At 41.5% G+C, this 72089-nt stretch overlaps 1 protein-coding gene across 2 annotated transcripts; it reads right to left on the bottom strand.

Moving 5' to 3' along the window:
* Positions 1 to 6354: 6354 nt before the first annotated feature.
* Positions 6355 to 46205, bottom strand: LOC125465113 (protein lin-28 homolog A-like). 2 transcript variants are annotated; one of them, XM_048558262.2, is made up of 4 exons: positions 46094 to 46205; positions 45726 to 45898; positions 16312 to 16496; positions 6355 to 10151 (listed from the first exon to the last, which is right to left on the bottom strand). In XM_048558262.2, the coding sequence occupies exons 1-4, from the start codon at positions 46122 to 46124 to the stop codon at positions 9779 to 9781; spliced, it is 762 nt and encodes a 253-aa protein (XP_048414219.1). In that variant the 5' UTR covers positions 46125 to 46205; the 3' UTR covers positions 6355 to 9778. The 2 variants fall into 2 exon arrangements, with proteins under 2 accessions (XP_048414219.1, XP_048414220.1); XM_048558263.2 differs by having other exon boundaries at positions 45726 to 45895; positions 46094 to 46163.
* Between the last annotated feature and the right edge of the window lie 25884 nt (positions 46206 to 72089).

The raw sequence follows: 72089 nt of genomic DNA on the forward strand, positions 1-72089 counted from the left end.
TGATACTACTTCAGAAGGCTTGACGAAAGTATTCAGCTGAGATTATATCCCATCAAAAATTTAAATAAATCTCCAAATGGCATCATGTTTTCGTTTTCAAAGAACAACGGATAATTAAAATCTGGAGTAAGAAGAGAGTGTGGTGGAAATATGGAACAAGACATCCAGAAATTTAAAGGAGCTGGGGATAATGTCCATGAATTGTAGCAGAAACTAGATTACCCACAGGGCAAGAGAGAAAGGAATAGAGAGGTTTGAGTGCTAGAATGAAGTATTTTACATTTCAATCTTTAAATCTGGTCCAGAGGATCATACAGCAGTATTTGAGGAAAAGTAGAGTGCGTTCCCTGGCTGTCCTGGCCAATATTTGTCCTTTACCCAACAAACCAACCAGAAAACAAAGACTATCTGGTCATTCTCATTTTCATTGTAAGAATATGCAGTGGTACAGATACAGCGGCCACTTCCCTTACATTACAACAGGGACTGTATTTGGAGGAGGGGAGGGAGTATGAGAAAGCACTATTTTAGCCCTAAAGTCCTCAGAACATCCAATGATTGTGAAAGGAGCTATAAAAATGTAAATCCGCTCTTTCTCATGGTACCATTCAAGGCATAGAGAGGTTCCGCAGTTAGCAAAGTCCAGGACTCAGGCAGAATTAAAGAAACACCAACAAAGAAAATTTACACAAACACAATTTTTTAATCCAATTTTCATTTCAAATCATGTTATGATTCACTTATTGAAAATGTGTTACAGTCCTGGATTGTTCCCTGGCTCTCAATTGGCTCTCATACAGCCTTAGCTTATCATGGTTACAACAGCAGTCATAACCCAATGGGGCTGCATTGCTTTGGTTACTAGCAGTAAACGATACTACATTCTCCCGTCACTTCTTCCTGTACAATCTCAATTACATCCTTTGGTTTATCCATCGATCTGTAAACAATGTCTTAAAAATGTGTTCAAAAAAAAGTAAACACGATATATATAAATATCACATTTTTAGGAGAATAAGTAACAAATTCTAGTGTCTAGGTAAACTATAAAGATACATACAAGACAAGCACAAAAGTAGTGTTCACATCTGTCTTATTCACAGGAGCAACTAGTAAGAGAAAGGGGAAACCCAAGGAAATTGTACATTCCTTTTTGAGAGTTTCACTCTTTAGTCACAGTAACATATTAAACCTATTCTGAGGTAGCTCTGTATAGTTATTCAAAATTAAAAAGTGTACCTGATTTGTACACAATTTTGTCATTTCACTACATAAATGGCACGAAACATTCACTTTCCGGAACACAGCCTGTGACTTGGGGGAGACAAATGAGCACTAAGAGTTCAAATGTTTCATGCCTTTCTAATCACACCTAAGCTAAAACACATTCCTACTTATTGCATAATATAAGAGTTTACATCCACACAATGGACACTGTAGACAGAAACGAGGGAAGTGCAACAGCGGTCAGACTGGTGGATCCCAGTGGCATAAGGGGTAATTGTATTTGTCCCAGAAACCTGCAGTGTGATCCAAGCCCATCAGAAGGCTGGGCAGGCTACTGACCAGCTCTGCATCAGATTCTCATTTTGTTCTGCTCCCTAGCATTGTGTGGCTAGTATTACATCAGCAGGATTGTTGGGAATCTGACAAGCATTTTGAAAACAAAAATTCGGATGATAGCTTTCAGATAAAGCTACGTTGTCCCTTGATATCAGTTCTGTTTCGTACAGATGATAGCCAACTAAGCTTTCATGTGTATTCACCACCAATAAAATGCAACATCATTCGAGAGATCAAAAGATAAAAATAACGGTTTGTGGAAAATGGGAAGCATTCAATTTTCTGAATAGTCACTACTTTGATGGTAGTGTGCCTTGCCTCAGAATGCCAAGAGGCTGGAGGACTGTTCTATGCGTTGCTGGCAGCAAACCACACAACTCATCAGTAGAAGCCTACAAAATGCTGACCTGTACCATCTACTTCTCCAGTAGATTGGGCAATAATGTCAGATAGCCAACAGAAAAATCAGTGAACAATTAAAGAAATATAATAAAAGAATGTTGATTCTTTTACCTGAATAGCACTACATTCTATTGATGATGGCTTGGGAAGCACTGCCTTGTAGATAGCTAGCTTCATAATCCTGTGGATCTCAGCTAGCTGTATGCCTTATAAATCTTAGCCAGCTAAATTCTCCACCTTAGATAACTCTGATGGATTGAGTCATTCCTGTTTAATGCTTTAATCACCAGCTAGCCTCTATTTGAGACATCACAGGATAGATGCCTACTCTCATTGTGAGGTGTGAGAGTCTGTCCACATCATTTTTACTTTGGATCCTTACAGGCTTTGGATAGATTCTATTCTAGTGTCTAGAGTCCATTCTAGTGCCTGTCTCAGCTCCTTTCAAACCCTGTTAAATCAGGCCATACGTTTAAAGGGAGGGTAAATACCCAAAACATTGATCTCCTCTTCGAGGAACTGACAAGGTAAATGCTGAAAATCTTGTGCCCCTGGATGGAGACTTGTGAACTGAAGGCCAAAGTTGTAGGGTATGTGTTTCATAATTTAGCACAGAGATGAGGAGAAAATACCCAATTCAAAAATCTTTGGAATTCTGCACCTCAGCTGACGATTGACTCTCAGTCACGAAGCTCATTCCAACCTGACATTAATAGATCTTTGGACATTTTAGGAGTCAAGAGATGTTGTGATGAGGCAGGACAGCAGAGCTGAGCCAGATGATCAACCATTATGTCATTGAATGGCTGAAGGGACCTTGTTACCTACTCCTGCTGCTCTCTTCTATCTTCTTACCAAAGTCATCAGGCAAAGTAAAAGTTGAAACCGTCTCCATAAGGTTGCAGATCTGTGCATCAGAAGTGAATAGGTAGCCTGCTCAGACACAGCCAAAAGAATGAAATATTTCATGGCACTGTGTTACAGCAATACTTTTTCACACTGGATAATTAACTTAGAATCAAAAAATTAAGGCATTTTAATGATGAGGCAATTAACTTATGATATGAGCTAACTTTACCTTGTTTTATTTTCTGGATATTATAAGCCTAGGATTTGCCCAATCTTTCCCTTGAAATGTAAATGCATTCAGATTAGAGGAGACTGAAAGTAACTTTTTGTTTTGATAGCAAGGAATCGGATGATTTGTTTGGGCTGATTTTCTACTTGGATCAATATTTACTCTCCATTAATCCACAGCAGGATATCTCTGGCCATTGCACTCCCTCTAGATACAGGACCATTCGATACAATGAGATCAACTTTCTTTTTAAAAAATGGTCATTAATCACTTTTAAGAAGTTACAGACCAGCAGATACATACAGAGTTATGGCTGGTCCAAATGACTATCAGAGAAAATTACCACTGTATAAAAAAATACTGGGGAGGTAGATCCAGTTTTCACCAGAATTTTACCATTGCAGTTTGATTATACATCAAAACACTATACTACCAAAATGAAACAGCTTCATACAGTCCCTGAGTAGAGCTTTTCATCCTGAGTTACTTGATTGCAGTTATACATTACAATATATAAAAATACAAAAACAATATATTAAAACATAGTCTGTAACCACTGTATGAGCGCACACTAATATCAGTGTACAGACTTAAACATTATCTTTTTTTAAAAAACGAGATTGCCAGTTTTCACAGCCACTTTCTACTGTCTTTGACCCAAATGCGCTGTTCATGTGTGTATCCTGAATTCCAGTTTCTTAAAATGTGACTGTGTGTCAGTTGCACGTTTGCCTGTGTGATGGATTTCTTGTTACAATTACAGTGAAATAATAATAGTTTCACAAAGGATAGAGTTAATTCCCTATCCTAACTTTTATGCCTGGCTGTGAAAGAGATCAACTGTTTCTGGCTCACATATTAATTTTCCAAATACTTCCACTAAAAAGGTGAAATTTCCAAAATAAAACTCTTTAGCATTGACAGAAAAAAAAAATCACCAATTGGCACAATATTCCATGGGCACTGTGCTCCAGTGGCACCATGTTCCAAAGATCCCCATCAAGTCAGATCATTGAGAGTATGAAACATGTGTAAAACAAGGGCCACCATATTATATGAAAGGAACAAAGTGACATGTGACTGGTAAGGGTTTCAGGATTATGAATGAGTCCCTTCCACTCACACTACCCCCTCAACTTTTCATACAGTCTCTGTGAAACTGAAAATTGATCTGGTCAGATACCAGCTAACAATAGTTTATAGTTACACTAGATACCAGTTCACAGTAGCTCCGAGGAAGGGTCAAATGACTCGAAACGTTACCTCTTATTTCACAGACGCTGCCAGACCAGCTGAGCTTTACCAGCAACTTTGTTTTTGTTACAATATGGGCCCTAGTCAAATAGAGGTGTGCTTTGAATGATGTGTAAGCTGTAATTTAGTAACATTGAAACATCCGATAGTTTTTATCATCAGGACACGTGGGCTAAAGACTAGGCCAGCTGATTTGGACCTTCAATTGACCAGTGCCTTCTCAATTCAACAATATGAAGATAAAATGTGTAACTTAAATTGAAAATCAACTATACAGGGTCATTGTTGAAAATGGAAATCACTCCATTGGTAAAGAAATTGGGGCAGTGTGCACACTACTGAGGAAAAAGAACAACTTTGTCCAACACGTGTCCAATTTCCTTAGCAACGGAGTGATTTCCATTTCTCAATGATTCTGTCCAGTTGATTTTCAATTCCAGTTGCACTTTCATCTTCACGTGTGGAACTTAGTAGGCATCTGTCAATCAAAGGTACAAACAATATGACCTGCCTAAGGGGGCATTTGCTAAGGGAGAGAAGGCATCGTTGAGTCAAGGGGGCATCCAACAACTGATTGAGTGGAGTCAAAGATCTGTCAGTCAGAGTGGGAGGTTGCCCACAGAAAATATTTGGATACCATTTTGTGCAAAAGTACTTTGAATGTCGAGCTATCTTCAAATGGTCTCAACAAAGCCTGTCCTTTTACAATCAAACACACAAAAACTCAAGAATTGCAGAACATTGGAACTTTTGTTTACAAATTTGCTGGCAAATATAACTCCGTGGTCAACACTAGGCACATGTATATATAGGGGTTTTTCGGGTCAACCTCTGAATGAGTGAATGGACTTGTGGCTCCTGACCCTGCTGCCCTGTCAGAGTCGTAATTACAACTTGGCACTGGTTGACAGTAGGTTTTCAGGAATGACTGCCTGCAAACCAGAGTGAAAGTCACTATCATCACCATCCATTTGTAAACTCTACCCAGTGATCTAATGCAACAATATATTTCTCAGTTGATAACTCAATCTCTCTCCCAACCACATTCTGGTAAAAATCTTGCTAATATTTCATTTTTTGAGAAGTCTAATTGGACTCGAGCAAAATATTCAGCAAATCTGCCACAATGTCAGAACTTCAGTGCAGTCTCAATCCCTGCAGCTACTGGCTCCATAGCCTCAGTTCCAGGTGGGATAAGACTAATTTGATGCACAGAAATTCACACTGTTGGGACAAGACTTTCCAACATAGGGTATTAAATGAAATTCACAAACATTCCTAGTCATTGTTGGCCTTATGACTCATGGGTCAATGATAGTTATTATGCTACAAGTACTTCAGTGCTAGTACGGAACAGTCATATTATCTTGCTCTTCCACCACCTCCTTCCTCCTTAGCCCAGTTGTACAGCTGCCAGCTGTTGTTCCCTTACAGCCATTCAGTTGTTATTCCTTCAGTAGTGCCTGACTGTAGCAACCTCACTGCCGTCCAGCTGGAATCTAAGCCAATCCACTTCAAAGACATTTTCTAATGTGATTGTTGTCTGCTCTACATTTTAGAATCCCTGAGACCACAATTTCCTTGGGAGGAAGTGTAATATTAGCAAAGGAGAGACAACCTTAAAATTAATTAATTTACATCAAGTAGTATGAAATTTCCCTCCTGATCCAAGCGTGAAAACACAAAGTTCATGCATGCCAATGAAATTTGGTTGAAAAATCTGCAAATGAAATCTCAGGTGATACTGGGTGCATTCACAACATTTAGAAATGTGAATGACAGGCGTTAGGAATAGTGAACACAAGGAATGGAGAAACACAACCACTACAGAGTGCTCAAAAGACCGAATACGTGGTGCACCACCCGAGTCAGACACCAGGTAAATCTTTGGCTGGCACTCTAATTGTGCTGAGCTATATTTGCACAGCCCAATCAATTCTGTCTATTGAGCAGAATCTTCAAGACCAATGACTACAAGTGGTGGAGCAGGAATGGGAGGATTGCTTCCTACACTGGGTAGGGGGGGGGGGGGGGGGGGGGCGGGGAAAAAGAGAGAGGTTCCCATCAGACTCAAGACTGGTACATTAAACAGAATGTTCCAGCCCCAAATTGAATTTGTGGTGCCCACACAGCAGCGAAGATGGGATCAGTGCATCCAAGCAGGAAAGGGAGTTCCACTAAGGAGGTTCAGGGTGCAGGCTAGGAACAGGGACTTCATGGAAGTTTTGGCAGTTAGATCTTAAGAGCTCAATGCCATCTCCATGGGGCTTATGTTTCACTCTTGAGAAAGGCAGGTGTTATACCTATAATGGCCCTACATACAACCCCAGCACACATGGTCTTCTCCAGTGCTGAGCTTCTGGCATTTTGCAGGGTTAGCACTGAAAGACATGACTTCAGAATGACCACTGGGACCCTGGCCAAAGTATCTTTCAGGCCTGTTTGCATTGTGCAATGTTTAAGTAATGGCAGGCTGTTTCCTGGTTTTGGTACTCCCTGTGCAGTTCTCCATGAGGCAGGAAACTTGCATGGGTGCTTCTCATGGACATAGAGTATGTTGCTGAACTCCCAGCAGGCTCTCATGAAAAGTCTGTGCCTGGAAAGCTATTGACATGTTATTAACCCATTTAACATGATCAGCTGCATTTAACTGAGCACATGCAAGTGAAGTGATCATTTTAGCTTCAGTGTATAAAACACAAGGAGGATAAAAGGTACAGAGTATAGAGCAAGAAGATTATTGTAAAACCACATAAAACACAAGTTAGACATCAAACAGTCTAGTGCATACAGGAAGGATGTAATCACAGTAGCAAGGCAACAGAGAAGATGTACAAGAATGTCACTAGGAATGGACAACTTCAATTATAAAGGAAAGACTAGACTGGGCTTATTCTGAAACTGAGAAGGCTGGGGTTCGGTGTAATTATAAGTTGCATAAAATTATGAGGGACACAAAGAACCCATGTCCATTAGCAGAGAGGTCAATGATCAGCGGCATGGATGTAAAGTAATTCTTACATAGACTAGGGAGGGAGTTAAGGCAAAGTTATTTCACGCACGAGGTGGCAGGGATTTGGAACTCACTGCTTGGTAGAAGTGAAAAGCTCTTTGCATTTAAAAATACCTGGATATAAAACAGGTATTCCAGGAGCTGGAAAACAGGATTAGGCCAGACAGCTCGTTTGCAGCCAAAACAGATATCATCATGAGCCAAAAGGCATCCTCCTTTGCCTTGTATTTTCAATTCTTTATTTAACAGGACTAGCCACCCAGCAGGAAGTGAGTTCAAATCCCACCACAGCAGTTGGAAAGTTTGGATTCTAACAGAGTAAAAAGCTGCACCTGTAAGTGTCTCCATGAATTTATCGAATTGTCATTAAAAACTCAATGAAAGTTTACTAACGGGAAGGAACACTTTAAGGAAAGAAGCCTGTCATTCTTGCCCAGTCCGAGCCAATACATCATGTCACTTCAGTCCCCACATCAATATGATTATATCTTAATGCCCTCTGAAGTTGGTTGTCAGAGAAACAACTCCCAAATGAGCTAATAACTAAATTGCAAACTTCAAGCACTTTTTCCAATTGACTGCTAGTAGGTGGGCGAATCATAGAGTCTCCACTGTGTGGAAGCAGGTCATTCATCCCATCAAATCCACACTGCATCTCAATAGATCCAACCCCCCTACCCTATCCTTGTAATCCTGCACATCCCCTGGACTCTAAGGGCAATTTAGCATGGCCAATCCACCAAACCTGCACATCTTTGGACTGTGGGAGGAAACCGGAGCAAACCCACGCAGACACAGGAAGAGTGTGCAAACTCCATACACACAGCCGCCCGAGTCTGGGATCGAACCCAGGTCGCTGGCACCGTGAGGCAGCAGTGCTAACCACTGAGCCACCATGTCATGAAAAGCTGTGGGTAGGATTTATTCAGCAGTTTACTGGGCCATAGCATTAAACATAGTGACATTAGCATACAGCAGCGGAATGTCGAGTTTTAATCAGACTAAATTTCATTATCAATTCCCTGCACCATCAACACAGAAGGTGCTGAAAATTGATGAATGTTTGAGCAAGTGTAAACAACTGTCAGATGGAGCCTTTGGTTTCACATAAAGCTCTGTGCCAAACAGAGTAAATGGATTTCCAACAAACATTGTGCTGTGCAACTCTGGTTAGGATTGATATCTTGGATGTGTATCAAACTCTATTTTAAACGCTGGTCAAGGAATGAACAAGCTAGAACATTTTCAGATAACAAAGTTCCATGCATACCTATTTGTACCTTCACCACTCACTATCACCCCCAACATAAAGCAGTGATTGAAAGTTGAAGTAGTATTCATTCCAACTAAGAATCAGGTTATTTTTTGATTGTAGCAAAATGTTCACCTCCTGGGCGGGTTTTTGATGTGACCAACAAGTAAACATCGGGTTTGGGGGTCCATAATCCAGCTGCAACAGGCCTTTCATTATGAGCCTTCTTCCTTTAGATCAGCAATCCTTCATCTGAAGTTAGGTTCAGGAAACTCGGTGCTTCTGAGGAACACAACAAGAGTTGGATCAAAAGTAGGACAACAGGATAGGTATCCAAGGAGGAGAACAGTTTGCTCATCTAGGGAGTTCAAAATAAAAAGAAATGTGTCATTAGTTTTAACTGCTGTGGTGTTAAGAAGTCAGATAAGATGCACAATGATGGGTTCGCTGTATGAATTAATTCAGTGTGACTGGTCAACCGCAGATCTTTCAGACATATGGGACTAAACTTTTGGCTACCTGCTGAGATAACATCATCAACCTCCAGTAAAAAGGGAAATGATTGTCCCAGATGCGAGTACTGTCAATCTTTGTGGGACGTACCCATGTGATCAAAATGTTTTAAGGACACATGGTTCTTCGACATCTAACCTGGTGTTTGGTGAATTAAAAAAGGTTGAACTATGAAGGGGGAGGATGCCAGAACACACAAGGTATAGGCCAGAAGTGAAGAAACCTCAACACCTTCTGTCATATTGTCATTGTTCAGAATTCAATGTGTCAGCCTTCAAAAGTAATCAATGCAGTGGTTCTCAAGCCAGGGTTGATACCACCAAGAAGAAAACAATTTGCAAGGGGTAAGGGAATTGAGGTTTATATTAAAAGAAAGATAGATCTCTTGCTCTTGGTTCTTTGGAAAAATGAACATAGGCAAAGAATGTCTTGACATTATGGGTATTAAATTGTGCTTTGAAAACTGTGGTGGCAGTATTAGGGTTGTTGAAAGGTTATGGGGGCTATTGTCTAAGAGAATGTTCCAGTGTGCCTCAGACTGCTGAAGGTTTATCCAAATCCTATCCATCATCAGAATGAGTAGAAGTTGGATTCACAATTAAGTTTTTTGATTGTTTTGGAGATTTGCTGGATCTTGACCTCGGCAGTGTAGGTGAACCTGAGGTAGTTTTGTATCCTGAGTTGGTTCCTGGCACTGACGGCGTCAGGTCTTTTTTCTTTTCTGAAAATTCGAGCTTTGCCTACTTGGCTCCTCGGCGAACTCTCGCAGGGCGCTTTCATAAGTTTCTGGAAGCAGCTTTTCCAAATGCTCCCCCGTCTCTTCCAAGAGTAGGGCCGTGCTGTGCTCTCCTCCCACTTCTTGTGGTGTAGTTGGTGAGGGGGATGACGTCAAGGGCCCAGTTGTTGGCTTGCTTTCCTGTCTTCCCTGAGAACTAGCAGATTGTTGTTGCTGGGCAGCTTTGATTGTGCAGTTGGCCACCATGTGGCCGATGCTTTGGCAATAATGGCACTTCTTAGGCTGGGGGGCTAGTTTACATTCCTTCGCGTGATGATCCAAACCACCACAGTTATAACATCTAAAAGGAAAGCATTAAAAAAAACACAAGGATTAAAAGGATCAGACAAAATTTCCATTCAGTTAGAGGGGTTCTCCAACGCAATTTGCCCAAAATTACCCAAACAATCACAGAGCCCAAAGTGAGTTTCCAAGATCTTTTGTGCTAGTTTAAAAACATAGAGCTCAAAGCACTCAGTGGCCAGATTTGACCAATGGCCTGACTCAATGTGGAGGATTAGTGAATCACATGCCTGAAGACGTTCAGCAGATTTGACATTGCACGAGCTCATCTGAACGGATTTCAAAGCTTTTCAGTATGTTTTTGTTAAAAAGAAAAAGACTTACAATAAACTGTACTTCAAAGTCATGGTAAATGCTCAGTAGCTATTTAAAACCACTTTTAGTTATCAAAATCAGATGGTGGATGGGCTTTGTGATAAACTCATCAGCCATATTAATTAAACTAACATCACATAACGATATAAAGAAGTATACTTTTAAAATAATTTTGTTTACATTCTCAGCTGCACAATTGCAGTGGTGCATTGAAGCTTTTATCACTAGGTCTATGAAAATAAATTAGCAGATTCACAAACAAATGTTTTTTGGGGATCTTGTAGATTAACATCAATAGAGGGCAGTCAGTAACTCAGTGTAACAAATTATCTGAAACAAGCACCTCTAACAGCAAGACACTTCCTCAGTATTGACCTTCCAGTAGTACTGAGCTCTCTCTATACTGCTGTTTCTTAACATAATGCAGTACTCCCTCAAATCTGACCCTCCAGTCGTACAACTATGCCTCAGTATCACCTTTCAGACAGCGCAGCGGTACCTTAGAACTGCTGTTCCAACTCTACAGCATTCAGTCAATATATTTCCCCTCCAACACTCCCTCAATATCATCTATCAAATGGTCCAGTACCACCCCCTCTCCCCTCTATATACTGCTCCTCCAGCAGGACTACACTCCTTCAGTACAGCCTTCCCTCAGTACTTGCCCTCCAACAGCGCAGCACTCACTCAAAGCACTCCAATAATAATGAATCAACAACACTGCTGATCCTTCATTGCAAAAACTGATTTTACAAAATTGTAATGTGGACACCTTCAAAATGGCCAGGAAGACAAGCTGATTTTAAAAAATTATATAGGTTCATTAAACAGCACAAGGATCCCCATTATTATTTAACGGACATTAACAGTATGTGACAACATCTCACAATTAACAGTCAGGCCACCAAGGAGCCTATTAACATTCTCCCACATCCCAACTCCAGATTTTATTTCCTTTTACTGCCAGTAGTCATGACTATTACTGGGACTTGACAGTAGCTGCTTTGTTTTCTGCACTTAAACAACTACTGTACAGATCCTCTACACACACACACACACACACACACACACACACACACAACAGGAGTATTGGAAGCAGCTCATCACACATATCCATGCTCACAATTACACTGATTCACCCATCAAGTAGGCACATCCTGCTCCCATGGTACTTCCAGTGCAGTTGCATTCTTTCCAAATCTCTTCAAATATGCCCACACAGACATATGCAGATGTGCGTGGCTCAGTTGGTAGCACTCCAGGTTCTCAGTAAGAAGGTGCTAAGTTTAGGTTCTACTCCAGATGTTATGCATAAACAGAAGGCTGACACTTCAGTGCAGTGTCCCATCTGTACTACACTGTTGGGTTACTCTCTTTTGGACGAGATGCTGAACAAAAGGGTACACAAAAATGTCACACGGCACTATTTTACAGAAGAGTAGGCAAGTTAGCCCTGGTGCATGGCTAGTGAGCGAGGCCAGAAGAGTACCAGGAACAATGAGCAGGGCTCAGTGTTGGGGCGAGAGCAGGACCATTGAGCCCAGTTAGCGGCCCAGGCTAGAGCAGGCTGGGTCCTGAAACATTGCAGACACCAGAAATACCTTACAAGTGAAGCAACAATTTACCTGCACTCTATTTACAGCTCACAATGTGGTCACTTCTGCATGGGATAACAAGGTGTAGAGCTGGATGTTCACAGCAGGCCAAGCAGCAGAGGAGCAGGAAGGCTGACGGTTCGGGCCTAGACCTTGTGTTTGCAGACAAACCCAGAACTTCCAGTTGCCTGCCACTTCCACACATCACTGTACATCAACATCTGTCTTTGGCTTGCTGCAGTGTGCTAGTGAAGCTCAGCACAAGCTGGAAGAACAGCATCTCATTTTCTGCTTGGAGCCCCTGCAACCTTCACGGCTCAATGTCAAGTTCAATAATTTGAGGGCCCAAGCATCTTCTTCCAAAACACACCAGGCCCTATCACCACATTAGCTGCTTTCACCACAGCCAACCTATTTTCAGTCCCCGTTTGCAGATCCTCTTTCCTCCAGGCTGAACATTATCCATTCCTTTATCTGCCCAACTGCTGTTCACTCTTGTGGGCTCCGTCTATCTCCACTTATTGTCACTGGACCCAAAACGTTACCTCTGCTTTCTCTCCACAGATACTGCTCGACCTACCGAATTTCTCCAGCAATTCCTGTTCTTATTGCAAAAAAAAATGATCTGCGGCTGCACACTTCGTCTTTCAGTGGCTGTAAAGTACTTTAAGGTGGCAATGAGATGTTCACTGCAGGATGCTATCAGCGTACTGCTCAAATTGACAAGAAAAGTGGCAAGTGGAATTTAATACACCGAAAAGTGTGAGGTAATGTATTTAGGGAGACAAGGAAAATAACAGATGGTAGGATTATGAAAGGTTTAACAGGTCAGTCGGAAGTTAATACACAATGTTTATCGGAAGATAGCAGAACAGGTAGATAAAGTGGTCAAGATGGCACAAGAGACATTTTCCTTTATTGACTAAGGCTCAGAGTACAAGAGCAAAGGAAATTTTATTTTTAGTTTTCAACCTGAATGGGTCTGATGTATTTGGTGACACTTTTGTGCCCGCAGACACAATGTGTTTGGCCAGCTCCCCAGCAGTGAGAGGTAGATGTAGCTTTGGGTTTTGCTCTAGTAAATGGGCTGCAAAACCTCGACAGGAGTTTAGTGGGTCACTGGGTAGGGGGGTGCGGTTTTGGTGGTTCTCTAACTTATACTTCAAATACATCAGTAAAACCTGTAAAGACTATTAAAGTCATTAATTTCAGCTGCAATAATATGTATGGTTCTGATGAACACCCTACAGGACTGATGTAATCACACTAGACAGGATGTTGCCAGAAATGAAGAATTTTAGCCATGAGTAATGATTGCATAGATCTGATTTGCCTTCTTTGGAAGAGAGAAAGCCGAGGGAAGGTTTTGTTGTGGTGTATTAAGTCATGAGAGGCCAAGACAGAATGAATAGGAATACCATATTTCCATTAGCAATGGCGGCCAATGATTGACAACATCAATTTAGGGGAATTGGTGGAAGGATTGGCAAAGTGATATGCAGGAAATGTCTCACCCAGAGAGGTGTGGACACCTGGAAGTGGCAGCCTGAAAAGCTGACAGAGGCAAAACCCCTGAAAATGCAATTTAGAAACACTTGGATGTGCTCAGGCGGGGCCATAAACTACGAGGTAAGAGCTGGAAGACGGGTAGAACTGGTTAACTTTCTCCAGACTGCACAGGCATTATGGGCTGAATGGCCTCCCATGCTGTGAATTTTCTTTATCCCATATCTTCATAAATGCAGGTCAGTAAGGAAATGGCATTCCAGATTGGGCATCTGATTTTAACCGTCACCTCCTGACCCTTGTGAGCAACTAAATAAAATGATGCAGAATAAATTATTCATGATGCTCAAGAGGTAAATAAATACAATGAAGGCAGAGTCTCAATTAATCAATGTCATTGGTCTCAATCACCATGGAAATATTAAATGAAAATCAATCACACTGATAACAGGGGAATAAGGTCACAGGAGCTTCTCCAAAACTAACTGCAGACCCTCAGGGAGTTTACCACCCTCAACACGCACTAGCTCTTTTTCTCTGATCCCTCAAGTTATTGTAGTATCTCTTGCTACTCCCATGCCCCTAATTCTATTTCTCACAGAGACAGGGAGGTGGTATCTATTCACAACTTTGTCTCCATTAGTCAACACTGAGCAACTAAGGTCATTTAGCACCTTTAAAAAGTAAAACACCGCCAGGAGCAGAGGAGGCAGAGCAGCTTAGGGAGGGAACTCGACAGTCTAGACCCTTGACAACTGAAGGCATTACTGCAAAACACAGAGCGATTAAACGGTGACTTTTCAAGAGGCATAATTGGAGAACTGTAACAATCTCAGGATTACAGAAATGGAAAAAACAAAGAACACTCCAGCACAGGAGCTGGCACTTCAGTCCTCCAAGCCTGCACCTTGCTTGTCCTTCAATACTAACACTATCTTCACTTACAGGGCCTATATCCCTCTATTCCTTTCCTATTCATGTATTCACCCAGGTGCTTCTTGAATGCTGCAATTGTTTTTGCTTCCACCACCTCCTCTGGCACCATGTTCCAGGCACTCCCCACCCTTTGTGTGAAAAACATGCCTTGCACATCTCTTTTAAACCACACCTCCCCACACCACTACCCCCCCCCCCCCCCCCCCCCCCCACACCGACCCCGGCCTCACCTTGAACCTGTGTGCCCTAGTAACTGACGCCTCCACCCTATCCATGCTATTCACAATCTTACAAACTTCTATCAGATCACACCCTCAAGCTCCTGCGTTCCAGTGAAAATAAACCCAGTCACCCAACTCTTCTTCATAGCTAAAATCCCCCATACCAGGCAACATCCTAGTAAACCCTTTGTGTACGCTCTCCAAAGCATCCACATCCTTCTGGTAGTGTGGTGACCAAAACTGTATGCAACATTCCAAGTGTGGCCTAAACCTTCAAAAGACAGAAATGAATGAAGCCATTGAGAATTTGCACATAGGGGATCTTTGAAACAGAGACACTGGCAGACCAGGTGAATAGGCAAGTCAGCAAGCAGAGGGGATGGGTAAATGGATAGAGGCAGCAGGGCATTTTTTGAAAATCAGGTTAGGTTTATGGAAGATAGAAGGAGAGGCAAAAGTGCTTTGGAATAGGCAAATTCAGAGATAAGAAATTCAAGGATGTGGATTTCTGTTAACCTGAGGCATAAGCAGAGTCAGGTGACATTACAGAGATTTTCGTGGTGGCACTGGTGTGTGGTCAGAACTTTAACTTTGTATTTAAATACAACAAAACTATTGTGAACTAGTCTTTCCTCTCACTTCTTGGCATCATTAGAACTCCATAATGTTTAACCTCCTGGCCTGAATGAATGATTTTACTGACACGTGTATTTTACAGTGAAAAATATAACGTTCGCGCACCCTGAGTTAAATACAGCACACTACTCTCTCCAGCCTTTGAAATCTTGTGTTCAACAGGCTCCAGTCTTGACATTGTGTTCCTGAAGCCCTGCCTGCCATTTCAGACAGGATACAAAAAGACTCCGAAGTTTTCTTCCACATGCGGGGCTGAGTGTCCTTCAAGCACCTTTGGATTTGTGGCATTGCCCTCCCTTAGAAATCGTGTACAAACATGACTTTTCCTCCATGCTGCATCACACACCCATTCGCTCAGGCTTCCTCCCAGTTTACCATATTTTACTGTGTTAAATGTGTTACCTAAATACAAGTTGTTATTTTTCATTAGCCTGCTCTCCCTGGACGTGTGTCGTAATGTAGTCAGCTTGATAAGCATCACATCCACAAACATTCACAACCTCCACCACCAGCTGTTTAGCAACAGCAGCATGTAAGATCTACAAGATGCACTGCAGAAATTCCCCAAGACTCCTTAGACAACATTTTCAAAACCCTCAATCACTACCATCTAGAAAAACAAAGGGCAGCAGATACATCCCACCACCTCCAAGTTCCCCACCAAGACACTCACTGTGCTGATTTGGAAATATAAATCACCGTTCCTTCAGTGTCACTAGGTGAAAATCCTGGAACACTATCCCTACACCAAATGGACTGCAACACATCAAGAAGGGAGTGGTTTCTCTGGACTCAGAAGTTGAAAGTTCCACCTTAAGTTGAAGTAGGGATGACAAGTAAGTGCTTGGCCCAACAAAACCCACATCCCATAAACAAGTTTTTTTGTTATTTGAGGATTGAAAGTTGGTCAGGACCAATTGCTGCCCTGAACCACCCTACCCTACCTCACCTGTCTCCCTTTGGCCTTCGCTTTTGCATGTTCTTCCCTTTAGGCCTCCTTTCACTCCCAATGCAGGAGGTGCCACCTGGACCCGTTACCCGAATCGACTCCAGACCTTTGGAAGATTTCTTAAATGTAAACTCCACTGGTTCTCCCTCTTTCAAACTGCGGAAGCCTTCCATGTGCAGCTTGCTCTGAAACAACAACATTTCCCAGAGAAAATGTAAAAAAAGTGCAAATATTTGGATTAAATCAAAAAGCATCAAATCTCCCTGTGGTTTTAATTATTCTTAAAGTAATTCTCAAATTATTCTCAATTGAAAACAGTAAGCAATGTGGTAAAGACTGAAACACATACTATCCCAACAGGATCCCATCTGCATTGAGAATGCTCGAGTTAACCCAAGCACTGAGCTTGGTCACCAGAATTCTTTTCAGTATGCCCAGAGCAACAACAGTTCAAAAAATCCAATTAACAACTCCTGGTGTGTGCATTTTTTTTTAAAAATTTGTTCATGAGATTTGGATATCACTGGGCAGGCCAGCATTTATTGCCCATCCTTGGTTGTCCAGGGGGCAGTTAAGAGTCAACCACATCACTATGTTGACTAATCTACGTAAAAATTGTAGATTTCCTTCCTTGAGGGACATTATTGAACTAGATGGGTATTTTTGCAGACTTAAAACAGTGGATATTATTAGCAAGGTTCCTTGTAAACTTCATGGATGCACGGTCATGCATTGGAAAATGAAAAACTTTGTGTATTCCATGATGCCTGCCCACCCCCCATACCCTATGGCCACGAAGCCCAGGCTTCCAGGCATTGGAGCCCAGCTTCTGATTAAATATAGCTCCAGTACGGGGAAGCTTTGGGACATTTATCCCCCTTTCAGGAGCCAGAGGCCAGACCATAACCCAAAAGTTGGAGAGAGGTGTTTACAGCGACAAAGAGGATCATACAGCATAAAAGGTCCAAGAAGCAGACAGCCATTCCGAAAGGACTTAGCACAATTAACAACATTTTCCTTTCATATCAAGAAAACAAAGTTTAGAAATAAGTTTAAAATATGTTCAAAACAAAAGCTCCTTTTAAAACTCCTTAAAAATCCAGTGCACATTTCAAGAGGGGCTGGCTATCTTAAATCATGGAAGCTGTAATACCATATTCAACACACAAACAAAAAAAAGGTACAAATTGATGAGATATTCACTTATCCTAAAATTGACAACGTCTTATGCACTATTTGCAAATGTTAGAGAAAGGTTCAGCACTAGGAAGAGAGGGGTACGATAGGAAATTGGGCTAAAGTGGCTTTTGAGGCAAAAAGCGCACATAGTCTTATAAAGAAAGAAAGATGGAACTTTATGCATGCTTATTGATAAAAAGTGTGTTTTTGTCTGTGTATACAAAAAGACCAATCCCAATCTGGTAAAAATTCTCATTGATAATGTCTAACTTTCAGTAAAAAACATGTCAATATCTTCTGTACAAGATAATGTAGCGAAGTCCACTGCAATTACTGAGAGCTGGCACAAGAATCACCCTTCAAATTTGTGGTGTGCATTAGCTTTGTCAAACAAAAACATTTCTGAGATAGACAATCTTCTGCAGTCTGTTTGCTGATGGTGCAGGTATTTCAGCACAAAAAACATTGACATTGTACATCAAGTTTCAACTAGAATCTGAATTGTTTACAAGACTGCCTTGGCAGGAATTTTGAAACCAACTGCTCGCGACGAGCAATTTTATATTAACAGTTATTTTGAATAACAGAATATGGCGATGTTTCCAGACAGAGCCTCTGCTACACTTGGAAAGGAAAATGAAATAGTAGCAATGTTACAATGTGACATTAGTTAAAACAGCACTGCATTGCTCACAAAGATCTTGAAATGCATGACGCTTGAAAGCAGGTCTCAAAATCGGCATGATGTTGAACCATTTCTACAATGCTCAGCAAGTCATTTGTGAAGACCATTTGAAGAATTCGCCAAAAATCACATCATGATGCAGGGTTACTTCAACCTCCGACTGAAGTGAGGTGTCTGTCAAGATATTTTGTAATTTTGCATTAGGTCATTGACCGCAAAGTCTTGATGAAGTAGTGCACAGAGCAACTGAATAAGCGTAGTGATCCAACAAACAAAATATTGCCTGGCAATGCTCACAACGCCACAACATTGCACTGCATTAACAGTTCCACATAATGTTCCAGGTGAATTGGCACTGTGCAAATTCTTTCAGAGAATCTGTTTGCCAACAATTGAAGCTATGAAATTTGCAAAAGCCAAGGCCAGTAAACTGAAGGTTCAGTATCTAGGGGAACATCTTTATTGGACTGGAGTAAAAAAGTTAAGGTGATTCTGACTGCTCTAGACAATGATGTTGACACTGCCACAATCCTTTGATTCATGCAACTGCCTGGGGACCATTTGGACAGTGAATTTGCAGAATATTTACTAGACTGGTATGCATTTGATCAGATTGCTATTGCCACAATAATTTGAAAAATGCAGTGTTGTGCAACTTGTATTGAGATATTCCGCTCTTATACCAAACAATGAAGAATGTTTGACAGCTAGGATGCGTCAACAATATTCCAATTTAAAATTTATGATTGTGGAAGGGTTCCATTCAGACATTGAGATTTGGTTGACTATACCCTAAAAGCAAACAGGTTTAAGAAATTCCCATTCCTCTGGATATTTGTGTTAACGTTTCAAGAAATAAGCACTGATAGTAAACATGGATTTATCTGAATGAACTCAATTAAATGTAAACCCAGAAATAAGACTTGAAATTGGTCATTTGGACAACTTGATGCAAATTAAGACATGCTTCACCTGATTGAAATGCATCAAGTGGATGTAGTATACAATGATTGGGGATCAAATAAAAGTAAGCATGAAAAACTGCCAAATGAGTGAAGAAATTACTAGAGCAACATTTGATCATGTATCATATTTAGTTCTCTGGCATCATCACTAGAACAGGTCCACAGAGATTCCGAGCCAAGTAAACAATTTTATTTTAGCAAAAAGAATACATTTATCTGTAAACTAATATGAGCGTAGACTTTTATTTGTAAACAAAGTGAAAAAATGCCAAACATCCATTCATGGGTTGCTCTGTTTTAAATATCTCACTCAGAGTTCTGCACCAGAACCAAAAAAAAGTCAGGCCTGGTTTTATTTAATTTCTGATTTTATCAAATTTTTATTTCAACATCTGTCACAGTGGTATTTGAACTCACATAGCCAGAATTTTAGTCCAGGGTTCTGGCATGTGATCCAATGACATTACCACTGCATACCACCCTCCCATAAATCTAGGTGCAAAAGTGTACACACTCAAGTATAAATGTTAAATCCACAGCACCAATGATGCAGTAAATTAGAAAATCACTATTTGCCAGATCCTACAGACCATAAAATGCATTGCGATTTTCAATAGAAATGTCTGGGTACCATATGATGTATGGCAATCTTACATGACATTTCCCCCCCACCCCTCCAAAGTACTGAAATGGTCCAGCGAACATGGTAACAAGAAGTCACACTATATACTCCACTGAGTGCAGAATTAAGGGCTTTTGAGTACTGCCAATTCTGCTTAGACACCTCCCTTGATGTCCACCACGAGAGAGAAGGTTGATCAATCAGTAACTAAGAAAAAGGGGAGTTTCCAATAATCGGTAAGAGAAGAGTGGAATTGATGATTAAATCGGTGAGACCAGACAGAGGATTAATGATCAGAGAAGAATGTTCAATAATCAGAGCAAGGGAGAGGGCATTAATGAATAAACAGTGAGAGTGGAGGAGGGGGGGTAGTGTCAAAGCAATAATCAGTGACAGAAGATAGTGGACTGAAACACTGATTAATGAGAGAATAAATAATCAGTGATAGAGGAAAGAGAGGTGTTTAATCAATAATTAATGATAGAGGATTAATTGATAATCATTAAGAGAAGAGGCAATTGATCAATTACCTGGAAAAGCAGAAAGGTAATTGACCGATAGTTAATGACAGAGCAGAAGGGATTGCTCAATAAATGGAGGAGACAAACATCCATGAGGAGGGAAATCAATAATAAGCAAGAAAGGATAGGTCATTGGTCAATAATGAGTGAGCGAGGTGGTGACTGATGAATAATCAGAGGTACAAGAGATCAATGATTAATATTCAGTGAGGGAGCAGGAACTGGTTTGTTAATTAGTGGCAGAGAGGAGGGTTTTTAAATCAATAATCAGTGAGAGATTGGAGATTAACCAATAATCTGGGATTTAGGATTTGGCATTGATCAACAGGGATAGGGGATCAACAATCAGTGAGAAAAAAAGTGGGGATTTAACAAAATGGAGTGGAAATTGATGAATACAATTAGAGGAGAGAGAATTGATTTTAAAAAGTGCCAGCACACAGGGATTTATCAATAATGGATTGATGAATAATCAGTGAGAGAATAATTAGATGATAATGGATGGGTCTGATGAATAATCAATGATGAAGGGAAAGGGGATTGATAAATAAGCAGAGATATGAGAGAGAAGTGATCAATAATTGGAGAGAGAGGAGAGGAAAATGCTCAATAATGGATTGATAAATCAGAGAGTGGAGAGGGAATTGATCAGTAAATCAGACAGGAAAAGGATTCATCAACAGTGAGAGAGGAGAAGGCAATCAACAGAGAGGAGACCAATAATCAGCACTGAGCAGTAATCAGTGACAGATTGAAAATAATAAAATCAGTGTTGGATTGATCAATAATCAGGAGTAGGGAGAGGTGATTAATCAATAATGGATTAATCAGCAAACAGAAAGAAAGGGCATTGATTATTGATCAATCCTTTATTAATCAATCAATGAGAGGGGAGAGGGGAGTTTTCAATAATTAGAGAGGGGGGAACAGGGTTAACCAATAATCAATGAGAACGGAGAAGGGATTGTTCAAAAATCAGTTATAGAATGGAGGGGATTTATCATAAAGGATTAAGATCAATTAGTACTTTATTGATCAATTAGTGATTGGGAAAGAGTATAGATCATTATCAGTGTCAAGACAGGAAATTGATCACTAATCAGACAAATGCAGATTGATCAATAGTCAGATAGAAAAAGAGGGGATTAATCAATATTTCATGAAATTGTGGTAAGCATGTTGGGATGTTCAGGACATCTGGCTTATTAACTGTTAATATTTAGTGAGTGATTTACTGAAGTATCAAATATTTGATGGTGTTTTCATGTTTTAAACATTGGCAGCTAACTCATCAAAATCAAAATCCTAGCAAACATACATCTAATTTCAATAAATGAACCAAATTGTTGTGTTCAGAAAGAATTATATTCATTGAAGATGTGTAATAGAAAGAGAGAGAGCATGCATGAGAGAGAGGGGTGATGGAGCATTAGATAGAGAGATAAAGGAGGTGGAGAGCAGGGGTGATGGCGGGGTGGGAAAGAGGGAGAAAGAGACGATGATCAGATTGATCCCATTACATAAGCATGTGATGAAGTTAAGAGTTTGGGGTTGTTTGAATTGTGCTGTGATCACTGGTGCATTCAAAATGCCTTTGATAGACCTATAGGCATTAGCATATGGCCAATGATTGAATTGTTCAGCAGCTGCTCTGCAGGCTGGGCTCCACGGTAAGCCCCCTTTCACACAACACATTAGATTGCAGTTGAAATCAATCACATCACAATTAACTGTGCTTATTTCCTTACGATGAAAACAGCTGGATAGGACAAGGAGCCCAAGGGAGAGCCCCACTTTAGCTGTAAAATGGGACCAGGGAATCTGGAGCACATCCAAAAGCATTATACAGGACCTTCCTCCTGCCACAGCCTGACATTACACAGGACCTTCCTTCTACTGCAGCCTAATGTTACACAGAACATAACCCACCTTTATAATACACAGGACTACTTTTTAATATTAGGGATAAACTGCATATCACAATACACTGATCTACATCATACTGAGACATGATTTCTACAATATACAGGGCCAACATTTTTAAAATACTTAAACACAAATATAGTTCAACTTTCTAAGGATCATTCCCATATACCACACACTGGAACATATCAATAACTTGTATTTATATAACACCTTTAACATTGTAAAATGTTCCACAGTACTTCTTAAGTGCATTATCAAAAACTTTAAACCAAGCCCCAGGAGGTGGTATTAGGGCAGGTCAAGCCTGGTCAAACAGCAAGATTTTAAGACATGTCTAAAGGGGACAAGATGCAGGGAGGAACTCCAGAATTTCAGTCTAGACAGCAAAAGGCCCAGACACCTAGGATGGAGGGCTAGAATTAGAGGAAACCAAGTTCTCAGAGAGTTGTATGGCTGCAGGTTGTAATGGAGTTAATGATGAGAGCACAAACAATTTTTTTTTAAACAAATCAGTGGTGTTGCTGGATCAGGGGGCCACATACAATGAGAAAACACAAGGAAGATTAGTGAACAGGACTTGGTGAGGCTTAGGGATTGGGCTCATTTGGATGAATACAGCCCTATGGAGGATAGAAGTAGGAGTTCAGCCAAGTTCTTGAAATAGTCTTAAGTCTCAAAGTAACAACACTTGGATGCAAATATCAGCCAGAGGTGGGCTAAAGCAGGGTGGAAACAAGCAACATTACAATGATTGGAATAGGCAGTCTTAGCAAAAAAAATTGATAAAGTACTGGTGCAACCATAAAATTATATACCTGTAGTAATTTAAATAACATGGGAAAATCCATAAAGAACAGGCTTATAATATATAGAACCATCATTGCCCATCACCTTACATGTATATAACAATTCAAATAAACCTTACAATATAACAGCATTGCCATTTACACCAGACTGATAGTGCACCATAACATCCACATACACACAAGCTTTATAGTATGAATGATCTCCATGTATTCCACATAAACCATATGTATAACACACAGGAGTATCAACGTACTCCAGCTTTACATAATACAGGATCCCAAATGCACACACAAAAACAGAAGACAGCTATTTAACCCATCAGGCCTGTTGTGCTATTAGATTAGATCACGGTTAGATTGTAGTTAGATCATAATTCTATACCTTCTCCCACAACTTTTCATACCTTTCTGTTAACAAAGTGTGGAGCTGGATGAACACAGCAGGCCAAGCAGCATCTTAGGAGCGCAAAAGCTTTTCTGATGAAAGGTCTAGACCCGAAATGTCAGCTTTTGTGCTCCTAAGATGCTGCTTGGCCTGCTGTGTTCATCCAGCTCCACACTTTGTTATCTCGATTCTCCAGTTCCCATTATCTCTCATACCTTTCAGTTAGCAGGTCCACCAAACTTAAATTCTAAAATCAGCAGCTGACCTAGTGTCAGTGCCACTTTTGGGGAAAAGGAAAGCGTTCAAACCATCTACCACCCTGTGTGTTTAGAAGTATTTCCTGATTTTAGATCCAAATAGGCTGGAATTAACAGGATATTTTCAACGATTGTCCCACATCTCCAAAGGGAAGTCTTTGCTCCATTACTTCTAAGAGTCTCCTATTGCCTCGTTATCCACAATTCTTCTCCCTGTTAGCTTACATACTGTGCCTATTGGTCACTCAGTGGAGTTACGTTCACCAGCACACTCCAATCTACTTATATGGTCACTAGCACTCTTTCCTAGCCCTGGTCAAAGTAAGCCAGATTTTATTTCCTTAAAGGCTCAAATTGGTCTCTGTGGGTCTTATTACCCCCAAGTCTTAGATTCCCCAACTAGGAAACAATTTTCCTTCTTCATCTTTGCCATTTCTGTTAAATTCTCAAAATTGGGATCAAACTATCCTTAATCTTTTAAATTCCAGGAAGTGCAACTTTACCCTGGCTAATCATTCTTCACAACTTGATGCTCAGGTACTATTCTGGAAAATTCGCACAGCCCTCCTCATTGTCTAATCTGCAATAATCAGAACAGCTCGCACTTTTTCTGGTGTGGTATAACCAGGATTGAAGCATGTCTTCTACTTCCTTGTGTTCTATCCTCTGGACACAACCACTAGCACTTTATTAGCCTTCATAATTATTTTCCTCTATCTGTTCATGACGTTTCATTCATTTATACATCTGAATCCTGAAGTATCTTTAGATCTCCATTGTTTCCAATCTTATAGAAAAGTAGTGATTTTATATCCAAAATTGATAGTCTCAAGTTTGTCTACAATGAAAGCCATTTGCCACAGTTTTGACCATTTGCAGAACCTTATTAATATCTTTATAATTGTAAGCTTCAATTTACACTGGTTACAATGCCAACCATCTTTGTATCATCAGCAAACGGTAATAGGCACCTTTTGCTAGTAAAGAGACTGAATAGTTGAAGCCCCATAGATATTTGTGGGACACTGCAAACCACAATTTGCCAATTTCAATTGTCCCTGCTGTCTCCAATCACGCAGTCATTTTCCACACCAGGTCAATAAACTGCCTTTAATTCCATGCCTGTTACTGATAGTCTATTTTGAAACACTTTTGCAAATGTGATAGGACAGTTTTTAATATACAAGACCTACATCTTGGTACGACTCTAGAAGCACAATATATACCAAAAACAAAAATTGCTTGAGAAAAACAGCAGATCTGGCAGCATCTGGGGAGAGAAAGTGGACTTAAATGTTTCAGGTGCAGTGACCATCTACCAAACAAGAAACATTAACTCCACATGCTCTCCACAGATGCTGCCAGGCCTGCTGTGTTTTTCCACCTACTTTTATTTCTGATTTCCAGGGTCCACAGTTCTTTGATTTTTTTTGGTTAGTTTTTACCATACACACGTCTATGCTGTATAATCTACCAACATATACATGTTTCAGAATTTAATGAGTGATCCACATATACCATCCAGCCTCAGATAGGAAACGTTTCACCAACATTATCATATAAATCTTACGATCCATGGGTGAAGGGAGGTATGAATTAATGTACGGATCGCCTCCCACATTGGCATTGATTTCTGACAGCCCTTCCCACCCCAAAGAATTGGACCTCAAGACAACAACTTTGGAGAGAGATGTGTAAAGCCTGTGAGGTATCACTAAGCTGGAGACAGTTTCCATAATAAGGGGCAAATTAGGACTGTGTTCCTTAGTTGGAAACATTGGATAAAAATTGGGAATCCTTTGAGGATGGGCAATTATACGTCAGCCACATCCCATGTGAATTCCAATACCTGACCAGATCCCTTATAAAATGGATTCCAAACATAGCTTTCTGATCCCAACTGTCCGAGTGAAAACATTTGTAGTAAAATTCTTCTTTTGCAGAGGATTTTGAACCTATGATTTATAGTTACTGTCCCACTCACTGGAGCATATAGTTTTGTATACTTTACTAACATATTGGAACACCTAATAACCTTCCCTGTCATAATAGTCATAACTTTTCCAACTTGACCTCAAGTCCTTCACCCCAGTAACATTATGGTAAACCCCTCTTTCTGTACTCAAAACTCTTTACATCTTTTCCAAAGTGTGGCACTCCAAGAAATTACCACAATATTTCAGCAGAGGCCTAAACAGCAACTTACAACACTGCAGCAGGATCCCTTTGCTTGCATTTGGTTTAGAGGGACAGGGGACAAATGCTAGCCAACGGGACTAGGTCAGATTGGGATGTCTGATTGACACAGACAAGTTGGACCAAAGGGTCTGTTTCTGTGCTGTGTGACTCAATATTCTTCTTTTTACTCACATAATAAGAGACATTCATATATGTAGTGCTTGTCATGATCACCAGCCATTTCAAAGCACATTACAACCAGCGAAGTATTTCTGCAGTGCAGTCAATGTTGAAATGCAAGAAGCACAGCCAAAATGTACACAGCAAGCTCCCACAAACAACTAAGGAATAACCAGATAATCTAGTGTTACAATGTTTTGCAAACAGCTGTCAATACAACACAGAGAACTCCTCTTCAAAATATCACTTTTGGATCCTTTAACTGCATCTTTAGGACAGATGCAGCTCAGAGTTTAATATTAAACCATGAAACTCAATACCTCTAATAGTGCAGTGCTCCCTCAGTACAGAACAAGAGTGGCAAACATGAAAAACCAGCACCTTCTGGATGAGAGGCAACTTCACAGTTAACTGAACTACGGCCAACACATAACCTGAATAATACATTTGGTTTTTGAACCATCTTTAAAAGAACCATATATAAGTCACTAAAGTCTCTTTACATGTCTACACTTTCAAAACCATGACATTTATGGTATTACTCTATGTTGTGCACTGCCACACTTCTGCACACTAAACTCTAACTGCCATCCTTCTACCTATTTCATCATTCCACCCTAAAGCCTATAACTGTAAATACAAGAAATAAGCAAGATTCTGAGGAGAATTGACAGGGTCAATCTGCAGAGGTTGTTTCTCTTGAGGGACAGTCTGGAATCCAACGGTGTAATCGTAGAGCAAGGAGTTATCCAATTAAGGACAAAGATGTGAAGTAATTTCTTCCTTCAGAGGGAACTGAAACTTTGGAATTATTTACCACAAGGGTCTGTAAAGGCTGGGTGAATAAGTACATTCAAGGCAAAGATAGATTTTTAATTGATGACAGAATCTAGGGTTATGGGGGAAAAAAAAACATCAGCAATAGTGGAGTTGAAGATTACCAGATCAGATCAGTCATGGTCCCACTGACTGGATGGACTGAGTGACTTATTTCTGCTCCTACATCTTTTGGTCTATTATCATTCTTAACTACTTTTTTTTCACTTGAATTTATATATAAGCACTCCTCATGATTACCAGAAGCCTCAAAGCACTTGACAGCCAATGAAGTATTTTGAAATGTAGTCACATTGCTATGTATTTTCTCATCTATAAACTTTGTAGTATTGCCCCTTACAACCAAGTCAAGGTCTTTGTAAAAAGGTTTTTGCTAAACTGATGCATGCAAAGTTCAGCAATTCAAATTAGCATGAATAGTGAATGGTTTGTATCCTCTTGAACTGTCTCCAATGCGTAATATCAGTCAAGCTAATCATTCATTATGGAGCTGTCACTGTTAAGCATAAAAAAGGAATGCATTTTTACTCTGCATTTCACATTTAAGATGTTACAATGTATTTTAAAAGTGATAAAATGCTTTCAAAGTGTTTGAATTTAAACACGGGAGGTAATTTGTAAACAACAAGCTTGCACAAACAGCTTTGTTTTATTGACACAGGTGGAGTGCTAAATGTCCAGGTCACTGGGAAGAGCTTCCCAGATCTTGTCAAATAATGCTCTGAAATATTTTGTATTCACTTGAGAGGACATACAGCAGCCCTAGTTTAGCACTTCACCTTAAAGACAGTACCTCCGACAGCATAGCATTTCCTCAGTGTTGTACTGGGTGGGTCAGACTAAAGCAAAATGAAACTGTAGATGCTAGAGATCTGAAATAAAAAGAGTGCTGGAGAAACTCAGCAGGTCTAGCAGTGTCAGGGTGGGAAACATGGTTGATGTTTAGAATCTGATGTGACTTCTTCAGAATTGCAGACTCTGATGCTGCCAGACATGCAAAGCACCACCAGGATTTTGTGTTTATGTCAATTTACATTCTGTACTTAAATCCTTGGGAGGAGTTCTGCAACCCATGAAGTCCCAACTCAAGCAAAATCATTATCACTGGAAGCATTCCTGCCTCTCGTTACAGTGCTATATAACATAAGGTATTCACTCCAAATTTTACTGCATCATCTTCTTTGACGCTGCTTTTACATTAATGTAGTGGCATTATTTCATTGTCCTGGTCGTACACATCTAATACCAGTGTTTCTCCAATCTGGTCTCTTCTGCATCTCCACTTTTACTCACAATTGTGACCCTGCCTTCTGAGATGTAAGTGTAAGATTTTTGTATTCTCTACTTAAGTTGTCAATCTTTCCAATTCTTGCTTATTTCCAATGCTCCTTTACCTCTTTGTCTAATTTTACAGCCTAGTGGTCCTTAAACTTTCTCATATAGATTAGTATAAGATTTTGTTTGATTAGATGGACCTACTAGTCTCCTTGTGCACTGTAACAATTCTGTGATTCTGAAAGCTTTTGAGAACTGTTGTGGAACATTTCATTCTGTTCCATAAGTGCTATATAAATGCAAGTTGACAGATTTGGCATGTTCATATTTGACATGTCAAAATACATGTTTGTTTTGCTGTCCAGATGTGCATCAGGAGCTGTAGTGATGCTGAATCCAGGCTCACACACAATTACTATTCCAATCCTACTTCTGTTCCAGTCTAAAGGTAGCACGTACAGACTTAATAACTTTCTCAAAGGAACCGGAAATGTACTTGATTGAAATTATTGCAGTGACGTGGGCTAAGAACTGACATACGTTCAATGGGCCTAATGGCCTTATTCTGCGCTGTGCTATGATTCCACTACTCCATAATCCCACCAGTCCCCAGCCCCAAGAATCAAAAGTTTAATATTTCAGGCACCACTATCAATAAAAACCGAGGGGGAAAGCATAAAAATTTTGATTCATTGAACACTACCATATAATGATCAAAAAAGATGGTGTTAACGTTTCAGGACCGGTGACCCTTCCTCAGAACTTTTGAGGAAGGGTCACCAGTCCCAAAACGTTATCTCTGTTTTCTCCTTCACAGATGCTGCTGGACCTGCTGAGCTTTTCCAGCAACTTTGTTTTTGTTCCTGATTTACAGCATCCGCAGTTCTTTTGGTTTGGAGACAGAGGAGGTCATACATTGGAACCTCTAGAACTGTGTACCCTCTTCCCAGTTCACTGCTGAAATTCCCAAAGTGTCCCATTCTGATCCAGGAACAGCCTAACTCTCGTTTCTACGCGGGTGAAATCTCAAAAAAGGCGATTGCCAACCGCCCACCGAAAAAAAATCTAAAATCACCGGAAAAGTAAAACGAGCGGCTGATTGGTCACTTTTCACATCCGTGCATCATCCCTTTATTTCCGATCTCCCATCCCTTTTAGCAAAAACTCCTTCGTGCCTGTGTCACTTTTAACTCCCTGTCTTTTAAAAAGTGACCCCCGCAGGAAGATTTTCATTCTCTCAATTCCCACTGGGAATCAGCAAGCTGAGGGACATTCACCACCCCCCCCCAAGCCCCTCCTCCTCCAGCAATTCCTTCCAGAGAGCAAGAGACAACAGAGTGGTTTCACAGAGAGATCCCGCCAAATAGATGCCTGGGGGGAGGAAGAGAGGGAGGGAAGGAGAGTGAGAGAAAAAAAAATTCATTCACAAAAACAAACACAAGAATCCCATCCCAATTAACACGATCTTTTTTTAAAAGTCACTATCTGCAGTGGCCAACTCAGGTGCAATCGTTTAAAAATCCTTCTGCTGCTTTTGAATTTTGAGAGGAGATTTGAACTGTTTTCATTTACAAGTTGTGTGTCAGGGAATGTTTTGCAGCCGTAAAAGCTGATCGGCCTAACTAGTTATCAATGAGGGGGCCTCTCATCACTGGAGGTAGACTCAAGCAACACCGCACCTCCCCCTCCTATACTCCACCCCACCCCCGTTTTCATCCCATTCAATCTCTCCGAATGCAATTCCCAGGCTAAAGATGTCCCCTTTGGATAAATAGGGATATCCAGTGACTTAAAGTAATGGGTGGTCTGGGCGGAGGCCACCCTCAGCTTGTGCTGCATTTGGGCCCACGAGATAAGAACAAAGTGGTGGTCAGTCGCTGCTGGTCACTGCCGCCACATTCTTGAAGTGCCTGCACCATCGGGTCAGATTAGGAGTGGTCGATCGGAGGTTTCATCAAAGGCAGCCTGGGAACGGAAGACTGACATAATTAATCTCTGATGGAAGTTTCTCCACCGCTCATTGTGTTTGCTCCTGGCTTGTTTATTGGCCACTGGAGCAAAAATTACAATCAACGCATAAATTGCGAGATTTAACAGAGGTCTTCAAAATCAGGAGGGGTATATATAAGGAAATAAAACTGTTTCAATTGAGAGGCCATGGTGGGAAGGACGCCGATTTGACACGATTAGATTTGGAACCAGAAACGCTTTCTTTTAAGCAGATGATCTGGAACATTCTGTCTGATCGGGTGATGGAAGCAGATACCACTTTTCAAAGGGAACTGGATAAATAATTGAAAAAATGTTGCTTAGCTAGGCATAAAGGTATGAGAAGTGGGATTAATTGGATAATTTTCAAATACCAGCACTGCACAACGGGCCAAATGGTCTCCTCCTGTGCTCTCATCCTCTGATTCCAATTGAGTCACAGTGTGCTGTTATGCAGCATGCAATCCTCTTAACAACATACCACATGGAACAATATTAGTTTCTTTCACTGTTTGCTGAATCAAGTCTGCTTCACCCTTCCCCAATCTCTCCCCACTACTTAAGGGCATATGAAATCTCCGTCCCATCTTCCCCAACAGTTCCAGAGTTGTGTGCTCAGTTCTGAGCTCTGCATGTGACAAAAGGATGAATTGTCTTTGATGTAGCACAGATTTGAGCAGAATAATTTCAGGGCTAGAAGGGTTAAATTACAAAATTTGCCTTCTTTTGGATTTAGATTAAAGGGGTGATCTATTTGATGTATTTGATTACTAAAAAAGATAGATCGAGAGATATTAGTCCTTCTTGTAGGGGGTCTAGAACAAGGCAGCATGACCTTCGAAGTTAGTCAAACAGCTCTTCATCGCACAGATGTTGGTGAAAATCTTCCTTGCGGCTGGAGGGACGGTCTCCAACCATTAAGAGACAGAGAGAGACAGTCAACTGAAAGATTAAGAATGGAGATTTACTTTGTATTTGTTGAACAAGGATATGAAGAAATACAGAATCAGAGTTTTGGTTGTCATACAGATGAGTCATAATCAAACCACTGATAGAACAAGCCTGGTGTCTCAAGTTTCCTCCGATTTCCACATTCCTAAAGCAGCTTCAGAGGCAAACCTTCCGCACAATTTCAGAATCCCCTCCCCCAGTTCTGAAGGGTTTCAGCCCGAAATTTTTCTGCTCAGCCTGCTGTGTTCATCCAGCTTCACGCAGTGTTATCTCAGATTCTCCAGCATCTGCAGTTCCTGCTATCTCTCTTACATACAATTACTTGGTTTCCCAACAGTACAATGGGACAAGGTGGCACATTCAGAGCATGTCAGTAGGAAATTAACTTTTGTTTCATTACTGCATTCGAACCATACGAATTTGCATCACGTTGCATCCATCAGAAAATTCTCAAAACACCTAATATAGAAAATAAAAGGAACAAAAACAGAAGTTTCTCAAAGCTCAGCAGTGCTGGAACTGTTCTGAGGAAGGGTTACAGCACTCAAGACGTTAACTGATATTTTCTTCACAGATGCTGCCAGACCTGCTGAGTTTTTCCAGAAATTTCTGTTTTTGTTCCTGATTTATAGCATCTGCAGTTCTTTTGGTTTTGAAGAAGAAAATAATAGATTGGGCTCTAATTTGAGTGAATGTACAGTTGGAGAATCCTGAAAACAGAAATCAAACAAAAATGGCCAGGAAATGTGAATTTCCTTTTCACTGGCATGGGTTAAGGAATAATGTTGACCAGATCACTGGAGGAATCCCAGCTAGGACACTTCTCTGCTATTCTTTCAAAAATGCAGGTAATCTCCAGCAACCACCTGTACCGGCAGTCAGAGTCTCAGTTTAAACAGTTGGCACAAAGCCTACAATGTTGCAAAACTGTCATTGTCATACTAGATCTGTGTTTAATTATCTGGAGTGGGGTTTGAACCCACAACCTACTGACTCAGGAGCCAGAAGGCACTGCTTACTGAGCCAGAGCATCTGTCTTGACAACAGCACTTGTCACTCACCAGAGTAACCAACCCAAGTCATTTTCATGAGTCTCAAATTTTATTTTCACAATAACTCTGTAATCTGTACATTGGGCTGACTGTGTGCTTAAGGCATAATGCAATTGCTTCCCTGAGCAATCTACTTAATACAATCATGCTTTTGTGCAAAGGGAATACCCACCAAGGCTGCCCACTCAGATATGGATGCAAAACAGATGGCCAGCCCAATTTTACTTTCCATCAATGCAATAACAGCAATGAGACGAGCTTGCACCTGTCAGGTTGAAGTTAAAAGCTAGGTGTCCACGTGGAGGATAATTTTCTTCAGTCAGAAAGTTACAGGTTCAAACCCAACTGTAGATGCTAGAGCACATAATGCTGACCAGTCCAGCTCTAGGGTAGGTGAAGAGATTGACAGGTGCAGCCAATGATTATCCTTCAACTCATACCACAAGAATTGATTAGTCATTCATCTCATTGCTCTTTGTGGGATCTTTGCTGGGAAAACAACTAGCACACAATGACCACACATCAGCTGTAATTGGTATGAATGGCTATATTTGGGTTGAGAGAGAGGAAAGGCCAAAAGACTCTCCCATCTATTCTCACTACTTGTAACTGATACAGGGCAAATGGCTCTTGAATCAACAAGTTATGGCAATCATTCAAACAGACAATTTTCATCCCCACCCCTTGACATTTAACACCAATACCATTGCCAAAGCTGTAATCATCTTCTATTCCACAACCCTGTAGAATGCTGAAGATTGCCACTAACCAGAAGCTTAACTGGACCAGCCACATAAATAGAGGGACTACAATAGCAGATAAGAAGCTGGTACCTTTGGTGAATGACTCACCTCCTCATCTCTAAAAGTGCTCTGCTATCTAGAAAGCACATTCCTCCAGCCAAGATGAGTGCAATTTCAGCAGCATCCAAGTAGTTCAACATCATCCAATAAAAAGCAGCCTGTTCAACTGGTATCCTACCCACCACTTTAAAACATTCACCATCTCCACCAGAACTCAGTGAACGTAAACATCTCTTCAGAGCAGTAACTTCCGTTCCTCTGCTCAACATCAGAAATGCTACCATTCTATTGTCCTATTGGTCAGTTAAGCACATCGGCTATTCTATGCTTTAAGATTTATTGGGCACTGAGCATGCTACAGAAACTGTGGGTGTAGAATGTACAAAGAAAAATACAAAATGAGATAGGCGGTCAGTGTTTGTTGGGTTCAGGTGGTGATTACATATCTTCATAGTGAGAATGAATAATAATATCTGCCTGAAACAAGTCAAGTAATAGCAATATTGTGTAGTTAATGTTATGCAATACATTGTGAAATCTATGCATTATATAATTAGGTGCAGACAGCACTCTTCTATTTGAATCAGTCCGCAACTTGTTCAGTTAGTCTGAGGCAAAATTGTGTGTACACACAGACTGTGCATCTAACTTAACGCTTTCATAATTGTTGACCATGCATTAAAATCAAAACCTAACATTGAAACTTTCTGTAACCGTTTAGGATAGAAGTTCTCTAATTAAACTTATCTGCAACTGTTTACTTCCAAACCTCAACTCAAGTGATTAAGTGGGGCTCATTTCTCTAAGCTCTGCTTTCTCATTACAAAAATGAATTTAAATATACAAATTACATAAATTTATATTGCACTCTCACCTCTGAATTCAAGTCCAATTCTGGAGATTTGAGTCAATGCAAAGATTCATGCTCCTCATGCACCACTGAGAGAATTTTGCAGTGTTGGAGGTCCCGCTGACTTTCAGAAAGTGTGTTAACGGAGACTTCATCCACCATATCAGGTAAAGTAAAACATCCCATCACACTATTTCAAAAACAGCAAGGTCTGGCCAATATTTATCCCTCAGACATCACAATCATCTGGCCATTATCTCATTGCTGTTGAAGAAAGCTGGCCATGCTCAAATTTGTAGGATAACAAAAGTGTGGAGCTGGATGAACACAGCAGGCCAAGCAGCATCTCAGGAGCACAAAAGCTGATGTTTTGGGCCTAGACCCTTTTGTTTCTCACATCATAACAGTGACTACACTCTGCAGCCAACAAAGTGCTATTCTAAAGTACATTGGGATGTGAAATGTTGTGGAAGGCAGTGCAGAACTGCAAGTCTTTCTTTTCAGCAACTGACTGTTGACAACAACTGAGCAATTATGTATAGCATATACAACTCTTTGCTTGATTTATCTTGTTTCATTGTATGATGAGAGAGAATGACGAAGACAATAAAAATACTTACATTTAACTTCAAAGTAGTAAAATCTCCCAGGGCACTTCATAAGAACATTCTGAAAGGACCATTCAATTTAGACCATCCAAATTCTTGTAATATAAGAACTCTTCCAGGAACTCACTTCATCAGTCTAAGCTACAGCAATGCAACCAACTGCAGAATAGTGATTCCTACACCCTGAGCTACACACCTAAGTAAAAGATAAAGTCCCCACAATGCCAGTTGACCATAAGGCTGCTCTCCCATTACAGAGATGGGTGGTAGTTTAACCACCCTTGCCTCAGGCAAGGAGCAAATGTGAGAAGATGGGACTTTCATGGCGACCTCAGCAGGTATGGGAACCACATCCACCACTCTGCATTGCAAACCAACTGTGCAGCTAACTGGCCCCCATAATATTTAATATAATTTTTCTCCCAGTTTGAAACCAGATACCCTGCATGTGCTGGGCGAATATGATAATTACAACACTGCCGAAGTGTTAACTAAACTATCCAACTGGCAAATAATCAAAGGCTTTACACGACTCATTAAAACTGTAGGTCTACAAACCTGACTGCGAGTGTATTCTCTAAATACAGGCAACTGTATCAAAGAAGCAAACACTGGGTAATTCCATGCCACATTTCACAATTCCATATGTCATGGGCTAGAGATTAGTGCACCAAATATATCTTAGCCTGTTATTGAACCTGTCCATAAATGAACTCTCGCTTTGCACCCCCAACTTTTGTAGAAAAGCCCTGTTCTCAGTCCTGCTGAGCATAGAATATTAATCATTTTAAAGGTGCACTCACGGCCATGACTACATGCACCCATGCACTGACATTCAAACAGAAATAACCACACTCAAGTACATTGAAACTGTCAGTGTGACTGTTTCACAGAAGCAAAACCACAAGACACACAGATCAAAAAACAAGTGCACTTGAGTGAAGACTGACAGACACTGACCAACCAACACAGAGAACAGAGAGAGAGATAGAGAGAGAGAGACAGAGACAAAGAGAAATAGAGAGAGAAAGAGAGCGAGACACACAGACTAGAGAGAGATACTCACACTGACAAACGTATTCGCATACACAGGAACTCTTTCAAGAAAGTACAAAGATATGGCTTTTTCCCCCGTAGTATGGCAGGGTCAGAGGTTAAAGACGGGAATTCGATGTCGGGCAGTGCAACATTCTTTCAAAGGAAAGGTCGCTGAAATCACAAAGTTTTCCGCTCCTGTTCCTCCTCATACTAGAGCTTTGGTTTAGGCTCCTATGAACTGCTCGAGGGCAACATTGATACCAGTGGATAGACTCTGCTGATATTTACTCTAATCTCTGCTTAAAGTGGCGCTACCACCTCTGGGACTCCGCTGCAACAAACAGCGTTAAAAACCATTCAGATCAGCTGGACTTCACTCCTGCTCCATTCCAGCGCCTCAAACCCCATAATCCAGGCTGGCACTCCTACAGTATAAAGGGAAGTATCAAAAGAGTGCTGAGGTGCTGGAATTTTCTTCTTTTGACTGAGTCTTATACAGTGGTCCTGACTACCCTCTCAGCTGGACAAGCAATCCTATACCATTATTTCAAAACAAATGCATGGAAGTTCTCCCAATATTTATCCCACAAGCAATGATGTCATTTAGGAAAACAGATCATCTGGCTGTTATCACATTGCTTTTTTGGGAATTTGTTCTATACAACCATAATTGACTAACGTTTCCCGAATTAATTACGGTTACACTTCAAAATTAGTAAGTTGGCTGTAAAGAACTTGGAGGTGTCCTGGCATCATGAATTGCGCACGTCTATTTTTCTTTCTGATTCTTATTCTAACTGCATTCTATGCAGTGATGTCCCGTGCCACCTTGACCTCCTCAGGGTACCCTCCCCACGAACCCTCCACTTCCCTGTTGTCTTTGTGTCAATAGTACCTCGAGACGAGGGCACCCTCAATTCACAAACTGCAGTTGTTAAGGTGCAGCCCTAGTACTATATACTGGGGGAGGGTACAATCAGCCTGTCTGACAGAATGATCACTAACATGTTAGACATCTACATATGCTAATTGCACCAAGGAGGTAAGTATCCAAATGCGTTTACAACAGGAACAGTCCTGAATGGGCTGACAGCAGGGAGTGGCGGTGAAGGGAGGCTTTTATCCACCCTGCCCTCATTCAGTCAGGACAGGATTTGTTCTCAGCCGATTGCTAAATGTGGACTCCACTGTTGTTAATGAGTTCTATCGCAGTGGCCGGAATCCACTTTACAACAGCAGCTTACATCTCAGTAGCACTTTGAAAGGAAATGAAATCCCATAAGAGGTTGTCACAGGTGCATTTTCAGACAAAGTTTGCCATCAAGTTTCATAATAAGATATGGGGTGACCAAATACTTGTTCAAAAAGAGGTCAGTTTTAAAGGACCAACTTAAAGGAGGAGACAGATGGAGAGGTCCAGAGAGGGAATTCCAGGGTGCGGGCTGGGGGGCCTAGCAGCTAAAGGTAGACCCTTTTTATACTGTGTCTCCACTGGGTCTTTAAAAGGTGCTATCCAGCTTGACCCATTGCCCTAACTTTTACCCCACAACCATGCAATTAATTTTTCTTCTTATAACCAGCTACTGAAGTGTTGTTTGGAAATTACTATTAGATCTGCCACTATCAGCAGTTTAAATAGTGCATTCCCAATCACAACACCCCACTGTATAAAGACAATTTTCCTTGTTTTGTCTTGCCACTTTTGCCAATCCGTATCCTTTGGTTATCATCCCTCCTGTCACTACAAATAGCTTGCACTTACAATATCAAAATCCATGAAATTTTTGAGCATGTTTCGTTGGGATGCAAAGTTCTGCAGTGCTCAGCCCCTGGTTGACTGAACCACATCAGCTGGATTCCGCCCCCCCCATGTAAAATTACACCCCATTCAATAAATTAGAGAAGACTCAGCAACTTCTGGTTGACCACATGCCACTCTGCGAGAGTCAGTGCCCAAGATCCATTTTCATCAAAAACATCTTTTCAAACCTCAACTAAGAGCCAAAAATTGAGCAGCTGATAGTGTTCGTTCTTGGGAACATCAAATCAGTTGCAGTTGATGCAACTCAACCAAAACCAATTCAACCATTGGCCAAAAAAAATCACAAAACATCCCCAGTGCAATTTGCTTTCACTGTAACTCCAATTTCTGTGATATTTTACATTAGTTCTTTTTGAAAAAAGACATCAATGAATCAGGCCCCACTCAAAACCGGTCCAACTCCTGAGGTGAATTAACCACACTTGGAGTTTCCACTAATTACCCTTGTTCGTAGCCCTCAGGGAAGTTTAAAATTAAACTGGTTGGGTTTAGATGCACTGAAACACTGTTCTAAAAAAAAAACTTAAAAGTACGATTTTGGCTTTACGTCACCAAGAAATTTTGTCTTTTCTTAAACAAAAGAGTTTCAATAGCTTAAAAAGCAAAATACTGTAAATGTGGGAATCAGTCACTTAAAATCAGGTTACATCTTGGTATCGTATCGACACTGAATTAAAAATGCTTAGTCTCACATTAATTCTCTCAGCAGGTCACAAAATTTCAATTTTAAATATAAGGAAATCCATTTAAAGCAAAATGTATTTTCTCGAAAGAAGATAGAAGACTCAAGGAGCTGATTCAGGTTATGCTTGGTCCGACAAATTAATTCAAGTAGAAATGCAAGGATGAAAGAAAATATTTAAAACGGGCATAAATTGGCATCTTGCGCCCAAAGTAGAATCTCTTCCCCACATCATTTGCTAATGAATCCAAGAAAAAAATTCAGAAGAAATGTCTTCACCCAAAGACATTGAAGAATGTGGAACTTGCACAGGAATTCAGGCCAATACAGAGATAGACTCAAAAGGTAGCTAGATAAAGATTATGACATGAGACAAAGAAAGAGAGCAAGATGAAGAGGACTGGGAGAACCTACATGCATTCTAAATACCAGCATGGAGCGATTAGACTGAATACACTTTTACATAGAAATTTAGAAAATGGGATGAGCAGGCTATTCAGCCCATCAAGACAATTGGGACATTCAACATGGTCATTAGTGATCCTCCATACTCCTGCTGCCTCTCCAAAATCCTTCTTTAAGTTTATTCAGAAGCTGTCCAAATACAAAGAAGGAATGCAGAATCAAACATTTCATAAAGTAATGCATACTGTGGGGTACAGAGCAGCATATGAAGCCTTTGACTGATGGGCCTATTGGTCTCTGAGCCAGAAGGTTTGAGCATTATTCTAGATAATTCCAGTGACTGGAAACCAGATATTGGACTCAAAACTAGGTTCACACCCAGTAAAATAACCACATGTCATTGGTTCAGGTGGCCACTCCATCAGTTGCTGGAGGTCATAAAAACTCTCCCGCAATAGAACACTAACATCCCCTAACAGTAGCAAGTAGATTGTGGACACGGAAAGAGTGTTCACATTCAAGCTGGTCAGCCTGTTTATCTTCCCTTGTATTACATTGTACCTTCACACTCCTCCCAGACAAAGTCAACCTTGTAGGTTACTGAAGGAACTGCCTGAATGCTTGGCAATGCTCCTTTAATTATTAATGACCCCAGCCCTTGTTTCTCTTTACAGTGGGGAACACATCTGAGATGGAATGTGTTGCAAGGATCATTTGCAGGGATCAGTCCTGGAGAACTCACTGTCTGATAATGAAGCCCTCTCAAGGGTCTCTATTATCACCCCTCCCCCCTTCTAACTCCTGCAACTGAGCCGGAGTTGGGGGAGGGGAACAAAGTGAATTTGCAATCCTTTTCTTCCCTTATCTTCCAAGCACATCCCCTCTCCTTCTCTGCTAATCCTTTTGTTCACACTCCATTTTGTCTGCTTCCTTTTCTCACTCTCCTTTCTTGTCTTTCAATTCCTTCTTTCTCCCTTCATCTCTTCCTCCCTCACACATTCATTCCTTCAGCTTGCCTTTCCATTCAATGATGAGCTTGATGCTCTCTAGCCTATAATCATGTTGTAACAGGACAGTATTTGGCCTGTCAGAGCACTCTACTCAAGTTGCATATTATTGCTTTTCTATTGGACCTGAATTGCCTCAAACTTTCTACCAAACACACGGCTGTAGTTACATTAGCTTTTCCACTACAGTTCTGACTATGTTAATAGTGACAAAGTGCAAGGGAAGTTGCAGCCCTCGGGTTCATCCAAAAATTTGCTGCACACAACTAAACATGCAACAAATCCCATCATCTCTGCGCTCACTAATTTACATTAGCTTATAGATCTGCAACACCTCAATTTAAAAACTGTCATCCTCACACTTAAATTCTGCCGAGGCCACATCCCTTCCTGTCACTGTAACAGCTTCCCAAAACCTTTGCACTTTTCCAATTCCGACGTCTCTAATTTTCAATCACTTCCCTATTGACAACCTTCAGTTGTCTAGTCCCCAAGATCCAGAATTCTCTCCAGCTCCTTCTCCACCTTTTAAACTACTTTTCCATAAAAATTATCTATTTTGCCACAAGATTTTGATCTTAATCTTACTATCTCATTACTTGGTTGATTGCCACTTAACCATGTGTGATGTATCTTTTAACATTTTATTACATTAAGGGACAATATGAAAACATTGTTCTTTTTCAGAAGTACAAGCAGGGATATTTGACCACCTCCATGGTTTACAGCCGTCATCTATCAAGTCTGACTTGATATTGCGTGCAGAACGGAGACATCACTACACTGTTGGCTGGCCAATACCGTCAAAGTTGTGTTACAGTTCAGGGTCATACTGAGGGATTGTCAAAGGGTCATTACTGGGGGGAGACAATTGCACTTTTGGAGGGACTCTGTTAATGAAGGCATTCTGATGTAGTGTCAGTGCTGAGGGGAATGTTGGACTGTCTCTCAGATGCAGCATTAAACCAAGGCCCCTTTGGCCACTTGAATCAAAGTAACATTTCTCAATTGAGAGAAAATCTTCCAGGTGTCTATTCAATATTTATCCCTCAACAAGCATCACTTAAACAGACCATCTGCTGATTATCACAATGCCTATCTTCCCACTTGACAACAATGAACTACATGTCAAAATAAATTCAGTGTTGATCTAGTGTTGTGTGTGTCATGAGGTTCAAAAGAGACTCGAGAACTTCATGTCCTTCTTTCCTGAAAATCTGGTTTGCAGAGCAAGAAGCAAGTGGGGTGGCATGGTGGCTCAGTGGTTAGCACTGCTACCTCACAGCTCTGGGGACCTGGGTTCAATTCCAGCCTCGGGTGACTGTCTGTGTGGAGTTTGCACATTCTCCCTATGTCTGCGTGGAGTTTGCACATTCTCCCTATGTCTGCGTGGGTTTCCTCTGGGTGCTCCCGATTCCTCCCACAGTCCAAAGATGTGCAGGTTAGGTGGATTGGCCATGCTAAGTTGCGCTAGAGTTGTGTAGATTAGGGGGGTGGGTCTGGGTGGGATGCTCTGAGGTTCAGTACGGACTTGTTGGACTGAAGAGCCTATTTCCACACTGTAGTTATTCTATGAATCAGTGTTCTATCAGGAGAGCAGCAGAGGGGTGGAGTGGAAATGATTGACAAGAGACAGCACTCACTGTGGATCGAACTTTAACAAACATCTTCAAAAGAAAACAAATGAGAGCTGACACAGTGATGTTGTTTGATGTTCCAGACCAGAGCATTTGGAGCAATAAATAAGCCATTTGGAGCCTTCCTGGGAGAAACAATCACAATGGAGCTGACACCAAATGTTGTGCTTAGCAGTGAATAAGACCATGAAGTTAGCAAGAAGGCACCTTTTGTAAGAAAGCTGCTCGCAATTGCCTCAATGTTCTCCACCATCATTAAAATTCCTTTTGTTGCTCATAGGTAAAGTCGCCAAATCTGGCCTGATGAACTTCCAGAGCTTCCACCACATGACTTTCGAAACCCCCCTCATAGTCCCAATCAAACATCTGTTTAATCCCTCCCAACACACACCCTCCACTCCATTCTGCAACATCTTTAAAAATGAGAAATAGAACTGTTCAAAAAAAATGAAGAAAGCAAATATTGTTTTCTAATGTTCCAGTGGGTATGTTTTTTACCCTGAATTTGCAGTATTCAGGAGATTAGTCTTAAATTCTAAGAGATGTCAAAGACAAACCTCACGGATTGGCAACTCTCTTGATAGGGCGACATCACCCATTAAGCAGAACAGCCACATCCCTTGTCTCAGAGCAATGGGACACAGGGATTATAACTTATGCTCAGCCACTACTCCTCATCTTGCAACAGGATTACACTATAAACTACAGGCTGCTCAATCTCATCGATGTTCATTTTTCCTATTTGCTGGCTTGCATTATATTGCATTCCACGGACCTGGAGGTTTCATAAAGAGTCTATGTTGCTTGGTATTCAGAGTGAGAACAGACGCTGATGTTTTATGTGGTCACCCTGCTACCCAGACAGTCATGTAAAAGCTATCTTTGTAGACAACATCAGATCCTAGGAGTGTCAACACACAGCCTGCAGTTACCAAGGAATACATGAATACCGCGGCCCATTTTAGAGATGGATCCAGTGTGTTATGATGTGTAGATTGTGCAAAGTAATGGCTTGCATCAGCATCACTACTGTCGTTGTGCTGAATTTGGGATGTAGCTATGGGCCCTTTTAGTCCATTGTGCAGGACTAAAGTTTCCTGATTCCTGGGTTCAGGAAGATGTTATCTATTTGAATATAATCTAGTGGTGAGGTTGTGGTGGACACCAACTGCACAGACTTCAACTAGATCAGTCATAAATGACAGAGTTACTTGAGAAAAATCAGAGGCTGAGCACTCTCCTACAAGGCACAAGAAGAGGCATGAATCCACTTTATGACTCTCCCCCACCCCCAATATGGAGGCAGCTACAACAATTAAAGGGAGGCAATGGCTTCATGGTATTATCGTTGGACTATGAACTCAAGAGAACTAGATAATGTTCTGGGGATGCAGGGTTCAAATCCCGCCATGGCAGATGATGCAATTTGAATTCAATAAATATCTGGAATTAAGAATCTAATGATGACCATGAATCCATTGACAATTATCAGGGAAAAACCCATCTGGTTCACTAATGTCCCATAGGGAAGGAAACTGCCACCCTGGCCTACGTGTGACTCGAGACCTACAGCAATATGGTTGACTCTGAATTGCAATTAGGGATGGGCAATAAATGTTGCCTGGTCAGCAAAGCCCTCATCCCATTAACAAACAAAAAAATACTTTGGAAGTTCTGGCACCATTCAAGGCAATGCAGTCTGTTTGACCAGCACCTCATCCAACAGCTTAAACATTCATTCCCTTTATCAATATTATCTACAGGCTTCTACAGTAATATGCCATCTTCTCCAAGTTTCCCTCCGTGTCACAAATCATCCTGACTTAGACATACATTATTAATCCCTCATGGTCACTGGGTCAAAATCCTGGAATTCCCTCCCTAAAAGCCACATGAGCACACTTACACATGGACAGCAACACTTCAAGAATAATACTCAACTGCATTTTCTCAAGAGCAATGAGGGAGCGGGCTTCAAATGCCAGCTTTACTTCAATTGGAATCCCAAACCCCAAGAGCTGATTCATTATAAAAGTCATTGCAAATATTACTGTTCAGCAAGGCACTGAGCAGATTGTTCACAACAGTTATCCCAGAGCTAGCACCTTCAGAAATGAAAAACATTTCCAAATCATGTGGAGGTGCCGTTGTTGGACTAGAATGGACAAGGTGAGAAATCACAGTGATATCCAAATCAACTAGATAATGCTAATTGTCCCTTAGGCTATGGAAATAACTCATTGAGCAGCTTTTTTTAAAATCTCCAAATACAGAACATTGTGGGTACAAGTCCTACTCCAAAGATCTAGTATGCAATCTAGGCTGGCACTTCACTTGTGTTGAAAGTAATGACACTTTCAAAAACATTCAATGGTTATGGAGCACTTTGAGATGAGGAAGTTGCAAAGGACTTGCAAGTGTAAGTGTTCTAGAAAGAATTTCAGTCTCCAGCAGTATCCATGACTACGGGCAAAATAGCTTAATCCATACTGTACCTTCTAAAACTTAAAAAAAAATGAAAAGTTCATCAGCCGTTTATTACATGCAAGACATCCTTTAGCTGAGCTCCAATGAGCAAAAAACTCCTCCCTGCCCCACAACTTCAGTTAAAATGTTCTGCTCATTGGCTAGTTAATTGATGGAACGTTATCCCTGATCCACTTTCCAAATGAACACACAGCACTGGGCTAAAATGTCTGATCAGAGTAATTCCTGTCTCCCTCGTTAGGAATGTTTTTGAGCTTTTTTTCCCCTGAATCTAGCGTGGTTATTTTATCTAATGAGGAGGCAAGGGGGTGTACATCTAACCAGAAATAATCCATTACAGCCCTCCACCATGCCTCTAATCAATTTATTTATGGATGACTTGGATCTTGTAGCTGCCATAGTATGAATTCTTAGACACAAACAACAAAAAAAATCGTAGGTTGACATCGAATCTGTGGCACACACACACACACACAAACTGTTCAGATCAAATACACCAATATTATATCCAAAGTGAGTAATGATTTCTTCCTGCGACTTTTTTTGTAACTATTTTATATCTATGCCTTTAGTTCTGGCTTCCACCAGGTGTGGAAACATCTCCATTTCGACGGTATCAAACCCTTCATAATTGTAAAGGTTTTGTTAGGTCACCCTCCTTTCTAGAGAAAAGAGCCCTGGTCTGGGCGACCTTTCCTGATAAGCATAATCTCCATAACTGTAATTTTTTTTGCACCATCCCCGCTGTTTCTGTATTTTTCTACAGTATGGGCATCGGAAGTCCGCACGCATCATGAGAAGGCGGGGATATCCAGATTTCTATCATTCTAAGTGTGTGAGAAAGTGCCTCGTGCCATCATTCCTGAACAGCCTTGCTTCACTTTAAGCTTTGCCTTGTAATTGCACATCCCCATCTGGGATCTGAGCCGGAGCCAGGTTGGCGAGTTGTAATTTAAGATGTCTAACGCACAGGACAAACATTAAATCCTTACTGTAACAATAAAAGCTACATTCGACGTCGGAATGTTATTAAAAGTGCGGTTTTCCTTTTCTCAAATACTTTAAGACAATTTACCAAGCGCGCTTTCTGAATATCAATTCCTCCTGAGCCGGTGTTTGTCAATATTGACTCGTGCTTTACAAACTATTGCTCATGTTGACATTAATTTACACGAGGGACACACACGGAACCCTCCCTAAACACAACAAACATTTTTAAATCCAGTTTCCAACATTTAAAAAAGTTAATGCTAACGACATAAAGCAAATTAGAAAGCTATGAGTTTCTTAGAAACAGAATGAATCCTTCGGCTTATTTGAAGTAATTCTTAATTCTGAAAGCTGGTTAAGAGTGCGAGGATTTTTATGAATGAAATGAAATGCCGGGTGACGTCACTGGCCTGCTGTGATTTACTAGTCCGGGATACCCACAGTTCAATCGCCAAAGGCTATCTTTGTACTTTGTTTAATACTCTCCATTACAATCGGGCCAATCTGCTGCTCTTGGACTCAAGGACTCCGCTCTGGGTCAGTCACAATCACATTGAGAGTAGTTGAAACCGTGCACCTCTCCCACTCAACGCCAGGGGATCAGGGGTCAAAGAATGGGGAGAGGGAGAGAGAGGGAAAGAAAGCAAATACAGCTACTCTGCAAAGAGATACACACCGCAGTGACTAACCCCATTGTGTGCTTCACATACAATTCTTCAATTTCCCACAGTGGGGATACTGAGAGCAATTTGGGGAACCTGGTAATCAGCTGGTTTCATTCTCAACTGGACTCTGCAAAAATCAATAACCGAATGCATCAGCAACGTCCCCCCACCCCAACGTCGTCGATATATGTTCTGTTCCAGGAAGAAAACTCATTTTTCCACTTACTTCCCCCCGCCCCCCCCCCCCAACATGTGTCCGAGTTCCCCTAACGTGACAACAGCTCCCATCAACGTGGTCTTCACATTCTCTCCTGCCTTCCCAATTCAAAATTCCTCACTCCATTAAAAACTTAAAACTTGTTTCGCGATATCGCGCCCCCCCCCACTTCTACCTCAACCCGCCCCCTCTAGCAGATCTTCAGATACACGCGAGGCCAGGTAGAAGCAAAATTGATTCAGTGTGAAACTGCAGGGTTAGGGAGGACTCAGCGTTATTGCAAACCTGGTTTAGGAACCGGGAACCGATTCTCACCGAACCAAATTCCTCACCCCAGCACCCACCACCCCCCAAAACAAGTCAGGAGGCCGGGCCTGCCTGCTTAGTGCACATACCTGGTGGACAAAGACATCGATCGGCGAATCGAGAGGGACTCCATCCCGAGCGGTCATGGAAAGGAAGCCGAATCCCATGCGAACGTTGAACCATTTACACTGACCGGTGCCGAAAGACACGCTCGCCTTGGGAGATTCTCCGAGCTCTTGCTCAGTACCTCTCCCTGAACCTGCTGCAGGCGAGAAATAACGAGGGGAAATGGCCCGGGGGTTGGAGGGGGGGTACAAAAAAAGAGAAAAAAGTCAGCGTTTGAAATCAATTCTTAACACCCACAAACCGCATCTTTCTCCCTCACACAAATATTAACATCAACCGGGAAAAGAGAATAAAAAGACTTCTAAAAAAATCCTTCAAGTCGATACAGAACCTTCAAACTGCTGATTAGAAACGGATCCCATCCTGGTGTCGACTACCACCTCGGCTTCTTCCAATCTCGAGGTTCTGCTTTAATCCTCCTCTTTGCCCCCTCTCCCTCTCTCTTCCTACAATACACCTCTGGCTTTCAGTGGTAAATCCTTCAATTTATAAAACGTGGGACTTGCTGCAGGTCTCGGAAGCCGCTTAAAGTGAAAGGGAAGGGGGGTGAGAGGGATGGGAGCTATACAAAACATGTCCCCCCCCCCTCCTCTGAATGAAGGTGGGCGGGTACCGTGGGGCTGAAGAATAGAAGCGGATAAACAATGGGCAGCTCAAGCGCCCTCCCGCCCTCTCCCTCTCTCCACACGCACACACACAGTCATAAAAGAAGTGATTCAAACGGAGAGAGGGAATAAGATGACCATACCCTCCTCCATTCCCCAAAAAAGTAAAAAAAAACCTTCGGCCATTTTGGCAGGCGGTGTTAATCCCGGGATAATGCCTCTGTCCAGTTGAACTATCCAGATTTAAGAGATGAACAAATTGCTACTTGGACTATCGCCGTTGTAAATTTCATCGAGATGAGTCAGTTCCAGGTACTGAGTCTCTCTCTCTCTCTTTTCACCTTGTGTGTCTTTCAGTTCCCTGCCATGTGCACATGATTCCCAATTAAAACCTTCCCCAGGATCAATAACTACCACAAAACGCACACTTCGATCCACCGACCATCCCAATAGAGAGAAGACCCAATGTGTGCATTTAACAACTCCAGCTCCTGGTTATATTTAGAAGTTGTTGGGGGTGGGGGGTGGTGTTTGTGTACAGGACTCTGTTTTTAACAACCGGGGGATCTGTTTCTGGTTTGTATTTCTCAGCTCTAGGGATAAGGGTCAGCAACAAAGTTTTTTTTCTCTAAAATAAACTGCATGAGGTTAAAAGGAGTTGAAGGTAAAATCGCACAGCCCTTTGTTAATCGGTCATTTCACCCAGCTGCGATGTTTTTCAGCAGGAGAAACTCACAGGTTAGATGCAACTCTGGGAGAAAAATTAACTCGCCTGGCTCAGGTTACACACACATCTTACTCGCGCTCACTCTCACACTCGTACAAAGATACACTCGTCAGTAGATTCTCACATACCAACCCCATCCTAACCCGAACGCTAGCCAATGACCACCAGAAACTACCTGTCAGTGGAATCATGTTGGGCGAATTAGAAGGGGAAGATAGGGGAGATTCTCACCCGGGTGCATTTAGTGGTAAGGTGGCCAGCATACGCCGCGGTCATTTGTAACAATAACCACCCCCCCCCCCCCAACTTCACGGCACATTTCTTTTATATCTCAAGACCTCCCAGGCGCCGAACAAATGTCTCAAAAATAAAAGTTTCAATTCCATTTCTGTCTCAATCTCACCCGTGCCGAGATTATAACGGTTTACGAGAGGAGAACTCGGTCAAACAAGGTAGCGGGGCTGGTGTCAGGGCGTGTGGGGTGGACGGTGTGTGGGAGACCGATTCGACTTTGCTAAACAATGTCACTACACGGAAATCTTTCGGAGGATTGTATGGTATAAAAAGGTCAAAAGCAATAATTTCATTGCGTAACGTTCGGACGAAATAATCGCATTAAGCAAATTATATCTGAGTAAAATCGCCTATTGAAAATACATTTAAATCTCTCCAGAAAGTAACAATATAAATTGTCACTGCTGCAGAAGTAGAATCGCGAGGGACTTAATTAAACTTTGCTTGCCCTCGAAGTTCAGTCCTTCGGTGTCTTGACTACATGAAGTGAGTGTTGAGTTGCAGGAGATATCTTGGCTGGTACATGATAGAAGTTGAATTGGGGTTCAGCGAGTGTGGGGTTTAGCTAACCGTGATAACCCGCTCCAGGCTATGAGGTGACGGCCTTAAACAGCCCCTGACTCACTGGGGGTCAGTCAGCGAGATGAGTAAAATCGATTAGTATCTCGTGTGTATAAAACCCTTCAGAAATAAATATTTCCTCGGAAGAAATCATGATGGGCGAGGATAAAGACACGAGGCGAATTGAAATGACGACAGATCGTATTCTGACCTCTAAAGTGAAGCGGTGAGAAGGATATTATCATGTTAATATCGCTAAGGGCACGGGAATCAAAGCAGTTTCTTCTGAGTTTAAAATACAAGTTTAACCAGACCTATTGGCGCCGAGATATCCCTGTTCATTTCGATGCCACGAATGTTTAATAAACGGAAAGATTTTTCTTTTGAATAAAAGTACTGTCTGAAAAATACCTCCTGGTCATTGGTCGGTGAAATGTCCCCAGGTCGATTAAAGTAAGAGCTCCTGGTGTTATCTGGGGATTTTACCTCATTACAGATGAGGGATTTAATACCCATTATTATTAAACACGGATTGCTGTTCACCCATACACAAAGCGATCGAAATATTGCCAATCAGCTAGCCATATCGACTGCCAATATGCTCATTCTGTTTCTTCACTGGGCTGCGTGATGTTTAAAGGTTCCGACTAGTGACCACTCTCTGCAGGTCAAGTCTTAATCGGCTCCTCCATTTCCTGTGGGTGCTCGGGCTGGACAATAGCAGGAATTGGGATTGTGTAGTTTCAGGACGGACCCTGAGAGTCACTGCTGCCATGCCGAGAATCCAGGGAAATAAACGCTTCATTCTCTCTCCCCATGTAATTACAAACAGACCATTGGGAGCCAGAAAAAAAACATTGGCCGCCCACTCCAACCCCTCTTTGGTAAAACTGACCACACAAACCCCGCACCCCCGGAAAATTAACAACATAATTAAGACCCTCCCCTCCAGCAGACACCACCCCCCCACTTCTCTCTTCACCAGTACCACAAAAACCGGACGTAGCCCCCTCCCGCCCGGGAAACTGACCACAACAACGCATCACTCCCCCAGAAGGAAAACTAACCACAACCCCCTTTCCACATCCGCTCCCCCCGAATTAAAAAAAACTGACCACAACAGCAGTGCCCTACCCCGAAGACCACAACCCCCACCTTCCCATTTCTAGGAAACTAACCACAACCCTTTTCCCCCTCCCCGGGAAACTGACCATAACACCATCCCCCTTCTCGGGAATCTGACCGTAAACCCCTCCCTCTAGGGAAATTGGCCACAGCGCTGTTCCGCACAATAAAATTGACCACAATGTCCACCTCCTCCGCATCCCCCCCCCCCCCCCAACTTCAGGAAAACTGACCAGAAACGTAACATACCCTCCTTGAGAGTGACCCAACCTCCAGCCACGGCCCAGTTAAAGATAACACAAGAAATGGTGTGGGGAACAAATATATAAAAAATCTGTTAATTGTATACATGTCATTGATAATATACAAGCCGAGGAGAGATACATAGGTAATCTAAATATAAACATCTCGGTAATTCAGTCGAGCTCAAACTAAGCAAAGAAAACGTATACTTTCGAAGATGCAATTAAATACCAAATTCGCTATTTCTAAGTGTGTGCGCGCGCGCGGGAGGGGAGCTGGCCAGTACCATATTATTTTGTAGCACGGTATCCGGCTGCTGATTTTAACACTTAGAAATGATTGATAAATCCCTGCTCGCTGAGATCGCGACTAGTGCCTCCTGTTGGATCGCTTCCGACCCAGTAACACATCGTCCGGCCTGGGACCAGAACATGATCATTCCACAACGCATCCGTACTGCTGGGCCTGGTACAGAACTCCCTGGTTTAAAATTCCCTTAATTTCATTTAGCAGCAGTTCTGTGCACACGCATACATTGGGTAGCCGGCATTTGTTTATTTGTGTCTTTATATCTGCGTTGACATATGTTTATAAATAAGATATTGCACTTCCATTTAGAAAATGCAAGCAATCACAGTGGTCTCATTGTAGATTGTATATAGAAATATAAATATTCACAAACCATAATAAGACAGCGATTCTATTTAACTGCAACTTTTAACACGATGCTCTACTTTTCAATGGAGTTAGCGAGCCAGTGCAATGCTCCTGACTTGGACATAATTCCTCAGTGTTTAAACACACAAAAACCCAGGCTGGGAGTTCCCATCTTCCTAGCGATTTCCAATGGCTTGCTACATGCCGAGCAGTCCCTGGCGCACAGAGACATTGCTACTGGAGCTTGGCTTCCATTGAGACATGGGGTGAGGTTGGGGGGGATACCTTCGCGTATACAGGTACGTCTCTATCTTGCTTTTCTCCTCTTCCCCCTCCTTCACCAGCGAGGCCAGTTCTGTTACATGCAAGGGGAATGATCTTAGGCCACTCAGTTCATTTTTGCTTTTTGAAAGTTATTGAATTAGTCCAACGAACTTCAAAATTCATTTCACCTGGCTATTTTCCCATCTTTTCAAAGAATTCCCCTTTAACAATTATCGTTTAATCTACCTTCACCACTTGTTGAGGCTGTGCATGCCAGATCACATTTCACAAATTATCCTAATTTTCCCTCCGATCTTTAGCCAGTTATGTTACATCAGTGTCCCCAGTCGCTGACCCTTCTGCCAGCTACAATAGGTCAGCCTCTTTACATGATTAAAACCTCTCATTTTTTGAAGGTCTCTGTTTACACTTTTCCCTAACCTGTGCATCCCGAAGAGCAAACACATGAAGTGCTGCACTCAATTTCAGAAGACTGAGGGCACTTCCAGAGTAGGTACAGTAGGGAACAGAAACCAAAGAATTGCGGATACTGCAAATCAGAAACAAAACAGAAATTGATGGAGAAACTCAGCAAACCATTTTGCCTTCGCTGCGTGCAGCCTGTTTCTTGCACTACGTGGCCCCTTTAAGATTGCTTGCTTACGTGCGACCGACAAGACCCTACTGGTCCCCTGCATGGTGCATTCCTGATTACTGCGTGGTCTTGCACATGCGCAACTTAGAGGGAACAGGCACAATCTTTGGAAAGAAGTTTGGAGAGTTATCACTTCAGATGGTGGCCCTTCTTCAAAACCTAAAACTGTTAACCTGTCAGGACAGGCACTGCCTGACTTTCCAGGGTTTGCAGTTTATGATTCAGGTTCCTAGAACAGCAATATTGTATCTTTTATTTTACTCCTGCTAATGAAGGTGGATAACTTCTTTCCCCTGTTTGATTTTCTGTCTGCAAACAATATACCTTAAAAAAAGGGTGGATTTCAACAAAAATTGATATACCAGTAGGATATGATTGAAGGAATAATTGATTAATAATTGGGCAAAGATGTGTATTTAGATCTTGGAGGAGGGGTTCACCATTGAGCAGAAACTGAGCTGGGTCAACCAAATGCATACTACAGGTGCATAAGCAGATCAGAGGCTGGAAATTCTGCAGTGAGTTGTATCTCTTGACTCCATGAAGCCTGACCATTATCTACAAGGCACAAGTCAGTGGTATGATAAATTATTCTTCATTTAGAGATTCATGTGTAGTGTGTACCATTTACAGGATGTACTACAACAACTCACTGAGGGTCCCTTGACAGCTCCCACCAAACTGGCAAACTCTACCTTCAAGAGGGACAAAAGCAGCAGGTGCACAAGAACATCACCTGCTGCAAAATCTCCTCCAAGCCATTCACAATCCTGCCTTTGAACTATAAAATTGTTCCTTCACTGTCCCTGGATCAAAATCCTGGAACTCCCTTCATAACAACATTGTGGGTGTCCCTATGCCCCAAGGACTACAATGGTACAAGAAAGCAGCTCATTAGCACTTCCTATCTAAAGGGCAGTTTGGAATGGTGAATAAATGCTAACCCAGCCAGTGATGCTCACATACTGTGAATGAATAAAAAAATGAATCCCTTAACATTGGGAGATGGGATTAATTTACTTTGGTTTAGAATGTTGTAGATGAGTCATGAGTTTCTAAAACAATGACATTCTAATTAAAACAATCTCAATGGCTGTAATGCAATTTGTCATAGCAGTCAAAATGTGAACAGAATATTCAAAGCTGGTTGTTTTGTGTAGATTGGTGTGAAGTCTCCCTGAAGACATGGGAGCTCTTAATTTATTTTCAGTTTTGTGGTTAGACAATTTCCATCAGGCAAGGGGGAACATCCAAGAAGAATTAAATAGTAGTAATAATACTCAGTTAACATTGCGTGGCAAAGGTATTCATGCTACCAAATGCTCTCTTCACTTCTTTGTTTATGAATTAGCCTTCATTGTTTAAAAATTTCAATCATAGTCTGACACTAATGGAACTTCACTATTAGTTACCTGAGGAGCAGTGTATTTCTATCAATTTCATTGTAATGTAATTGCATGAAATGATCCATGACTTGTGATAACATACCAAACAACTTAGCAAAGAATCCCATTACCTACTAAGCAGTAGTCTCTGAAATTGTTCAGGTGTTGCTTTATGCTGGAATACAATTTAGATTATAAGAGTGATACAGAACTAGAATGTAGAGTAAAAGGGCAGTCGGCAGAACCAGAATCAGTCTGTTCTGAATGGGAATAGATCATTGTGGAAGTGAACACTTGTGTAAAAGTAATACCCACAAAGCATTGCTGATAACAAAGTGTGAAGCTGGATGAACACAGCAGGCCAAGCAGCATCTCAGGAGCACAAAAGCTGACGTTTCGGGCCTAGACCCTTCATCAGAGAGGGGGATGGGGAGAAGGTTCTGGAATAAGTAGGGAGAGAGGGAGAGGCCGACTGAAGACGGAGAGAAAAGAAGAATAGTGGAGAGGAGAGTATAGGTAGGGAGGGGATAGGTCCGTCCGGGGAAGACGGACAGGTCAAGGAGGCGGGATGAGGTAGTAGATAGGAAATGGAGGTGCGGCTTGAGGTGGGAGGAAAGGATGGGTGAGAGGAAGAACAGGTTAGGGAAGCGGAGACAGGCTGGGCTGGTTTTGGGATGCAGTGGGGGGAGGGGACGAGCTGGGCTGGTTTTGTGATGCATGGGGGAAGGGGAAGAACTGGGCTGGTTTATGGATGCAGTGGGGGATGGGGAGATTTTGAAGCTTGTGAAGTCCACATTGATACCATTGGGCTGCAGTGTTCCCAAGCGGAATATGAGTTGCTGTTCTTGCAACCTTCGGGTAGCATCATTGTGGCACTGCAGGAGGCCCATGATGGACATGTCATCTGAGGAATGGGAGGGGGAGTTAAAATGGTTCACGACTGGGAAGTGCAGTTGTTTATTGCGAACCAAGTGGAGGTGTTCTGCAAAGCGGTCCCCAAGACTCTGCTTGGTTTCCCCAATGTAGAGGAAGCCACACCGGGTACAATGGATACAGTATACCACATTGGCAGATGTGCAGGTGAACATCTGCTTAATGTGGAAGGTCATCTTGGGGTCTGGAATGGGGGTGAGGGAGGAGGTGTGGGGGCAAGTGTAGCACTTCCTGCGGTTGCAGGGGAAGGTGCCGGGTGTGTTGGGGTTGGAGGGGAGTGTGGAGCGGACAAGGGAGCCTCAGAGAGAGTGGTCTCTCTGGAAGGCAGACAAGGGTGGGGATGGAAAAATATCTTGGGTGGTGGGGTCGGATTGTAGATGGCGGATGTGTCAGAGGATGATGCAAGCCTCTCTCCACTTCTCTAATCTATTCTTCCTCTCACCCATCCCTTCCTCCCACCTCAAGCTGCACCTCCATTTCCTACCTACTACCTCATCCCACCTCCTTGACCTGTCCATCTTCGCTGGACTGACCTATCCCCTCCACACCTATACTCTCCTCTCCACCTATCTTCTTTTTTCTCCATCTTCGGTCGGCCTCCCCCCTCTCCCTATTTATTCCAGAACCTTCTCCCCATCCCCCTCTCTGATGAAGGGTCTCGGCCCGAAACGTCAGCTTTTGTGCTCCTGAGATGCTGCTTGGCCTGCTGTGTTTATCCAGCCTCACATTTTATTATCTTGGCATTCTCCAGCATCTGCAGTTCCCATTATCACCCACAAAGCATTGCGCAAGATAAAAGCTGTGCAAAGGTGATGAGAGGTCATCACCATCCTGATCCTTCAACTGTAGTTCTGTGTCCAGAACTGCTGCCAGATCTGCTGAGTGTTCTACAATAGTTTCTGCTTATATATCTGCCATAACACAGATTTGTTTTACATTAAACAAAGTATTAGCTCTTCAACATGAAACAAACTATAATGCTGCCTATATCCTAACTTTTTCACCTATCACTTCCTGTGCTATTTGATCTACATTGGCACCTGGGATAACAATACCACTCTTCAAAAAATTGTTTTCTTGTGTTCAAATCATTTGTGTTTTCAGCCTTTCACAATCTCTTTAGCATTCTCCAGCTCTACTGCCACTAACATCTCTGACATAACTCCCAATGCCAGTATTACCTTCAGCTCTCTAGTCTATAAATTCTACAGCCCAATGAGCAGCACCCTGCCCACTATCTTCAACATTCACTGCCTCACCACTGATGCACAGTGTGAGCCATTCACAAGATGTACTGCAGCATACAGCCAAGACTCCTTCAACATCACCTTTCGAACCAATCACCTCCAATTATCTAGAAGGAAAAGGCAGTAGATATATGAGAACATCCTGCCATCTGCACATTCGCTGCCAAGACGCACATCATCCTGATTTGGAACTATATCACAGTCCTTCACTGTTTCTGGGTAAAAATTCTGGAATGTCGTCTCCAGCGAACTATTGGTCACCCTATAATAGAAGGATTGCGGGGGATCAAGCAAATATCTCCTCCTCACTGCCTGCTAAATAACAAATTAGGAATAGGAAGTAAATATTGGCCTTCTGGCTGATATACCCAATGAAAAATGTTTTTAAAATTGGACCATGACTTCAGTCTTCCTTTTCTCTGTAACCTCTTCCAACCCTACAATATATTTTGCTTTCAACTCTCCAACCCTGTGAACGTAGACTCTGATACCTTCCACACCTCTCTTGACCTACCATTGGCAAGTGTGCCACTAGCTACTGCTTTGGTCCCACATGTTGGAATTCACTTCCTAAATCTCTGCTACCTCATCTCCCCCTCCTCCTTTAGGTCCTCCTTAGAACCCACCTCGTTGACCAATCTTCTTTTGCAGGCTAGTCATCTCTGTTTCCAGCACCACTCTGATGTACCTTGGAAGTTCTTCTGTTAAAATGCCTTCATAATTCAAAGTTGTTGTCACAGATGATTTAGAGGATGTCCATGGCAGCCTAGTTAATGCACATTCAAATTAGAGACAAAAAATAGATACAGGAAATATACAATACCCGTAAAAGAATCCGCAGGCAACTGTTGCTGATGAGACACTTCATCACAGCCCAACTTCACAAGGTAAGTGAACAAAAGTTTTAAAAATAGGCAAGGCAAAAATTGAAAGACCACTATTACAGGGAGGTATGTTTTAATGTACCATACATGCAAGCAACGTTTGTCTTCTGGTTTAAATGAGGCATCTACAAGTAAATAATAAAGATGCCAGTTTCCCCAGTGTCATTAGTGCAAAGACCAAATAAGTGTCCCCTTTTTGCAAGAGGTTCACCTAATAATGAACTTAGCCATTAAAAAGAAACAATTAGATAACAATATCTTGCCCAGTATCCAATCCCTCTGGGGCCCATTGGTCACAGATTTGCTCAAGTGAGTAAAATGTGCTCCATCTCCAGGGTCTTCCAGATGTGGACAAGGCCACATTAGATAAGTAGGGCACAGTGACCACTTGCAACCCATATCTTTAATTCACTTTAAAGCACAGCCTTATGCCTTTCAAGCTACTGCTGTTTCCTTTGATAATTTAAAAGAGAATCATCAAATCTTGAAGCATAAAAGGAGGCCACTGACCATTATGACTGAGCTCAGCTCTTTTAGAAAGCTGTCTAATTAGTCCCATTCACCACCACTGGCTTTTTCCTGTCAGACCTGCAAATTTTACCTTGTCAGGTTACATATCCACCTCCCTTTCTAAAAGTACCTATTATATCTGAGAGTTAATTTACGTCATCTTTTTGTCACCCTTCTGGCTCCTGAAGAACCCAGACTGTATTTGTGCTTACCAACTTTAAAAATTCAAATCGAATAGTATTACCAAATAGTTAGGTGTATAATAGCAATGTTTGCTATATTCTGTCTCAAATTTGTAACAGACTTGAGACATTAGCTGATGTGAAATGTCTGGTTATGTACAGTGTCTTCTCTGAGTCTTGTTGCTGTGAAATACAGACCATAGGACCATACGGGAGAGGAGCAGCAGTAGGCGATTCAGCCCATCGAGCCAGCTCCAGATTCAATGAAATTATGGATGATTTCATCACCCTCAACTCCACTTACCTTATCACTATAACCCCTGGCTCTCTTACTGATTAAAAATCTGTCTATCACAGCCATAAATATACTTAATGACCCAGCCTCAACAATACTCTGAGTATTTTGTTTCAGGGTTAAGGACATTTATGAGATGCTCGTTGTGCCGTCAATATGTCAACATTCTCCTATTTCAGTGTTGCCCAGACATAGAGTCATGGATTCAAACCTAATTCCAGACACATTAAGTAAATAATCCAGACTGATGCTACAGTATAATACTATGTCTTTCCAATGATATATCTGAGCTCTCAACTGAATGTAAAAGATCACATGGCTGTCCGTCAAAGAGTAGAGGAGGTTGCCTTGGAGCCCTGGCCAATAGTTATCCTTTAATCAACATGTTTATATTGATTTGGGGAAATTTTCATGGATTACATCAAGATATTCATCAGATGACCAATGGGCCAAGGATTGGCAGATGGAGTTTAATTTAGATAAATGTGCGGTGCTGCTTTTTGGTAGGGCAAATCAGGGCAGGACATATGCTAGGGCCCTGGGGAGTGTTGCCAAACAAAGAGACCTTGGAGTGCAGGTTCATAGTTCCTTGAAAGTGGAGTCACAGGTAGACAGGTTAGTAAAGAAGACATTTGGTCTGCTTACCTTCATTGGTCAGTGCATTGAGTATTGGAGCTGTGAAGTCATGTTGCGGTTGAACAGGACATTTGGTTAGGCCATTTTTGGACTACCACATCCAGTTCTGGCCTCCGTCCTGTAGGAAAGATATGGTGAAATTTGAAAGGATTTAGAAAAGCTTTGCAAGGGTGTTGCCAGGAGTGGAGGGTCTGAGCTATAGGAAGAGGTTGAATAAGCTGGGGCTTTTTTTTAAAACTATCAGCATCAGAGACTGAGGGGTGCCATAGAGTCATAGACTCATTCAGCGCAGAAGCAGACCCTATGGTCCAACCAGTCCATGCCGAACATAATCCCGAACTAAACTGGTATAATCTGTCTGCGCTTGGCCCATATCCCTCCAAACTTTTCCTATTCGTGTACATATCGTGTACTATCTTGTCTTTTTTTCAATGTTACTCCTCTCGGCTTAAAAATATGTCCCATAGCCTTGAAATCCCCTACCCCAGGGAATAGGCACTTGCCATTCACCTTATCAATATCCCTCATGATTTTGTAAACTGTTATAAGGTCACTGGATAGGCTAGCACCTTTTTTTCACAGGACAGTAGAGGGTTGAGAGTGACCTTATAGAGACTTATAAGATAATGAGGGGCATGGATAGGGTGAATAGTCAAGGTCTTTTTCCCAAGCTAGGGAAGTCAAAGAGGAGAGGGCATAGGTTTAAGGTGAGAGGGGAAAGATTTAAAATGGACCTAAGAAGTAACTTTTTCATGCAGGCGGTGGTGTGTGTATGGAATGAGCTGCCAGAGGAAGTGGTGCAGGTGGATGATGACATTTAAAAGGCAGTTGGATAGCTTTGTGTATAGGATGGATTTAGAGGAATATGAGCCAAAAGGTGGCAAATGGGACTTCACTGGAGTGTTGGAGGCTGATGGGTGACCCGATAGTAGTTTATAAAATCATGAGGGACGTGGATAGGGTAAATAGGCAAGGTCTTTTCCCCAGGGTAGGGGAGTCCAAAACTAGAGGGCATAGGTTTAAGTTGAGAGGGGAAACATTTAAAAGGGACCTAAGGGGCAACTTCTTCACACTGAGGGTGGTGTGTGTATGCAATGAGCTACCAGAGGAAATGCTGGAGGCTGGTACAACAGTTAAAAGGCATCTGGATGGATATATGAATATAGAGTATAGATGGATATGGGCTAAATGCTGGCAAATGGGACTAATTTATTTAGGATATCTGGTCGGCATGGACGAGTTGAACCAAAAGGTCTGTTTCCATGCTGTATATCTCTATAACTCTTTATAAAGAGGTAAGGAGGTGGCTCTTATTTACCACAAGGCAGTTTTTTTTTGTAAAGAACATGAAACTAAAGCTATGAACAGCCACCCAGAGTCTTGCTGGCAACTGATTGCCACTTGCAGTGCCTGCCAGCATTTATTAAAGAGACTGTATGATGGCTCGGTGGCTAGAGCCTCAAACAAAGCTCCTATCAAACAGTGAGCAGTTGTCTGGAAGTAAATATGGCATTGAGGTTATTTTCCAGTTAAAGATATACTCACTACTGGAGGGAAAATCATCACTTCATGATAAGCCATAATCTTGTTGAATGGTGGAGAGGTTCAAAGAGCCAAATGGCTTCCTGTTGCTCCTATTTCTTAGGATCTCATTTATGTTCTTATAAAATCAACATCACTAGGCATTTATTGCCTGCCCTGAGATGCCTGAGAAGGTGATAATAGTCCTTGTCCTGGAAGCACTGGTGATAGATTAAAGTGACTAAGTGGTTTAGAAGGCCAGTAAGAGTCAATCTCATTTAGAGAATGGTAACACAATTACTTTATAACTGGACAAGTAAACCTAAAGCCTTGAGAAACAATCCCAAGATATGAGCTAAATCTCCATCATACCATCTGGGGAATTAATATTCAGTTAATAAACAGGTCTGGAATTTTAAAAAAATAGCAGTAGTACTGACAAAAGAAAAACAACATGGTTCACTAATATCCTTTGAGAAAGGAAATTTGCTGTCTTGAACCAGTCTAGTTTGGACATAATTCTAGACACAAGCCAAGGTGCTGATTTACAAATGCCTTCTGAAATGGTCTAACAAGCTTCGCAGTTTACGGTGATAATTAGTAATGAAATATAAAGGGTCATCTTGCCAGTGATGCCCACAACCTTTAAATGACTTAATATTGCTATGGAACCGAAACCACACAGTGGCCCAGACTGGATATGAATCTGGTGGTTTCAAGTATAATGCAGAATTCTTGCTACTGGCTGGAGAGGACTTGCATGAAATATGTTTGAACAGTTTCAATCTCTTTCTTATTAGACATGAACCCTTAACAAAAAATAATGTTATATGTTGGCAGTTTTCCTTCCCTAATGTGTATTACTGAACATGTTGGATTTTTGCAACAATTCAACAGCTTTTCCTGGTTATTTTGATTGAAAATAGCATTTAGCTTCAAATTTCCACTGTGAAATTTTAAGTCATTTTCTTTTGAGCTTTAGTCCCACTCTCAGGATTACTGATTGGTAGTTCAGTCACATCATGACCACTACACCATTGTCATTTCCTTTACCTCTATTCCAGCTGAGAGCAGTTAACTCAGATATGCTGAGGTCTGTTTAGCTCAGTGCCTGCTGGACATTGAGAAAAAAAATTGTTTTGTCCAAAATATCTGATTCTTCTGCAACAACATACTTAACTGCAATCCTAATCAACCAATTATCACTACACTGATCTTTCCATTCATATTTACAAACTCCCTTTTGGCCCTTGGTGTGATACCATTTATTTTGTGTTTTATTGTACCAGTTGGTGACAGGTTTATGTTCAACTCATATATCCACCAGGGACTAGGTGAGATCACTCAATTTTATTTCACTTCGTACGCCAATTACGTGGATCCAAAGAAGCCAATTGGAAAAAAGTATGTTCATCCTTTTTTGAACACAATGATTTGCAGATGCACAGGATCCTTAACACAGTAAATACCTGAAAGCATTTCAAAGAGTCATTATCTAACAACAGTATGACACTGAGCCATTTAAGGAGCTGTTAGAATAGGTGAACAAAAGCTTAGTCAGAAATAATAGGAATTGCACATGAGATATCAAAGTGTAGAGCTGAATGAACCCAGCAGGCCAAGCAGCATCTTGGAGCACAAAAGCTGACGTTTCGGGCCTAGATCCTTCATCAGAAAAGTAGGTTTCAAGGAGTAACTTAAGTGGTGAATGACAAATTGGAGTATTTTCTAAATGAAATTCGGGTCTGTAGAGGAGGAAGGAAATTTTGGTGTCCATGTACATAAGTCATTAATAACGACTCGACAACTATAAGGTGGTTTTGTGGTGCACTGAATAGCAATTTGGGCTGCTATGCCAGAAGTGCTGGATTCGAGACCCACTCCATGACTTGATAACTAAGGAAGATGCATTCAAGATACACCTATGGGAGGAAGAGTCTCCTAATCAGCCATGCTCGATGAGGAATGCTATCCCTTCAGCTATAACTTCTAGCAAAAGGTAAGAGACCTGTTCAAGGAAAAACCAGCTATGAAACTGACAAAACTAAATGTTTTCTTTCTGCCTCAAGTGTCTCAGGGTGCAGACGGTCGAGAAGTATGAAAACAATCAAAGGAATTCTAAGAAGTTAGCATTTGGCTCAAGGGGCTGGAGTAGATAAGTGTTATATAAAAGTCTGGTTAGACTTTATTTAGAATAACTTCATTCACTTTTAGTCACATCTCAGGAAGAATAAATTGGCCTTGGAATGAGTGCAGGTTCGGCAGAACAATACATAGATACAATAAAATATGAGGGTAGTTGCATGAACGAATCTTGAATTTCATTGACTATAAAATATTAAGGGGAAAACTAATTGAGGTGGCTAAGGTGATCAAAGATTCCCTGTTATGGAAGAGATCAGAACAATACTCCTTTCTATCACACATCTTCACACTTGACTTTGTTTCCCCATTCTTCCTTCCCTTTTAGGGAGGAATGGATGAGTGACAGCATTCCAGGCTGTTTAGTAAACCTGTGAGCACACCATGAACATTCCCTCCTTGGCCATCAAAGCCTGGTGTGAGATCTGCACCATAAGCCTTTGGCAACAGAGATGTCAACTATCGTTTTTACACAGGACCTCCACTTCAGAACAATGAAGCATAACATAAAATGAGAAGTTGGATGTTCAGTGGTAATGACAAGGCATACTTTTCACATAAAGGACAATGGATAACTCAAACTTCAAAGAACTGCTGAAGATAAATCGATTTCCGACATCAAAACTGGGAATCACCAACTTTTTTTACACAACACTATGATGAGTTATGCAAGATTTCCTCAGTCAACCCAGATGGGGCAAATAAGCACTTACCTTCCCTAAAATGGACAATTGATTTACATGTATGTTGCAACAGTTGGAGGGTTTGAGCTCAGGGGAGAGGCTGAATAAGCTAGGGCTGTTGCCCTGGAGTGTCAAAGGGGCATGGATAAGGTGAATAAACAAGTGCTTTTCCCCAGGGCGAGGGAGTCCAAAACTGGAGGATATTGGTTCAAGGTGAGAGGGAAAAGATTTAAAAGGTACCTAAAGGCAACTTTTTCACGTAGAAGGTGTTGTGTGAATGGAATGAACTGCCAGAAGAAGTGGCGGAGGCTGGTACAATTACAATATTTAAAAGGCAACTTGATGGTTAAACGAATAGGAAGGGTTTAGAGGGCTTTGGGCCAAATGCTGACAAATGGGATTAGATTTATTTAGGACATCTGGTCAGCATGGACAAGTTGGACCAAAGGGTCTGCTTTCCAAGCTGTACATCTCTGTGACTCTAATGAGCAGAGGGCAAGCTCAGCATTTCAACTGAAGCTGTTGGCACACTCACAAATTGGAGAACCAATATGATGGCAACTAGCTTGAAAATGGCAGCAGTAGGCATGGCAATTCAGAGAGGGCAAGAACACCTCAGTTAGGCTGACTATGTTAGGGGTTGGTGGGGAGTGGAATGGGCCCTCGACAAGGCCACCTGCAGCTGCTGCTGAAGGCCACATTGGCATGAAGTGCTTCTGAGCTTCCCTGCGGCACTGCATCGCCATCCCACCATTCGGTTTACCATTGCACGGGTGCCTCCAAGCAGTTAATTTGTCCCCATTGCACACAGATAATTTCAATTGGCTTCCAACAATTGGCCATAGCTGGCTGCAAACTGGTGCAATTTACACTTTGGAGCATAGGCATGGATGGCTCTGACATCATGCCATCCCGCATCTTTGCCCACCTTTTCTGTACCATCTTGGGAAAATCGTCAGGCATGCCATCTCTACTGGTGCTCATTTTACTGCTGGCTTGACTGTGTCCCCAAGCTCTGCAGACACTAAAAGTCCTGCCCTTGAAATTAGTGTCTGAGCAACCCCCACTGCACCAATGACCCAGAGGCCCTGACATCAGTTAAAGTCCTGAAGCCGACTGCAGCATGTCCAATTGTTCATGCAGTTTGATCAGCTAACTCCACACAGGCTGTGATTATCCAGCATGTCACTGTAAGCACTGTTTCAACCACTGATAGATTAACTAGTGTACTGTATTTTATTTCACAGTATTGAGCACCTGGCTTCTTAATCCTGTGGTTGCTTTTCAAACATTTCTGTACCAAAACACTTTTAAATGCAAAATCGCTGCTGCCAGACTAATATGAAATTATAGGAATATAAAAAATCCTTGAAGATTCCTTAATAAAATCTCTTGCCAATATTTTTTTCAAAAATTCCAGGGGATGTGAACGGCCAGGGAATAAGTTCCTAAATTTAGTTATTGTACAGTTTCTAAGCTGCGAAAAATAAATACCTTTTTCACTTCAGAACTCATTCAGGTCCATTTCTTGATCGGCATTTCAAGGTGTGAAATGTTAAATAGCCAAGCTTGACATCAGAAGAGTTTTTCTACATACAGAATGCTCAGGCACTTACCACTGATAGCATCTGACTTTAGCCTTTGAGAACTCAACATACAAAGCATCCCTTAGAAAATGAGCTCGTAATGTCTTTCAGAGTATCTAGAAAAGACTGGGGCAACTCTTTTTATAGATGGGTAAGAATAGACATAAAACAATAAGCTGTTAACATCAATGTAAAAATTTAATTAAAATAAATGTAACTAGAGATCCCTTTTATTCTTTGTATCAATAAGCTGGAGAATAATGGCTAGAGTGAGATTCAGCAGGTGCCTATCCATATTTAATAACGGTTTCTAGTAGTATTCAATGATATCCTGACAGCATCTGCTTGGATTTGGTATCAGAGTGGATTGGTTTGATGTTCCTGAGGGGCCATTAGTGAGATGTGTGGTTTGCAACTCACCTGTTCATCTCTGAAAACAGATCTTATGTTTGGTCATCACCTCGTCTGACTCAGCCCTGAGTCACTAGCCCAAGGTCCTCTTGCTTGTTGCCAATTACCACATCACAACATGCTCAGCAACACTACCAGTCTCTCTGTGCGCTGGGCTCATTGAACCCACCTGAACATCTGTTGGATAATAATCACAGGGCATAGATGGCCAACAGCACTTTGTGCTATGACTACTACAGAGATTGGTGTTCAGTTACAGATCTATAATCTCCTTCGTGTATAACACTGGTATAATTATCTCTTGCTAATGCTTCAGGTTAACTGGCGTGAGTTCAAGGAACAGCTGATGAGTTTCTGTTTATTCTTGTGCAATGACGAAGCCGAAAACAGACAAAAATATTACCATGCCTTAAAAATATTTTTTTTAAAATTTCCGAATTCAGTATCCCACTCGAAATACCCAGCCCTTCACCAGATAATGTGCAGACTGGCACACAGCAGCCTTCAATCTGTGCTGCAACATTCAGCGAGAAGGTTCTTTCATGTGTTGTGCCCTTTGTCTGTGCTTTGTTGATCAGTGTACTGCGCAAGTCATCTTTATTCCTCAAGGCTGTTCAGTTAAACTCCAAATTTCATCTCTGACACAGAAGCTGGCAGCCAGCTTGTGAGCAGACAGGAGAGATAAGAAGAGATACAGAGATGTTGACAGGTCCAACAGGAAGGTCAAAATATTGCTGGGTGTAATTATCCATCTGCATTTACTCCCCTTGCCATCTAACTCAGCCTGAACCCCAAATGTTGTTACTACTGACACACACACACTCCATTTCATAATTACAAAATTCTCTTTTCATTTTTTGTATGTTACCCAGGCTCCTTCGCAAGAGATTGTGAAGATGAGTTATATGTTAACTCTGTGTTTCTCTCTCCACAGATGCTACTATACTTGCTGAGATCCTGTAGAATTTCCTTTTTATTTCAGATTTTTGGCAGCCGCTATTTTGTTTTTATTCCTTCCTCAGTTTAAACTTTACTTTTTAAAATTCTTTTGTCTGCAGCAATAATTAAAAATCAATAGTTGCATTGTCAGTTTTCTTTTTCCACCTCCTCATGTTCACCCCAATTGAGTTGTTGGTTCTTCGCTGGTGTATTTACTGCTTGCTAGCTTCAATATCTCAACTCAGTAGCCATTATTCATGTGCCAGCCTACCTCATAAGTGTCAGCAGATCTACAGGTCCTGTTCTCATACTTTGCACCAACACACAGACACTCACATTCAGCTTAAACATACACTGCTACACACACAGGCAACACACATAGACACACATACAGTCACACGTTCATCTACATACGCAATGCAGACACAAACACATAACTATAGAGCCACACAAGTACACCAGGCAGCATCTAGCAATATCTCGGCTAAGTGTCATCGAGTTTCACAGAGGTTCCACTCTGGGAGGCTGTCTCGCAAACATGCATGTAGGCTCACACACAGTGACAACAAACAAACACACTCACAGATCAGGATTGGGAAATGCTGGCTGATTATCCCTTCTAGAAGCAAAGGTGCAGAGGCCAACAGGTTGGGTTGAATTTTCATGTCCCACCAGAGAGAGGGGGACAGTAGAAATTTTGATGCTGGATGACACGTTAATTTCAAGACTGTGATCCCAGCACCAACAATGATCAACTAAGCAAGGAAAGGAACGATCCTGCCCTCCTCCCAGGTGAGGCCAACTGAACTAGTTAAAAAGCTTGTTAGGACTTTATGAAAGTTGGTGTGTGGGATATTTAAAGAAGCATGTCGCTTTCGAAATCTGTCAGTTTCTGAACATAATGGGCAGTGGTACAAAGTGGGGAGAGAGCGCATGTGGCATAAGCCATCACCCAACCCCATAAGAGAGTCAGTGGGTCAGAGAGGGACTGGATGCTTGGGTAAGTATCCTTCGAACTGTGCATGTGGCAGGGAGAGTGGGTACACAGCTCAGGCACCAAATGGAGTCATTACCACCCCTTGGCATCATGGAGGCAGAAGAGATGGGGGCTAGGCAGACAGTCACATTAGAGTTTCCATTTGTCTGAAAGGGAGGCTGCAGGTGGCATTTAAATCCTTAGAGAGCACCTTCCAAACCCATAATCACTTCCATGTAGAAAGACGAGGGCAGCAGACATGTAGGAACACCATCACCGACAAGTTCCTGCCTTAGTCACTCACCATCCTGACTTGGAAGTATGTCAATTTCCTTCAGTACCATCTGGTCAATAGCTTGGAATTCCCTCCCTAAGGGCATTGTGGGAAAATCTACAGCTAATGGACTGCAGCGGTTCAAGAAGGCAGCTCACCACCACCTTCTCAAAGGCAACTAGGAACAGGCAATAAATGCTGACCCAGCCAGTGTCACTCAAGTGCTGTGAGAGAATAAAAAAATCTGGTAGATTTTAGGCACCGTGGCAATGAGGAGAAATATCCTTCACACAAAGCAGTGCCTCAAGAGGGTACAGGAAAGAAAAAGTGAAGGAAGCCAGGAGGCCATGTTTCTAACCATGAAAGACAGAGCTAATTGGAGATCATAGATATTGTAAATCTCAATGATCACTGTGATCTGTGCGTTCACACCTCACTGCAATGGTCACCACATGCTGCCATTGTTATCAAAGACATTGTGGTTTTGACCTTCTTTGCTTTTGGCTCCTTTCAAGAATTAATTGCAGGTCTTGCAAAATGTTACTTGGTATCTCATTGCTGAAAATGCTTTATTTTCATTCAGTTCACAACTGATGAGCTCTTGAAGGCAAAAAGACAATGGGTTCCACCTCCATTACTGTATTTTACCAGGTGCAGAACATCATCGATTGCACTCATTGGCCATCAAGACACCCAGCAGGCTGCCAACAATAAGGTGCGCCACTTCCGCATTGTCTATTTGATGGAGGTGCGACCACAACAAGAGATTCCACCATGTGTGCCGTCAATTCCCGGCAGACAGCATGACTCCTTCATCCTCTGCCATTCCAGGTAGCCTCAGAACTCTGAAAGTTTGTGGGTGGATCCTAAGGGATGGCACATCTCCTGAAGACACAGTTACTGACCTTTGTAGTAGAATCTCTGACAGGGTGACAGTGGGAATACATGAAATACCACTTGCTCAGCAGGACAGCCATCAAGCAGACCATAGGGCTTCTGAAGAAGCAATTCCAATCCTGTGACCATTCGAGGTGCTGCCATTTAATACCCTCCTTTAAGTGTCTCGGTCATTGTGGTGGTCTGTAGACTGTCCATAACATGGTTTCCTGGAAAGGCAATTTGAGGACAGTTGGGCCCTGGAAGAAGACAGCTCATTATGAAAGGAACAGATGTGAAAGGTGAGGAGGAAGCAGAGAGAGATGTTCCTGAATAGTGAGGTTCCTCTGTTGCTTCTAATTCCTCTGGGAAAAGAACCTCCCTCCTATGCATCACGGCCTTTAATATTAGATCCTGGTTAACATCATTGAAGTGTCTGCCCTCAGTACCTTGTCCAGATGACAAGTTTCCAACTCTTGTGACAATCTCATTTCTATCTGGTGCTTTAGCACATACTGCAGATCTTTCCCTCAGGATACCCTTAGTCTTCGTTATGGCTGCCTCTTTGGTGTTGAAATGAATCTCTACTTCATCTGACCAAGCCCCATTTCTTGCCCCCCATCTGCTTTCTATGGCAGAAATCCTGTCACCATTTGATGTAAGGTTCTCCCATACAAAAAAAGTCTGTATTTTATTTAGTTTTCCACCAGAGGCAGAATTCTATTTCAATAACATCTCAGTGGAGAAAACTTAGCCCATGATCTCCAGGCCCGGTATCCCAGTTATTAATTCAGCACAGACTGGAGTTTGAAGGTGATGGATCCTGGCGATTGCACATTGACATGAAGTGTTTACCCACTAAGACACTGAGAGCAGAATAAAAGAAAAAATTAGACTGAGAGTGGAAGAGTAGAAAGTAATGAAGCTGAGTGTGAAATGTAACAAAGAGGCAAATTGTCTTGTGTGACACAGGGGAAAGATTGCAAAGTTATAACATGCCACAAAAGGCAGGATCAGGGATAAGTTACAGGTTAACGATTTAATTCAGCTACAAGGTACTAAACTAAGCAATTAGTTCGAAAATGAAAACAAAAAGCCAAGTTGATTAAATACGTACACATTAATTAAGCAAATGAGATGGGTATGAGGTTGTGCAGCAACTGCAGAACATTGGAGTTTGTGGGGAGCACTGTGATCCCAGGCAACCATTTTTATTCTGAGTGTCTTTGAGGAACCACAGAATTGAATTACTGAGCTGCAATCCAAGCACACACTGATGGTACATCAGGGAGGGGGAGTATTATCTGGACACATTGATCCAGAAGGCTGTATTGCCCCTTAGGTTAGGAAGTAGTACAGGTCTGGTTAGTGATCAGAGACAAGAGGATGTCACTGCTAGGTAGTGAGGTAAGAGGATCCCAGGGTGCAGAATGAAGGGGCAAATGTACCATGTCACTGGAGGTTATTTATGTGAGGGTGAGTAGGAAATGTTTTCTAACCAACCTGTTCAGAGATGTTACTACACAGTTCTGGAGCAGGTGGGACTTGACCTCAAGCCTCCTGGACCAGGGGTAGAGGTGCTTCCACTGCACCATGAGGACCTTACATCGGGGAGAGTAAAGGTCCCAGGATTATGTGGTCCTGGTGTTGCTAAGAAGAGAAGATAGTATTAGGGTCAAGTATTTGAGCTTATAATGTTGTCGATAAAAAAACTAGTAAGCCTAAGGATTGAGGGATTTTAGAAATTAGCAAAGAATGATCAAGAAATAGATAAAAATAAAGATCTAGGGTCTGAGAATAAGCAGGCAAGAGACAGAAAAATAGACTTTAAAAGTTTCTGAGGGTATGTAAAAAGGTGAAAGCAATAATGGGTCCCTGGAAGCAATGAAGTAATAATGGGAAATAAAGAAATGATAGTGGCATTGAACAAATATCATTAAACAAATATTTTGTGTCTGTCTTCAGACTAGAAGGTGCAAACATCGTTCTGCAATGAATGTGTAGTTAGAATAGAACATAAAATTATCATGAGTAAAAGAATAGCGCTGAAGAGATTACTCAAAGTAAACAGATCAACTCAGCCCAATGGCCTATAATCTACGGTTTTCAATGCAGTGATTGCAAAGTCAGTGAATCATTTTGACTTTCCAGAATTTCCTAGATATTAGAATTGCCCCTGTGAATTAGTGGGTAGCAAACATTCATGTCCTTCAAGAAAGCAAGGACAGCGAAATGGGGAACTATAAGCTAGGTGGCCTGGCATCAGTAGGAGAGAAAATGCCAGAATCTATAATTAGCATCTCAATAAAAAAGTACTTAGAATATTATAATAGGACCGAGTGGAGATGACATGGATTAATAATAAAGCATTTGACAAACCTGTAAGTTTTTTTTAAGGCTTGAGAGCAAGTTAGTTAGGAGGAACCTGTGGACGTACTTGGATTTTTGGAAAGTACTTGACAAAGTGTCCATAAACAGCTATGGAACAAAATTAGGACTCATGAAATTGAGGGTAATATATTAACATGTTTTGAGAATCAATTCATGGATCAACAACAGTTAGGAATAAACTGGTAATTTCTAGTTTGGCAGGTCATAACTAATGGGTCATCACAAGGCTCAGTTATTGGGGCTTCTTATTTAAATCTATATCAATGACTTCAATGAGGAGACCAAGGCTAATGCATTCAAGTTTCTTGACAATACGAAGCTAGGTGGAAAAGTAAGCTGTGAGCACGATGCAAAGGAGTTGCAAAGGGGTTTAGAAAGGTTAAGTGACTGGGCAAAAACATAGTGGATGGAGTATAATGTGGAGAAATGTGCAATTATCCACTTTGGGAAGAAACAGAGAAAAACAGAATGTCTATTAAAGGGTGAGAGAGTGGAAAATGTTGGCATTCAGTGAAAGATAGGTGACCTTGTAAACAATTCACAGTTAGTTAACATGCAGGTGCAGTAAGCAATTAGGGAAGCAAATGATATGTCAGCCTTTATTGCATATGGATTGGAGTTTAAGATTAAAAAAGTCTTACTGCAATTATACAGGGTCATGGTGAGATCACAGCTGCAGTACAGCTTTTGGTCTCATTTTCTAAAGAAGGAGTACAGCAGAAATTCACTATTCTGGATTCTTGCAATGTGGGAATTTTCCCATGAGGTGGAGTTTAGTAGGCTTCTCTTATATTCTCTAAAGTTTAGAAGAATGACAAATTATCTAATTGAAATATATAAAGTTCTGAAGTGGTTTCATCTGACCAGAACCTGGAGTCACAATCTCAGTAGAATGGATAAGCCATTCGCCACTAAGATGGGGAGAAAGTTGTTCAATCAGGATTGTGAATCTTTATGATTCTTTATTGAAGAGAGCATTGCTTCAAGTTTTCAGTTGCCACAAGCACCAGTGTGGTATTGTGGTTTGATTAGTTCTCTGCCAAAAATGTTCTTTTCTCTATACTAAGACTAGGAGCTATCTATTTATCAGTAGCAGAGGATAGATCACCAGTAGGTCTAAATTTGTATAACAACATGGATTAATGCATGGTAGCAGTAGTTTCAATTTGCATTAACTTGCTAGGAATGGTTACTAAGAACTCTCAGTCATTGTAAAATTTACATCCTTTGGGTACTCATGCAGAACTCAACCACCTCCGACTGTAATATTATCAGATTGGGTGGAGTTCAATGTAACGTGAATATTAACTCCGTCAGAACCATTACTTTGTATAACCTAGTGGATGCTATGTTATTGAATATAGAATAGAGATTGATAAGATTTTTAGGTGCTAAGGAAATCAAGGGATGCTGGAATAATTCAGGAATGTGGAGCTGAAGTAGAAGATCCAATCTGAAGCCATGGTTTTATTGACTAGCTTGAAGGCCCAAATGGCCTACATCTCTTCCTATATCTTATGGTTTCACCTTTCTATGACAGTGGTCTTTAAAATAAAAAAAATCAAACAGAGCAAACGTGCAGAAATCATGTGAATCCTTCATACAGGAACATGAATGATAGTCACTAACAGATTAAATAAAGAACTTAGAAGCAACTGTTTTTTAACACAAAATGGTGAGAATGTAGAATTCACTGCTACCTGGAATTTATATATTTAAGCAGAAGAGTAGGCAATAGTGAGACACATGAGAAGAGACTTTAACACACCAGATGTGCCTATGGCCTGTGTTTTTTTAAACAATAGATTCTCTGTAACTCCTTGAGTGATGCTTGAACCAACAACCTTCAAAATCAGGGGAGAGGACTATCTACTGAGCCAAACTGTCCTGACTTCATTCATGATTTTACGAGTCAGATAAAATGAAATAAAATATTGAGGTTTACTACTGTGAATAAAGAGGAGAAACAAAAGCACAGTTAAATATATTGCTGATGTCTACTGTTTTGTCTGTCTTGCATTTCTGGGCGGTCTCTGCAGATGCTTGTCAATAAATAGTGTGTAAACATTATGGTTATACTGCATCAGAATCTGACACGAAGTTCCATGTTGTGTATCTAGGCTGATTTGCTTGTTCAGAATTGGTGCACAATTTAGATGTAAGACCTAGGTCATCAGCTCATATTACATGTGACTGAAGGACATGATCTGTGTAAGGAAACACTCTATCCTATCTTCATGCTTACCCCTAACCTTGGGGTACAATGTATTGTGACTAGCATCTCACCAATCGCCCAACGCCCACCCACCTTCCACCAACCCAACCTCAACTCCAACTGTCAATTCCCCTTCCAGACAAAGACTTGATCATATAATCCAAGCTAACACTCCCAGTGCAGAAATGAGGAAGTATTGCACTCTTCGGAGTTGCTATCTCTTGGATGGGATGTTTAACCAAGGCTCTGTCTGCCCTCTCCATTGGATGTAAAAGGCCGAAATGTCACCATTCGAACAAGAGCATAGAAGTTCTCTCTGGTGTCTTGACCAATTCTTACCTTGCAACAATGATCACTGATCAGATTTTCTGATCATTATCACATTTGGAGTGGATAAGGATAACTCGAAAGCAATTGTCTATTTGCCTGATGAATAGAAACGAGACACAGCCATCACAGTGTCATTAACATTTAGAAGTTCCTTAAACGATTACAAATCAAAAGAATACAGCTCTAATCAAATTACAAGGAAAGAATGTATGAGCAAAGTGAGGCCATTCATCCTCATGAACCTGTTTTGCCATTTAGTTAGGTCATGGCTGATCAGCATGTTAACTCTATCTGCCCATCCCACCTTGGCTCTATAATCTTCTATGTCCTTGCCGGACAAAAGCATATTGATTTCAGTTTTGAAATCTTCACTTGATTGCCAGCCTCATCAACTTATTGGAAGAGAGCGTTCATACTTCCAAACCGTTTGTATGAAGAGGTGACCCCTAGTATCACCCTTCTGGTCTAACTTTCATTTTAACTTGATAATTCTTGAAACACAGCTCTGACCTTAGGTCTAAGCTTCACATGGGATTTCAGAGAGTCTAGTTTATACCACCCCAAAGCCAATACAGTTTCTCTGCTCACAATGGGCAATTGTTCTCAGTTGCTCCAAACTCTACGTCTATATTCAAGCGCCAATGCTCACATCTACAGACAATCATCCCACAGTTTGAAATGGAGTTTTAACTATGTATATAGATAAAAGCATTTTGACACATTTCTGAGATATGCATTTGATTTTCTTTGTTTTCAGTTCCTTCCAATAGTAACAGGACA

Source organism: Stegostoma tigrinum, chromosome 24 (assembly GCF_030684315.1).
Source record: "Stegostoma tigrinum isolate sSteTig4 chromosome 24, sSteTig4.hap1, whole genome shotgun sequence".
In the NCBI taxonomy this organism is placed as follows: domain Eukaryota; kingdom Metazoa; phylum Chordata; class Chondrichthyes; order Orectolobiformes; family Stegostomatidae; genus Stegostoma; species Stegostoma tigrinum.

Excerpts from the sequence above, each read along its gene's own strand:
- LOC125465113 (XM_048558262.2), bottom strand. The coding sequence starts at position 46,124 with ATGGGATCCGTTTCTAATCAGCAGTTTGAAG. Across the intron at positions 45,899-46,093 it reads TTCTAATCAGCAGTTTGAAG|CAGGTTCAGGGAGAGGTACT; the intron begins GTTCTGTATCGA and ends TCTCGCCTGCAG. Across the intron at positions 16,497-45,725 it reads TCGATGTCTTTGTCCACCAG|AGCAAGCTGCACATGGAAGG; the intron begins GTATGTGCACTA and ends TTGTTGTTTCAG.